At 37.7% G+C, this 72,089-nt stretch overlaps 1 protein-coding gene across 1 annotated transcript; it reads right to left on the bottom strand.

Moving 5' to 3' along the window:
• Window positions 1–31,686: 31,686 nt before the first annotated feature.
• Window positions 31,687–41,208, bottom strand: LOC149204095 (aspartyl protease APCB1-like). Its single transcript, XM_089393197.1, has 10 exons — window positions 40,913–41,208; window positions 40,707–40,824; window positions 39,706–39,929; window positions 39,179–39,412; window positions 34,858–35,011; window positions 34,697–34,785; window positions 34,364–34,469; window positions 34,099–34,171; window positions 33,823–33,916; window positions 31,687–32,271 (listed from the first exon to the last, which is right to left on the bottom strand). The coding sequence occupies exons 1-10, from the start codon at window positions 41,140–41,142 to the stop codon at window positions 32,259–32,261; spliced, it is 1,335 nt and encodes a 444-aa protein (XP_089249323.1). The 5' UTR covers window positions 41,143–41,208; the 3' UTR covers window positions 31,687–32,258.
• Between the last annotated feature and the right edge of the window lie 30,881 nt (window positions 41,209–72,089).

Consider the following 72,089-nt stretch of genomic DNA (forward strand, 5'->3'; position numbering starts at 1 on the left):
AGAAGGAACAGTGGATGACCAGATGCCAGATGAACATCTGTTTGCTATCTCAGTGCTCTCTCCATGGTTTGCTGATATAGAAAATTACTTGGTCTCAGCACAGTTCCCTCCGCATCTATCCTCAAAGGAGAAGAGCAAAATTGTAAGGAAGAGTGCCCCGTTCACTTGGATCGTGGGCAACCTGTTTAAACTTGGCCCAGATTAGATCTTGAGACGTTGTGTTAGGGAGGAGGAAGTCTTTGACATCCTCCTAAACTTTCATGATGGACCTTGTGGAGGCCACTTTGTAGCCAAAAAGACTGCCTTCAAAATTCTACAGGAAGGCTACTATTGGCCTACTCTTCATCAAGATGTCAGAAGATACATCAGCCAGTGTGACCGATGTTAGAGGATGGGGAAACCGACTCCAAGGGATGAAATGCCTCTCCAACCTCAAGTGACCTTCGAGCCATTTGAGAAGTGGGGCATGGATTTTGTGGGTCCTATCAACCCTCATTCAAAGCAACGGTCTTGCATCATTGTGTGCACTGACTATCTGACCAAGTGGGCAGAAACGAAGGCAATCAAAGCAGCAACAGAAGAAAAGGTGGTTGGGTTTCTAAGGGAAAATATCTTCTACAAGTATGGCTACCCAAGAGAGTTAGTCACAGATCAAGGAAGCCATTTCACCTCCAACCTGATTGAATATTTGCTCGCTCATCACAAGATCAAGCACAAGACTTCCACCCCCTATCATCCTCAAGCAAATGGGCAGGTGGAAGTCATTAATAGAGCATTGGAAGGGATTTTGACTAAGGTTGTGAGCAGCAACAGAAAGGATTGGGCAGATTGCCTGGTTGAGGCCACCTGGGCCTAAAACACCACTTAGAAGACCACAACCGGTTTCACAACTTATGAGCTAGTATACGGGAAGAAATCTTTGCTGTCCATAGAGTTCGAGTACAATACATTAAGGGTGGCAGCTCAACTGGACCTAGATCTCAGCCATGCTCAACATGAAAGATTATTGCAGCTGAATGGATTAGATGAATAAAGAATGCAGGCCCTCCTCCACTCAGAAGTAGTTCAACTCCAGAGGAAGATATGGCATGACTGGCACCTTAATGAAAAGCAATTCCAGCCGGGAGATTGGGCACTGATGTATGACTCAAGATACAAGGATTTCAAAGGAAAGCTGAGGACGAGATGGTTAGGACCGTATATAGTGGAGAAATGCAATGACAATGGTTCAGTCCTTATCAGGACCATTGATGAAGAAGCCATCCCCATGCTTGTCAATGGGCATCGACTGAAAATCTACAAGAAACCCCTTTCAAGGCAGGAGTTCATTGAAACTGTGGAAAAATCAGTGTTGGTAATAGAGCAGGGTTCTACCTTTGTTCCGACCACACCTTGATCATAAAAAAAAAAAAAAAAAAAGGAATAAAAAGATCCCTAGACGAAAACCTCTCTAAGGTGGCAATGACGGTGAAAACCTCAGGGAGGCGCCCCTGTTGTCTCTGAGAAAATAAAGAATTTGAATAAAAAGATCCTTGGGTGAAAACCTCTATGAGGCGCCTAGGGCAGATAGTGGGGCTGAAAACCTCATGAAGGCGTCCCTGATGTCTTTCAAAAAAAAAAAGAGAAAAAGAAAAAGAGGACAAAAAAAAGAAAAGAAACAGGTCTAATCTCTGAAAAATTATTGCAGGTTGCAGGGAATACAATGCTGATAAAGAAGGTTGCGCAAAATGAGGACAAGGGTCTGTACCAAGTCACCAGACATCCTCACAGACACTCCCTCCATGACCACTCACTTTTTCCAAGATTTGGACACATTCGGGTCAAGATTCGACCTCCTACAGGAAGTTTCAGGGCTTTCTATAGGAAGTTCTGCATTTCTACAGGAAACATCCTATAGAACCTTTGGGCAGGCCAAAATCGATTCTGAAGAGGGATTTAAAGCTTGAAATCTGTTGATAAGGCATGCAGCCACCCCTTTTTCCCATCCATCACCTGTTTCATCTCTTTCCACCACCATTACCACAATCTGGACCTGTTTCCTACACAGTCATGCAAAAAGTCCTGATTTCCTCAGATTGCAATTTTTTTCTCAAATGAAAAATCAAGTACATGAAGGCCCGCATAATCTACCTGTTAAGGCTTCATCAGGACCCTTCAATCGTGAATACAAACCTATTCGTTTAAGCATGCAGCCCAGGAGGAGAAACAGCTACAGGATGTCCTATAGGAATCCTGTAGCAGCTGATCCGCCTGGAATACACACTATGGAGTCAAGAGCAGTTGAAATCAACGCAGGAGGCATGCAACCAGCTCCGCTTGAACGTGATCACCTCCTTGACAGCTGAGAAAAGGCAGAGCCGTGCATGCAACGTTCACTACCAGTGGATCGAATTCCGAAGCCTGCATGCAGCATCAGCCAATGAACGAAGGAATTCCAGCGCCTGTGCACGAAGCAGCAAAGAGCAGAGCCATCATTCCACGTCTAGAAACCTGCAGAGCACGTCCACGGCCACACAGGTAAGTGCCTAACCTTATTTCGTCAAATCGCATGAACTATACTATGAAAACTGCATGTCTGTGAATGTGCGGATTGAACAAATTCGATGGCCAGTCAACTGGCCACCCACAGTTTGTCGAAATGGCCTCGTGGGATCCAAACAAGCTCGATTACACTCAAATCCGCCAAAGGGCCGTGAATTTGACACGTGGGAAGTGTCCAGTCGAGGAAAATCAGCGGATTTGCAGTGAAATCGGCGGATGGGCAGTGATGACGACAGATAATGGCAGAGATAGAAAAATGGCGGTCAGAGACACGCTGGAGAATGATGGTCGTGACGTTGGCCAACGGATCGGCCTGGACACCTCACCCCCGTGCCATGAATTGCATCGTAATTCAAAATTCTTCAGCCATAACACTCACATTAACCACTGGCATTTACTATTGCAACCGGTTTTTAGTGGCGTACGCGTCCTCCTCCTCTGCAGTTCGTTAGCCCAAGCTTCTCGGCCCGTCTCAAACTCCTCCCGCGTCCCAAGCTTGCTCAGAAGCGCCGTGACATCCTCCAGTAGCTGACAAAGCTCTCTATAGGAAGGAGCTCTACAGGAAGCACAGCACAGCCTCCCGGAGCAGAGAAATCTGGATCTTCTACGTCGGAATTGGAGCTTCGAAGAGAGGTAGGCTCGAAAAACGCCATACCCGTGCATGAAATTTCAAAAGGTGGTAAATTAAACTGTTTGGAGTCGGGAAAGTTAAAACAAGTCTGCCTGTGGGTCAAGAATTGTTGTTTGCCTGGGTGATACATGGATTTTTTTCAGTTGGTTCAGTGTTACATTCTCCTCCATGGTGCCTGTTAACGAATCCCTCCTGTAGAAACGATAAACCTATGTAAGGACTGATCTATGCATAAAAAAATGTGACTTGTATATGGTGGGTGTGAAAATTAAGCTCTGCACTCTGTCTGTGAGAGCCTAATTTCATTTTGACAGTCAAGTTTTGGGGCAGCAACAGCATTATAACCAGGGAATTGGTGAAAAGGGAGACACATACATCTGAGAGACCCTGACCTGTGAATCAAAGGAGGAAACCATACACAGAATTCCCCTTCTGATCAGTATACAAGCCAAAACAGAGTATTTGAGTATTTTTCACCATGCCAGGAGGGTTTATCAGAAAGGAACCCTCGGATTCCAAGAAGTTGAGAGAAACTCCTGAGGTGGTAGACCTGTTTACCCGTGCAAAGTGGATGACCTTCTGTGACAGAATTCAAGGTCACGATGATGAAATAACAGAGGAGTTCCTAAGGTCCCTGCAGCCCAAATCCAAGATACTGGCCATTGTCAATTTCCGAGGATTGACCTTAAGACTCACACCACAACTCATTAGTCGGGTCACTGACTTGCCATTGGGGATACCCTGGGATAAAGAGGAAAGGAAATTGGGCCAGAAGGCCAAAAAGGAATTTTTCCTACCAGAAGAATAGTTTTCAGAGGATAAAAATGGGGTCCAGAGAGCTAGCCTACATCCATTTTGGAGCGAGGTCAGCCTTCAGATTATGAAATACATTACCTGTGAGGGGCGATTCAGTATTGTATATGGTTATCACTTCCGGTTGCTCACTGAACTCAGGCATAAGATGGATTTACCCACAGAACAAAAATTAAGCCTCCCATACTTCCTCCTACAGTCATTGATTGAGTGTGGCACAAAACTGAAGGAAGGGACACCAGACCAGCTGGCCCATCATGGGCTTATCAAGCTTCTAGTAGAAGATTCCCTCCATACTTATACTGTCCCTCTCTCCTGGGAGATTTTTCGCAATATGACCAAGGATGATGATATCCAGATTCTGGCCGAGGAACTCACTTCATCCAGCAGTGAGGAAAAGGAGCATATTGAGGCAGAGAAGCTAACTAAGGGTAAGGAAATTAAGGGTAAGAAAACCCAGGACAGGCCACCATAGGAAAAGCAAGAAGAGAAATAAGAAAAAGGCCAAGCTACTGAGGCCAAAGTTGTGGGTGAGATAAAAGCACAAACGCCAAGGGAGAAATGGTTGCAAATTAGGGCAGAAAGGACTGAAAAGGTCCAAGCAAGTGAGGTCACATCCAAGGAAACCACAACAAAATTGAAGAATAAGACACCCCTAGCCAAGCAGGCCAAAACAGTGAAAATTGTTTCTACAGGAAGCTCGAAAACTGCTTCTACAGGAAGACAGAAAACAGTCAGCACAGGACTTTCTACAGGAAGTTCGAAGATAGAGCAACAGAGGGAAAAATCACCGGAAGTTTTAGCTAGGGAGGTAGTAGCTGTGCTGACCACCCTAAGCACATCTCCCAAGCAGAAGGAAAAGCAAAATAGGGAGCCTCCCCTGTATTTTAAGGCAAGAAGGAGTGTAAGGATTAAGACTGGCAGACCTCAGCCTCCGTCAAAAGAACCAATCACAATTGTAGACACCCCTACCACACAAAAGGAGAGGTCCTCCTCCAAGGCATCCATCACTTATGAACGAGGAAGTCCGAAGACATCCACCTGGAGGGAGATAATGAAAATGTTGGACACAAAGGCCTCTCTACAGGATGCTGAGACTATTCTACAGGAAACACTAACTAGGTTGAAGGAGACCGAGGCAATAGAAGGTGAGGCAGCTAAATCACCACAGGAGGAAGAAAAGGTGGAGAAAATTTTGGAACCTAGCCCCCAGCCCAACTTGGGCTCCTACTATAACTTCTTGGAGGCCGGAAAGATCATTCCTCAAAAATTCATAGTGCCACTTTTCCTTGCACTAGAAGAAGAGAGAGTGAGGACCCACACTTGGATGAAAATTGCTAAGTCCAAGGGGGTGGAAGATATAGGTCCTCTGGAGGAACAACTCAAAGAGGCAAGGAGGGAATTGGCACTAGTACGGCATGTGGAGAGCAGCCAGCGGGTCAGGCTACAGGAAGAAAATGAGCTGCTTAGACAACAGCTACAATTACAGGGACAGAGGAAGGAAGACATGCCTCATATCTTGGGAGAACAACAGTAGCAGGAGGAGCCCACAATAGCCAGAGATACCCCTGATGAACAACAGATAAAGGAAGGGGTGCAGAATGAAATTGAGAGATTGAATCGACAGCTACAGGAAAAAGAATTGGAGACACAATCTCTGAAACAACAGATACAAGAAAAGGAGGCCCAACTAACCTGCATGGCCAACTGGGAAATGGAAGCTCTGTAGTGTAGGTAGCCTGCCAAATCCTATGCCCTATACCTCAAGGATCAGTGGTTGTAGTTTTAGATCAATACCTTGGCTCAAAGGGGCATCACCCCATTCCAAAAGTATCATCAGTTTGCAGCTCTATGTGGCAGTAGTTCATCTGAGGATAGGGCCAAATTATTAGAGTTCTACTTGCACAACTTTGCCCTTCCGGACATGAACGCATGGGATCCTAACATGATGGTAGGGGATGTCCAGCTTATGGCCATGGCCTCTTGGATGAGCCATGAGGAGAAGAGAGCAGCAGAGGTTTGCAGTATCATAGGCAGAGAGCTCAATGAGCCTCTCATGATCAGAGCAGAGCCAGATGACCCATCAGCAGTGATAAGCGCCCACCAGCACTTGGCCAACAGTCCTCAGGATCTACCGGAATACATTGAGCAACAGGCTCAAGCCATTGCCCACTTTGAAGAAATGGAGAGACTGTTGGGAGAAAACTACATGCATGCCTGCACAAGGTGGTGGAACACACTACCTCACAGCCTGAAGATAAAAGAATACCACTCCCCCACCAGGATGAGGGAAGCCTTAGCAAGGGTACCCCTCTACAAACAGTTGATGCAGAACTTGCAGGCCAATTCGATTGGCTTGAAATTCAGTCCTCCTTTACTTTTGGGATTGCTAGAAGGAGTGAAGGAAGAGGAAGAAGGTAGACAATGGGAAGAATTGGAAAGGAAGGCAAGATTCCACGACTGGGAAGAGGATATCACAGCAGAGGCTTGGGACGTGAGGGAGGCGATCAAAGCCATAAAGGATGATGAGCTGGACTAGTTGCTCAGAGGATGAGTAACCCATTTAGCAGGGGGGTGATGATGAGCCCCGAATTGGGTAACTTATTGGGCTCATTTTGCCTAATTTTCCTTGTTCAATCCTCCATTTTTCATAGATTATGCATGTTTTTCTAGTATGTTTATGTTATTTGAATGAATAAGGGTGGTCACTCTACCTAGGAGGCTAATACATGGTCATTTCAGGTTTTTTGGACAAATTTTGGAGCAAAACCAAGCAATTATGGCCCAAGTGACAACCAAGCTTGAGGTGAGGATTCGTAGGGAGGTTGTCTATGGCATTAAATGGCCCTTCCTCGAAATCTCCACCCTCAACTCCGAGCTCAACAAGCCACCAAAACGAGTTCTAAAGACAGCCAAGCAGCTTTGGGAAGAGTGACTGTTTACTAGCAGTTGGAACAGCCGAGTCCCTTGAATCTAGGAGGGCTGTTAGCCCCCTCGTATTGTATAAATAAGAAGGCCTCAACCTTCGTAGTTTACTTTTGGAACTGTTGGTATTTGCACTATAGTGTCGTCCTTTCTTCAGCTCGTTTTTCTTAGCTACCGTTGTACAAACTTTCTTTTGATGATTATTTTTGAGTAATGAGAAGCAGTCTTACTTGGCATCAGATCTGAGTTCTTTATAGGAGCCTATAGCTCTTGGGGTTGGGCCCAACCCGAGTGCTAAGGCCTCCTTTATGTATTGTTATTTGTTCTTCATGCATTTGCAAAATTATTTCTGTTAAAGTAGATTAAATCTTGTTGATTAACTAGGTCACTGTTAATGGTTAGAAAGACTCTTGATGCTTAGATTTAGTTGATAGGTTGCTTACAGGGAAAAGATTCAAAAAAGGGCCATCAACCATCTCTGGTTTCACCTCTCCCTCAGTGGGATCAGGAGCTGTGATCAGGATAACCTTGCTGCCCACAAAAACACTGATTTTGCTTTGCCATGCAATCACTAGTGTTTGATTTTCATGTATAGAAGTTGGTTACAAGTTCAGAATTTTGCTTGCTTAGTTGCATGAGTTAGTATACATGGTTTCATTGCAGTTCAACTTCTGTTCATTCTTTTTACTGACAGCTAGATCAGATTAGGTCAACGTAACTAGGTTTTTGATTTTACAAGTCTTCATCGGTTCAGTTGGAAAAACGACTTGCAGAGCACCTGTACCACTCCTCCACCTGCCCATACTCCATCAAACCCATCTACTCCATCCCTCAGCTCAGCTTCTAGCCTTATGTTTGCCATTTGCTCACATAACCCTAGTTTTTGTGCATCATTGCTTTAGTCCTCCTTGAACAAATCTAGCCATCTACCTCTATCCTCAACTCCATCCACCAAGTCCTGGACCACCTCCAACCCTTATCCTACCTCCATACCCACTCCTTCATCTTTCTCCATCCATCCATCCTCCAAAATCCCATTTCTGAACATCCTGTAGAAAGTTACAGAACATCCTGTAGAAAATCACAGACATCCTGTAGAACCCCTGCAGACTTCCTGTAGAAGCTCATGAATGAGGTTTCTTGATAGCCAAACTCTGTGAAACTCTTTGGAAGGATGTTAGGACCCCTTAGGCCCTCTCTGAACCTTCCCGACCTCATCCAAGCATTTCCCCTCGCCAATCCACCTCTGCACAGTCAAAACAGTCAAATTGCATGCATGATAATTCTGACAACTTATTCAAAAATACAAAAAGATGTTTTTTTCAGATGTTACTGTAGAAGTAGCTTAGATACATGTATTTACCTTCCTATAAGTCAATGGCATCTCTTTCAGTAGCTTGCATCCTCTTTCTTGCACTGGTACAGATAGCTGGTAAAATTAGGGTTTGCTAGGGTTACGTTTCCTTTCAACTTTCCAGTTTCTTTCTGCAAGTAGATCAGCCTTCCTTGAGTTAGCTTTCTTCCATCAGTTAAAAAGCTTCTTCTCAGAGCTCATAGAAGTTGGCTTAAGCCCCTAGCTAACTTTTTCCAGTTGACCAAGTGACAGCTGCGGCAAGAGCTAGTACTTGTGCATATAACACCATCGCTTCCAAGTTTGTTACAAACTACCGGGTTGATAAAAGTAAAGAAGGGAGTCCCAAGAGTTGCAACATTATTGCTGCAATACTGGAGCTCACCAAATTTTGCATTATATTGGCTAAAAACCCTAATTTAGGTCATCATCCCACTTTCTTAGTTCATATAATGTGATGACACAGGTTGCATTAAAGGGAAAAGTGTAGGTCAGCGCAGGTTGTTTTCACTACAAGTGTGATGATCCTTGAAATGAGGAAAATTTTAAATATAATTTCGAAGTTGCTGCTTCTAGAGGCTTCTACATGGAAGTTTCCATTCTGTATTAAAAATGTCCTCAAATTCCTACAAATGAGGTCTTATCACTTATCTTGTGGAGCTTAATCCCTTCTAAAGTGGATCTTACCCTAGTTTAATGGATCTACAACCTCTTCATTCCTCCTACAAATGCATTACCTGCGATTGGGACTGGGTTGGCTTTGGAGACTCTTGAGTATGCCCTCATGCTGCCGATTTGTGTCTAGAGGTCAATAATCCATCCTATTGGAAAAATTAAAAAGGCTGAAATATTTTCTTATGTTGATAATGACTTGTGATATTCTTATGTTCTTATTAACTTTGTTGTGTTCTTCTTTTATCTTTGTTTCATCAAGAAACTATCAAAATTAAAATCATGAAGATCAGGGACACCATATGTAAGCCGAAAGTCAGGGAAAAATCCCTACATAGGGGAAAACCCAGTCAAGAACTCTTCCTTCAATAATTTAAATTGAGATGGACCAAGACCCTATACCAACATAATTTCCTCCTCCATAAAGTCAGCCTTATAATATGATGCATTAATCTTCAATCTTCTCTTCTTGTTCAACAACTTTAGCCCAACAACATCTTAGAAACTTCGATCCTAGTTATTGCAACTATTGTAGAATTTCGACCCTTATCTTCAGAAATTTGATCGTATAATAGAGACATAATTATGTCCCTAGCTTCAGCTCAATATCTTCACATGTGCGAGAGAAAGATAGCCCAAAAACTTGATTTTATTCTTCCAACTTCTCTCCTTCTTTTCCTGCAACTTCACACTCTATTCTCAACCAATTTACTGTAATTAATTGAAAATCAAACTTGATGAGAGAGTGTGTGTCAAATGAGGTTGAGTTGCTCCAATATATAGGCTTCTTTTGAGGTCAAATTACCCTGTTTGAGGTCGACGTGGTGGAGGAGGCCTAAATGACCTATTTTATAATAAGATAATTTTCTTTCTTAACAAATAATTCCCAAGAATGGTTCTTTACAATATGACATGGAAAAAGACACTTGACGTAAACCCTAGAGGTCTACAATGGAGACCTTGACCTAAAAAAATTGACCCAAGCATGAAATTCATGCTTTAATAAGTCAATTAATTTAATAATAAAATTTATTTTTCTTTCTTTTGATAAATATATTTCATTATGACTCAAGTATAATTATGAAGACCGAAACTTGTTACATTCTTCAACACTTCCTCTTAACTAGGGAGGTATTCATAATTACCTATATCTATAGAGGTACATGGAAGATCTCAAAATGAACTACAAAGAGTTCTGGCACACTCAGTGTCATGGACTAGATTTATGACCAGGGTAATCTATCTAGGTGGGACTAATATGGACTAAATATTTTAGCAACTATAGGTACCACCAGGCTTACTTACTAACCATCAACCTAGGGATCTAGGTGTGCATCCAAGGTCATAATTCTATGACCAATGACACCCTCCCTACTTCAAGATCTAGATATCAGACATGTAGATGCCCTCCTAGGCATTTTGTATTACACATGATGCCTCAACACTCCCAATTATTCAAATCGGTAACATCAAATATCTCTCGATCAATTATATCTATAACATCAAATAAATCAAGCATGCTTATAGACTAAATTACTAGTCCAAACATGCTTCCAAAACTTTAACCTTTTGAGGAGAGATTTACCTATACAAACACAACCCCAATTAGTAACAAACTTTCAAATACATATAAGTAAACACAAACCTTTAGGGTCTTCAATCATCCTAATGCCATTATATCAATATATTCATATGCAACAAGTAATAAGTTTTTCTTCTTTTATTACAACACCAATACATCCTCAATACTTTGTAGTGCATTCATTCTTCGATTTCTAATTGAAGGTGTCCACCATGACTATTATGATATGCCCTCCCTCTTAACTGAGGAGATATATCCTTTCTTCTATCCAGGCTCCCTCTTAACTTAGGGAGATCAACTAATTTCTATAACATCAGAGAGTCCTTCATGGCTCCATTCCTTCTCATCAAATTCATCTTGATCTTATAGTTTCTTCATCATGCTTATACGCACATCTTCATTGTCTTTAAGATTATGTACCTGCAAAAATTTAATAACAAGTACAACCAAATAAATATGAAGTTAACTACATCATAATCATACAATAATGGGAGTATTAGAATTTAGATATCAAATACCTAAACTTAGTTAGGTTCATAATCAACAAGAGACACACACTTCTATACTTCTTGCTAGGGTTTTGTTTTAAACCCTAGATCATGTCATTAAAACTTAAAGTAACTCAATCATGATATCAATCTCATTATATCTAGGGCCTCAAAATTACTTTCAGAGATATGACAAACTTTACTATGATATATTTCAAACCCTAGAATCCATCTTTGATACACTAAGCCTTAGATATCAACAATAAAAACCAATCATAGCACTATCTAAGGTTTCAACAATATAACTAACTCCTACTAGGGTTTGTTGTAAACCCTAGATTTATCATCATATTGGAAACAATACCATTATATCCTAGAATATCAAACTTCTACTAAGACTTAGTTACAAACCCTAGAATTTAAAAACTATGAACACCAACAATTAGGTTATCATATATACATAACTAGAATTTCGTAATCATGAACAAGTATATCACAACAATATCTATTGGGCAAACCCATGACACAAATATCAATATATTAAAGTTACATATACAATAATTTTGTTCAGGCTTAGGGTTTTGATCAGACAAACAAATATACACATAGGGCTTCATTCCTAGGAGCTTACTATAGATATTATAAGGATTTTACTCATAAACCCTAATTTACCAAAACCCTAAAGGTCTAGGATTTCAATACATAACACAACAAACCCTAAAGGAATAGGGTTTCTATAATAGTACTAAAACCCTAAATACAGAAAGAATAGTATTTCCTAGACTTCATCAATAACACTAAGAAGACGGGTTTCATATTCAATATACCCTTAGGTTAGGGTTTTACATAGAACCTTTTTAGAGTTCCACAAAAATTATGATTTTAATGAGGGTAGATTCAATCTAATGATTAATCACCCTAACAAGAATCTTTTTGTTTCAAAGTCATAGACATAAGGATGTTAGTAATGTAAAGTAGATTTAAAAAGGAATGAATATATCTTTTATTATGAAGAGAACAAAGATTATGGTCCAAGACATACCTTTGAGTTGTTTCTCAACAAACCTTGTAGGACATCAATTCTTGAAGAGATTCCTTTGCAACGAAACTTCTATCATGCTTTGTCTTGTGAAGTTTCCTACATAACCTTTGAGAATTTAACAAACTTTCCTAAATGAGAAAAATATAAAAGAAAAGGTTATTAGCATATAATACAAACAAATCTTGACAAGAAAGGAAACCAAATATAAAAGATAATACAATGAGTAAGATACTTGTCTTTGATAAAATGGTGAGGGATCCCTCTTAATCCAATCTTGAGGGATACCTATAATTTATCAAAATAATTCAAAAACGTTATTAACAATGCATGTTAGACCTACAAGTTCTAGAAATCAAAACATAAAGGAAAACCATTCAAAACTTAGAATAGAAGGATATGTAAGGGATAGAGCTGTTAAGAGTTCCTAGCAAATAACTCTTTGACTTCAGATTCTTCCATCTTGTTCTTCTTTGGTGAACCTTCATCGACAACATTTTCTTGATATCTATCTCTCCTTTTATTCCTTGGATTCTCAGGAAAATGGATTTTATGATAACCCATTTTGTGGCAATTGTAACATTCAATCTTAAATAGGTTTATTTTCTTCCTTGGTCCTTTGAGCTTCTTAAAGATCCCCTTATTATTGTGATGAGAAGAATAGGCATTTGATATGTTCTCCTCTTCATTCTCCTTGTTGCTTATTAATAATATTTTGGCTTCTTCCTGACTACATGCATTCCATAATTGTTCAAATATAGGAGTATCCTTCCAACTGTTGATTAATTATGCAAAGGCACTTCAAGATGTTGGTAATCCTAGAAGGGCAGTAATCACGAGCTCCTTTTCAGGTACTATTTCATCTATTTCCTGGAGTTCATCTCTGATTCTAGCTATCTTTACAAAGAAGGATGCCACAATATCATCTTTTGTCATCTTCATAGTTCTTAGTTCATTCTTGAGGCTTGCAATTTGACCAATGTTCTTGATTGTAAATAATTTGGATAGGGCCTCATACATTTCTTGAGTTGAATCTATGTTAGATATGTATGGGATGAGGTTGTCCTTTATTCCATCCAACATTAAGCTCATGGCCAATATTTCTATTTTTTTTGAACTTTTCTTTCTCTGCTTCACTTGATTCATTTGTAGACTTCTTTACTTTTCCTTTGACTAGATCCAAAACTTTATTCTTCTCGAGGATGAGATCTATCCTCTTTTTCTATGCCCTATAATTGGAGGCTCCTTCTTGTTTTTTCTTCCCTTCAATGAGTTAGACATGGTTCTTGTAGATAGTAGGTGTATCCCCTTATATGATCTGTTTTATTGATGGCCCTTATTCAACTTCTTAAGACTCCTTATTCTCCTTAGATCTTCAGGTTGCCTTTTTCCTCCTTCTTCACCTTATCTTTGATACCTTGTTGGAAAATCGTAAAGGAAAAAAATGTTTTCTTATGTTGATAATTACTTGTGATATTACTATGTTCTTATTAACTTTCTTGTGTTCTTCTTACCTTTATTTCATCAAGCAATTATCAAAACCAAAAACATGAAGATCGGGGACACCAGATGTAGGTGGGAAGCCAGGGAAAGACCCCTATATAGGGGAAAACCCAGTCAATAATTCTTCCTTCAATAATTTAAATTGAGATGGGCCAAGACCCTAAACCAACAGACTCTCCTCCTCCACCAAGTCAAACTTCTAATATGATGCAACAATATTCAATCTTCTCTTCTTGTTCAACAGCTTCAGCCTGGCAACAACTAAGAAAATTCGATCCCAGTTACTGCAACTACTGCAAGAATTTCAAATCCCGGCTTCAGAACTTTGATCCTTCAATAGAGACATAATATCAGCCCTAGCCTCATCTCAATATCTTCGCACGTGTGAGACAAATATAGCCCAAAAACTCAATTTTCTTCTTCCAACTTCTCTCCCTCTTCTCCTACAATTTTGCACTCTTTTCTGCAACCAATTTACTGCAAACCGAAATTGATGAGAGAGTGTGTCAAATGAGATCGAGTTGCTCCAATATATAGGCTTCTTGTGAGGTCGAATTACCTTGTTTGAGGCCAACTTGGTGGAGGAGGCCTAAATGACCTATTTTATAATAAAATAATTTTCTTTCTTGACAAATAATTTCCAAGAAGGGTTCTTTACAATATGACATGGACAAGGACACTTGACATAAACCCTAGAGGTCTATAATGGAGATCTTCACCTAAAAGCAATTGACCCAAGCATGAACCCATACTTTAATAAATCAATTTATTTAATAATAAAATTTATCTTTCTTTCTTTTGATAAATATATTTCATTATGACACAAGTACAATTATGAAGACCAAACCTAGTTACATTATTCAACACATCCATGTACTTGAGGTGCAATTGAAGGCTTTCCATTGTTACAAAGGAAGGACAAGGAAGTTGGGAGAGATCTACAAGGTCAAGGTTTTCAAGGGTTCTAATCTTCTCCCACTTTCATTAATAACAAAATGCCTTATTTCCCTGTACATTATGTCTCATTTATTCATATGTAGAACAACGACTCTTTGGCTTATTGTTTAGAGATGTTTGTATATGTTATTTGTATATTTTGGTTCTCTTGCTTATTTTAGAGGTTTTGCAGGTTCCACTTATAGCATTTGGAGTTGGAGTTAAAGCTTGTAAGAAGGGAGAAGAAGAGAGTCTACATTGGTTTCAAAGTAAGTATTTCTTCATTTTTCAAACTTCTCGAAGGAAAGTAAACCAATTGTGTCTTAGTTGTTTCTAAATCAGGACACTAGGTCTAGGGAGATTGCTTCTGTCTGCAGAAGGAATTTATCCATACAACAAATTGGTGACTCCACTCGGGAACAAGATGTTATTTAGTGTTTTTCTTTGCCTATCCTTTTAGGACCTCTGAAATAGACTGTGTTTGTCTTGTTTAGACTATCATTGGAATAACTTAGGAAAGCTTGATTTTGATCTTGGTTAGGGTTTGATTTGTATGTTTTAAGAAAAATTATCCCCTTCACACTTTTTCTTCTGAGGCAATGTGAATCATTGAAATTTCCATGCGCAATAAGTTAGATGCATCGTTGTTTTCCTGTATATTAAGTGTGATGATTGGATTAATTGCAGTTTTTCTATGTATTAAGTGTGATGCATTGTAGTTTTGTTGTGTATTAAAAGTGATGCATCTCTCTAGTGTACTTATGTTACATGCGTTGATCCTGTAAATGCAAAACAAAAAATCATTTTCCTTGCCTTGCTTTGAATCTTGTTTTGTTTAAAGTGTCTTCCTAACTATCTAGTCTGTTCAAGGTCTCTGTAAAGCCAACAGTTTGTTTGGAATTAAGTGCGATGCCTTTTTTATGAGAGCTTTTTTCTTTTTTTCTTCTTCTTGTCAATTATGGTTTCCAATCATTTTCCCTAGTTATTGATTTGTTAAAATACTTTCATGTTACAGTTTTGATATGTGTGAATGTTTTTTATTCAATAATCTAGTCATATTTCATTTTTTATTGCATTGAAAATTGAAAAGAAAAAAGAAAAATTCATTTCTTCATGCATTAGGGCTTTGAATCTTTGCATTGGAATAGTGAAATTTGAAGATCTTGTTTGGAAGTTCTTGTTTGTTGCATCATTGTTTGAAACTTCTTCCCTTCTTTAGATAGATCTTCATTGAATGAAAATAGTTCATTTTCTCATGCTAGTTGCATTCTAGGAGTTCAGGTGAATTCATTTTGAGCCTTGAAACTGAAACCTTAATCAAGATCAACATTAAAATTTATTAATTAACCTAAGGAGTATTTGGAACAATAACAAAAAATTTAGTGGTCTAGGCTAGAAGACGTGTCTCGACGTCTCTAACCATAGGAGTTGTTGTTATTTGTCAATGTTACATCCCAGGGATGGTTGGTTTTCCACGTACATCAGAGTATATCGAAACGTTCTTCCACGTTCCTTCGGGTACATATGATTCATGTGGATGTTGGTGGCCACCCACGTGTTCTATTAGGACCCCCACCATTGTCTCTTTTAGTTTTTCAGTTTCCTTAATTGTAGCACAATTTACTATTTTTGGCAGTTTTTTGGGTCTTGAACTTCTGGAGTTGTTTTGAGGCCCGAAATGACATTTTTTTTGGAAAACCGAGGCCAACAATGTTCTTTTCCTAGTGGTGGCGGGTTGAAACTTGTAGTCCTCGACTATATATTTCTAACGAGGTATTGTGCACATCAAGCAGAGATCGTATGCCAAAGTTATGACCCCAAGAAATTGATGTACCAATTTACCCAAATGGGGCCCATAGTTTTGGGGCTTCATCTCCTAGGGTTAGCGTTTTGGATGTTTAGGGTTTTCCATTGTTTCTCAGTAATAAATAGGCCTTTAAGCCTCATTGTAACCTAGTTCAGAGGGATGTAGCCACCACATCTCTTCTCAAAGATAAGCTACCATCACTCGAGTTAGTTTATTTTCATTCTGTATGTAAGCATATTTAAGTTCTTTGATATTAATGAAATGAAGTTTTATTTTCGCTACATCTATGTGTTTATGTTTATATTCGTATTTCATTGCGTTCATGTTTAAGTTCGGATCAATATAGGATGGTGCTCCATGTACAACGAATATATTAGAACACCCCCATCGTATTGTTACGCATTAGACAACACTACTGCGCACTGCATTTCCACGTACCTCTATGTATATTTTGGAAGTCTCCACTACATTGCAAACCTACCATAGGTAACCGAGTCAACTATCTTGTTATTTTTGATACATCGAAAATAGAATTCAAGGAGATTGCCTGCACGTACTTAACTATATATTGCAGTTCACAGTGACTTGGTATTCCTTATATGCCTAGTTACCCCTTTCTATTTATTTATGTTTTTACTTTTCAAAATCAATTAATTAACTCACTTCCTACTCCTTATAAGACCTTAGGTTGAATCTCATGGAAATAGTTCCCGAGTCTACCAGTCAACGAAACCCCTCTAATGGGAATCCTAGTCCTTTTCCTTCTTTTGGAATTGGTGTGCTCCTTATATGGCTACATTGTCATTTCCTGGATTTACCATAGGTTTACCAATTTGGTTGTTTTCAACCTCTTTGGTTCCAAGTGTCCAAACTACTTCACAATCGAGCCCTCCACCTGAACAAAATCAACCTCAATTTGATCCTCAAGTTCATCTTTGCCTTCTTCGCCCAATGTTTATTCCTCCCTTTCTTCTTCCTCTCTTAGTGAAAGTGTCTGTGCTAGTAACCAAGAAGCTAAGAAGAAGAAGAAGAAAAGGACAAAGAAGAAGAAGCCAAATAATTAAGGGGGAAACCAAAGAACCATTACTACGAATGCATCTAATGTTGAGAAAACTTCCAACAAACCTCGTAAAGTTAAATTCCCTTGCATGCTTTGTAAGTGTGATCACCTTCTTAGAGATTTCTATGGTATTCCAAAAGTATTAGAAGTGTGGTCTATAGGCTTGCATCAACCCTAGTTGTCAACCTCCAGAGACCATGCTAGTGATAAACCATTAACTAGTGATAATAAGGTTCTTAGGAAGGAGGGTAAAGTTAAGTTTCCCTGTAGGTTATGTAAAGGGAATCATCAAATTCACCTTTTCCCCTATATGGATGAAGCATCCAAGCATTGGAAAGCTTTATTGCTTCTCAGCAACAACTTCCAATTGGCTACCAAAAGCTTTCCCCCAATCCTCCACTGGTTGATGAAGTGATTGATTGCAACCTATCTTCATTCAATCTCTCTCAACGTGAATCCCATGAGTTTATTCCCAACCAACCATTGGTTGAGAAAATGGTTTACTTAATTCAACCTTCATCCAATCACAATTTTATTGTAGAGAGTGAGGTTCATACCGCTCAGTTTCTTCTCGTTTCTTCATATCCCATCGAATAAGGGGACATTTCTTTTATTCTCACGGAACCCCCTCCAAGTAATGAGATTATTGTCTTTGATTGGAATCAATTGACAAAACCCCGTCCCCCTTCTTAAAGGCCTTTCCAAGTCATGGTCAAGTCTTTTGATAAGGACATATATCTCACTATTATTGATGAGGGTGCTTCTGTTAGCATTCTATCCTCAAATACTTGGAAAGATTTGGGTTCCCCTCAGCTTGTGTCTGTTACCCAGAACTTGTTTCCTTTTAATAGAAGAGCCAATCAACATTTATGGATCCTTCCTCAACTTCCTATTACCTTGGAAGGAAAAAATGTATGTATTGATGTTATGGTAGTTGTAGGCCCCTTGGATTTCAATTTACTCCTTGGGCAAGACTATGTTTATGTTATTAATGTTGTCGTGTCCACACTCTTTCAAGTGATGTATTTCCCGTATAATGGAAAAATTGTGACTATTGATTAGCTTTCATTCATTGGTCTTGATTTGAATGTCAATCATCTAACTTCCCTAAATGTTCCAAATATGCAAGTGATATCTCCTCTACCACAGGTTAACTATGTGGCAACCTACCCTATGCCCGCACCCTCTGTTGAAGAAGAGCCTCTCACTAATTGATTGACTTCTTTTAACCTAGATCCAATAGGTGATATGGTGAATCATTTACCCGGGGCATTGGATCCTGATCTTTCCATTGAATCCCTTGATATGTATCCCTTCAGAGTGTTTTTCTCCCACTTGATGAGAACCTCTTGGAGTCCATGGCCTCCTGGAGGTCATGATCAAGGTTCCCTGAGCAAAGTTCATTTTCTTATGTCAAGCTTGTTAAAAAATGAAACAAGGTCCTCTGAGCATAGTTCCTTCTCTTTTGTCAAGCTCGTTAAAAAATGAATCAAGGTTCCATGAGCATAGTTCATTTTATTGTATCAAGGTCGTTAAAAAATGTAACAAGTTACCATGAGAATAGTTTCTTCTAATTTTCAAGCTCGCATAAACATGAAACAACCCTTTGAACATAGTTATTTTTTTGTGTCACCTTCATTTCATCCTATCTCATGATCCTCTTCCTTCCTTCTTGGTGAACATATTTCTCTCAGTAACCAACAATCTATAGGTCCATGAGAAGAGTTGGCGGATGAAACAAAGCTAGGTGGGGGGCATGTCTCTAACATTATGATGGGGACAATGTAAAAGTATCTCAAGCATTGTTTTTTCTCTGTTTCAAACTTGTGTAAAAATTAAATCACTCTCAAGCATAGTTTTTTATCTATTTCAATCTTATGTAAAAATGAAACCACTTTCAAGCATATTTTTTTCATTTCTTTTAAGCTTGTATAAAAATTAAACCTATTTTCATTATTGCCATTTTTATTAGCCTGTTTTTATCAGATGAGCCTTGGTTTTCTCACTCCATCGTCACCATTTCTTGCTCAATCATTCACTTTCACTTGGTGTTTTACCCTTTCCTGAGGAACCACTGCAGTGAGTGGTATTATTAGTCTACCTCATGACTTCTATATGTTTTTAGCAGTTCCATTATAGCAAAAACCAATTGCTACCCATTAATACCAGTCGTTACTCCAAGAGGAGTCCTCTTTAAGCTCTTTTCGGACTCCCAAAATATAAAAAGATTATCGAGCACTTGTCTTTTCAAACTCGCTAAAGTAAATGAAAATACATTTGCCCAGTATAAGTTTAACCCTTTTCTAGACTGAATATACTATTTACAAAAAATGAATACTTTAAAAGGCTCTCTTGGTATTGCTTTATGCCTTTTTGGGCCCAAGATACAAATTTATGAAAAGGACCCTCTTAGAGTTTTTCTTTTTGCCTCTTTTTCAAACTCTCTTAACATGAAAAATAAGTCAAGTTTTGCCTTAGTTGGACTCGTAAAACCATTAAACAATGTAGGACACGTTGAGCATGATGAGACCAAACCACTCCTTCTTAGGGTTCATTAAAAATACTTAGAAGGATCCATCTTAAGGATTAACTTATAGATCAAGCATATGTTATCCTCCTCAAGCATGTAAAAAATAAAGAGGTACTAACCAAATGGTTGGGAAATTGGGGAAATAGGGCATCAAACCTATTTATGGCAATGATTCGCTCTTGAACATGACACTCTCTCACCTCTGTGATTGTTTTGGGTTGGGGAATCCACTTGCCTCTTTGTTGATCACACCTTAATGAAAGCCTTCATGATGGGTCTTTGAGTTAATGTTGCCAACTCCATATAAGTGTCGCTAATATGTTCAAGAGAAAGTTCACTTAGTTGACATCTACAATACTTTTTAGCCTCATTTCATGTCTGTCGCCCCTGAACCAGCGCTACATCATCATTTTGTCTTAAATCTTGATACCTATTTCGTGTCGTTGATGGGGGATACATCAAGGCCCTCCTACGAAGGGTTGCTTCTTGTCGACATCAACACAATATCTGGGAAGTTAACTTAGAAACTCCCTTCAATGCCTTAGAGCTTGCATACCTCAATGGCAAGTCTCCTTGCTTTTGGTGATAGGTTTCATCATTGGCCTTCAATTGGAATATTTTGTGTGGTGTTCAACTCCATCTCATTCATTCACACCTCATAGATTGAGCTTAGTACCTTGAGGGCCATTATTATTATCGTTGGTTCCTCTCGCGTCTGTTAACGACTTTTACTATTGGTCGGTAATCAAATGGTATTTTCCATGTTCGACTCCAACACATCCATTCACATGGTACTTGTACTATGGAGTGATGAGGTAGAAGACCCAAGAACTAATTTCATCCATTTGAGCTGCGCTTTCATGATTCATATGAGATTACAAAGTATGATGGCTATAGTCATGCAAAGGTCATCCAAATAAGGGTCCACAATATGCTATCAATGGACATGACTTTGATTATTGTACATCTAAAATGGCTTATGCATTGAGTATGGGTACTCCTACCTAAACAATTATATCATGATGATAATGTATTGTAGTAGTCAATTGATGATCTCAACCAGTCTATTCTTGATCTAAACTTTTCACATGGTAAAACACTTCAGTCCTGAGTCCCTGCTTCTGATTTTGTACTTTAGGGGGCAATTTGTTACAAACCATTTTGTCACATCCAACCAAATGACCTTAAAACCAGATCAATCATCATTCGTTCACACTCTACAATCATCCCCTACAGAGGCAAAAGTATGTCCTTTCCAAAAGTTCCAAGAATTTTACATTATATTACCTAAAAACTCTAATTTAGGTCCTCATCGGACTTTCTTAGTTCAAACAATGTGATGATGCAAGTTGTATCAAAGGGAAAAGTGTTGGTCAGCACAATTTTCTTTTACTGCAAGTGCAATCACCCTTGAAATGAGGAAAACATTAAATATAATTTCAAAGCTTCCACTTCTAGAGTATTCTATCATAGAAGTTTTCATTCTCTGTTAAAGATGTCCTGGAATTCCTACAAATGAAGTCTTATCTCTTATCCCATGGAGCTTATCCCCTTGTAAAGTGGATCTTACCCTAGTTTAATGGATCTACAACCTCCTCATTCCTCCTATACATGCATTACTTGCTATTAAGACTAGGTTGGCTTTTAGAGACTCTTAGTTACACCCCCATGCTGCCCATTTGTGTCAAGAGGTCCATAATCCATCCACATACTTGAGGTGTAATTGAAGGCTTGCTATTGTGACAAAGGAACGACAAGATAACTGGGAGAGATCTACAAGGTCAAGGTTTTCAAGGGTTGTAATCTTCTCTTACTTTCATTAATACAAAAATGTCTTATTTTCCTATACATTATGTCTCATTTATGCATATGTAGAACAATGAATCCTTGGCTTATTGTTTAGAGATGTTTGTATATGTTATTTGTATGTTTTGGTTCTCTTGCTTGTTTTATATGTTTTGCAAGTTCCACTTATAGCATTTGGAGTTGGAGCTAAAGCTTGCAAGCGGGGAGAAGAAGAGAGTCTACATTGGTTTCCAAGTAAGTCTTTCTTCCATATTTCAAACTTCTCTAAGGAAAGTAAAGCAATTTTGTCTTGGTTGTTTCTAGATCATGCCACTAATTCTAGGGAGATTGCTTCATTTTGTAGAAGGAATTTATCCATAAAACACCAAGGACTGCAAATGGTTTTGATATTGGTATAATTGTGTTCATGCTAGTCTACAAATCAACCCTTCCAGTCTTCCGGGTGAAGTTGTTTCCTAAATGGGCACGAGTTCAATGTTCAACATTTGACGTAGCATGCAATATTAATAAGGTGGCAAAAGGTCGAAGATTGGCTACCTCTATGTGGATTTACTAGTGTTTCAGAACCTCATGACGACCCCCACAAGTACACCCGACAAGGAATTTTCATCTCCCAAATATTTTTATTTTGTTTGTCTTACTGATTCTCGTTAAAGACCACTAGCTCCTTCGAGCTAGTAATGCCTTGTACCCCTTCTCTCTAATTTGGGAATTTGGTAATCTTTTCAGTCTGGAGGCCTCCATATCCCATTTTTGTGCACCTGCACTTGCTATAACATGACACATAACCTCTGTTGAATCTAGGAAACGCGTGTACATGGTGGGTGTTAGGATATAGGTTAGAGATAGAGTGTGGAGGAGCCCCACAAGGATGGCGGGTAGTAGCAATTATGTGGGGTGAATGAGATGTAATTGTATGGAAGTTGTCACTCAATTGAAGTAGAAAACAGAGGTCCTACAAGTGGATTTTCTTACTCTCAACTAGGAATTAAAGGATTAAAATTTGTATATAATATAAGTATTGGAGGAAAACCTATCACTCAAAGAGAAACTAGCCAAACAAGATTATGAACTAGAGGCCCTACATAGCCATCTTGTGGAGCTCTAGGACCAATTTAACCTACTGAAGACTAGGCTTAGCGATGAAGACAATGAAAATTGGACTCAAGAAGAACAAAGACTAGACTTAACAGGGCAACCAATTGGAGGATACCAAATGTCATTGAATTATGCTACCATGTAATTTTTTCTTCTTGCTAGGCAGTTTTTATCATATATATTATATATCTTGTCTCAAAGCTTGGTATTTCTAGTGGGAACATGCAAATCCAAAGAAGCTCAGAAACCTTCCACCCATCATTAGTTGGGGGATATGGATAGTGTGGAATAATGTTATTTTCTAGGAGAAAGTAACAACTCCTTAAAGAGTGGAAACCCATTCTTTGGGGATATATGATTTGATATCAGAAGTTAACACTCGTCATAGATTTTAGAATATCTCTCCAGAAGAAATGGATTATTCATGACCCTAGGCTTATTTCAATGGCGCCTCCTTGGCTAGAAGCAAGTGTGGGGAGGAGCATTCCTTTATTTAAATAAAAACCATTCTTGAAAACTTCAAAGAAAACTAGGTAGGGGCTTCAATAATCACGTTGAACTACTCAATCTAAAGCTTCTGTTATTATTTGCTATTGAGAAGTTCGCAGACAACTATCAATCTTTGGAAATTCCTTGATAATTATAAATTATATAATTTCATGTTGTCATATTTACAGGGAGAGGAACTCCATTGTTGATGACCTTTCCAAAACGGATGCACAACAACCTCTAGGCATATGGAAGATCATGGAATAGTGGTGATACACAGGATTGAGGCCCACATATCTCTTCACTTAGCTCTTTATGGCACTTTACGTTTATATGAGATCTTATCTCCTAAATGAAAGGAGGCTCTTTATGTTATGATTATGTTTATATGTATTTTTGTTGAAGAAAACTAACAATGACTTGGATAAGGCTTCTTAAGCCTATTTTTGTATAATTTTTTAATGGATGGTTGTATTCTTCAAAATAACGTATTTTTTAATGCACTCTGGTACATCTACAAAATATAATTTTCAATCTTTTTAATGAAAATTATTCAATCTTTGTAATGAAAATTAGGATTTTTTCTTGGGGAAAATTTTTATCGTATATATAACTTAAAAACAATTTGAAATCTGACATAGCTTATAATTTCATAAGCATGACATCAACACTATTTAGCTCTATGTACTTACAAGATAACGCTCTTATTGTAAATTTTATTGTGTATAGGTGGTGACGGGCACAAATTTAATAGAAATTTTACTCTCTTGTTAAAAAAAGATAATGGTGTTAGTTAGGAGATTAGGGTTCGGCTCTGGAGCACGCCCATAGCCGCTGTCGCTCTTGCTAAGCTCCCTCAGCAGCCTCCCGCTGCTGAGACCATCCAGTGTGTGGAGATAGCTCTGCGCGGTGAGCCTCCTCATCAAAATCTTGAGTCCAACCAGTATGGATATCGGAGGGGCCCCCCCCTTCCCCCCCTCCTGAGATTGTCGCCTTCAAGAGATTGGTAGCCTCCTGTGGCAAGAGGAAAGCAAACTCGAACCAGCAGAAATTTGTTAAGAAAGCCAAATCCATCCCTTCGGTAGAGCTGCCTACAGAACACCCGTGCTGGATTGCGTTGAACCTGGTTGAACAAGGGCTCATTAGACAATTCATGGGTCTCTAGTCCTCTCCCAAAGCTATTGATGGATAGGTCCAGCGAAACTAGAGGCCCCTTGTCTCTGAAGGAATACAAAGGCACATGGTAGGCAGAGGTTATTATGTTTTTATTTTCGAATTAACAGAAGATCGAGATCTCATTTTCCGAAACAATCCATATTTCATGGGCCCCCAAGGGCTCTATCTAAATAAATGGATGCCGAAATTTGATCTTTCTCTGGACACTCCTTCAACCGTCCCTGTCTGGGTAAGGTTACCTCATCTTCCTCTTCATTGCTGGAACCTGGAATATATGGAAACAATCAGGAACAAATTAGGAAAATACATAGATAGGGCTGAAAGGAAAGAACAATATTCGTGTGTCAGAATAGGTGTTGAAGTTGATTTGGAGATAGGATTGCCTGAGGCGATCAATTTGACCATAGCTGGCTGGTCTCACATCCAGGAACTAGATTATGAACAGCTCCCCTTCAAGTGCCGACATTTTCATGGTTATGGTCATTTCGCACGAAACTGCAAGAAGAAAATCGAGGAAGAATTTGAAAAAGAAAAGGGTGAACAGTGAACACAAGCTAGAAAAACCACCACATCTAAACAAACCATTAGAGTGAAAAGGAAAGGAGGGAATCTAGAGATCGGAGGACCCTCTGTTGGGAAGAGTTTAACCGAAGATCAAGCCATAGCAAAGGCCACCATCTCAACAAATCCTTTTGCTGCTCTAAACCCTCCAAAAGACCAACCAGAACTTGAAGAGGGAGAGGTGCAACAGAATATGGAACAGACAGAAGACGCAGAAATAAACTCAAGATCTCAGGAACAAATTGTAGAAGCCATTTCAGAAACCCCTTGTATAGATGCAATCCAACAGGAAAATCAAGGCCCTCCAATAGGTGCCACTTCCCCACCCTCTTATGTAGAAATGACCAAAAAGAAAAAGCTGTTAGATAGCCCTGGTTCTTCCGAAGATGAACCCCTCGAGCAATCCAACAAAAAGGCAAGAAGGAAGTCTCGCAAGGAGATCAGAGAAGAAGAGGCGGAGCGACTAAAGATGCAGGGTAGTCAGTCCACAATCGAAATGTCACTAGGCAGGAACACAAGGACTAGACCCCCAAAGGGTGGGTTTGCACCGCCCCCCTCTAGTAAATAATGCAGATTGTCTCTTAGAATTGCAGGGGTCTGGGAAACCCACTGAAAGCTGAAGCAGTAAGACTTATTAAGAATGGGAATCTCAAACATTCTCCTGCGCCAAGAGACAAAGATAGAAGAAGATGCTCTTCTATCTTTAAGTCAAACCAAATGGAAAAAGAACTCAGGAAAAGCGGTTAGTGCCAAAGGTACTTCAGGGGGCCTTGCAACCCTATGGTCGGAGGATAAGTTCCAGCTTAAAAGCTCTTTTGCAACCCAACAATGGATATATACAGATCTTCTTCACCTCCCAAGTAAGATTTCTCTAGATCTCTTCAATCTTTATGTTCCTGTTAATTTTTTGGAAAATAAGGACTATTGGAATTCTCTCTCAGACTTCCTAGAAATCTATACCCCCCAAAACATCATTCTGGCGGGGGATCTCAACATCACTCTAGACCCAAATGAGAAAAAAGGCGGAGTATGGGGTAAAGATCCCTTCCATGCCTCGGTGGAGTCTCTGATTCTCGAATGGGACCTTCTGGACCACAAACCTAAGAAAGGTCATTATACCTGGACCAACAATACAGTTGGTAATGCCAACATTGTTGCCCATTTAGACCGGTTTCTAGTTCAAAGTACTCTATTGGAAGGGAAGCATTTAATTTCTTCAAAAGTCCTGCCCAAAATAACATCTGATCATAACCCCATCTTGCTGCTAATAGAGAAAGAGGAGGACTTGGGCCATATTCCCTTTAGATTCAACCCTCTTTGGGTATCGAGAGAGGGCTTTATGGACATAGTGGCTGACGTTTGGGCGCAACCAGTTGAAGGATCCCCCAGCTTCGTGTGGGAACAAAAACTCAAACACACTAAGTCTGCTTTAAAAGTCTGGGAAAAAAAAAACCCTTTCCACTCCTACGAGCCATAGACAAAAGACAGTCCAGGCTCTAGCTGAGATTCAACTAGGCATGGAAGGATCTGAAATCACCAAAGCACAGCTGCTCATCGAACAGAACGCCCAGTTCAATTCCTTTCTTTCCTTTCGACAAGAAGAGGAATATTGGTGCCTTAAGTCTCACAGCCTCTAGCTCCAAGCTAGAGACAGAAACACAGCTTTCTTTCACAGACAATGCAGAGCCCGTCTCTCTCGGAATCACATTTCCGAAATATCCAACAGGGAGGGGGAAGTTATCAAAGGATAGTCTCTCATAAAATAGGCAACCACAACCCATTATCAGAATCTGTTCTAGGAGGATGGTTCTTCCGATGACGACCTGGTTGCCGACTTTCTGTCAATCATCCCCCTCTTGTCACTGCAGATGTAAACGTTGGGTTAATGAAGCCTTTTTTTGAAAAAGAGATAGTTGAAGTCATTTGGTTAATGAAGTCGGATAAAGTACCTTGGTTAGACAACTTCACCATACATTTCCACAGAGCTTGCTAGAATGTAATAAAACTCGATCTTCTCAGAATGGTAAAAGCCTTCCAAAAGAAATCCAAAGTGGGAGGGTGCACCAACTCCACCTTCCTTGCCCTTATCTCGAAAGAAGTTAACCCTAAGACTTTCAACAGATTCTGACCAATCTCTCTTTGCAATGCCTCCTACAAGATCCTTGCCAAACTCTTAGCCAATAGACTCAAGCCTCTGTTAGGGAACCTGATCTCCCCTCTGCAGGGCGGGTTCGTCAAAGGAAGGCACCTCATAGACAATGTGATCCAAGTGCAAGAAGCCCTCCACTCTAGCCACTCTCGGAAGGAAAAAGGTATGCTCATCAAGTTGGATATGTCAAATGCTTTTGACCGAGTTAAACTCTCATTTCTCTATAAAATCCTCCTCTCCTTCGGTTTTAGCGTTGTTTTTGTCAATTTGATAAAAGCCTGCACACAAACCTTGGATAGCCCCCCTTGTCAATGGCAAACCTTCTGACTTCTTCTAAGCTTCTAGAGGGCTCCGCCAAGGATGCCCTTTGTCACCCTTTCTTTATATCTTGTTGGCAGAATCCCTAAGCAAAAAGTTGACAGCGGAAATGGAAGTAGGCACTATCCCAGGTATCAAGGCAACAAGAGGGGTGGACCCTATAAATTACACCCTCTTTGCGGATGATTCTCTCCTTTTGGGAGGGGCCTCGATTAAGATAGCAAAGGCTTTCAAAGAAATCCTTCAACACTTCTGTTTAATTACAGGAGCCTTGATCAATAAAAGAAAAAGTGCGGTTTATGGCTGGAATGTAGATCACCCAACTATCCTTTGAATTTCCTGCATATTGGGATTCCCAGGGTATGACAAGTGGGAAAAGATCAAATATCTAGGCCTTCCCTTAACCTTGGGACCAAGCCCTCCCTATGGACTGAAGTAATTAGCAAGATAAAAGCAAAAATAGCATATTGGGGAGGCCAATGGCTAACAAAGGCAGGGAAGTTGGTTTTGATAAAGGTAGTCCTCTCCGCCCTTCCCATCTTCCAGTCTTCCCTTCTGCTAGCTCCAAAGTCTATCACGAAACAGATCTCCAAACTCCTTTGGGACTTCCTATGGAATGGGGGCAAGGGCAATCAGAGCAAGTTACATTTGGTAAGATGGGATATCCTGAATAGACCACTCCAGCAAGGTGGGTTACAGATATGGGATCCAGGCTTAGCAAATCTGGCTCTTGGTGGAAAAATCATATGGCAATTGTATGCAAATAAAAATCATCCTGTCAGCAAGATCCTCTGGAAGAAATACCTAAAGGGAGGCTCCCTGAGAAACCTCACAACTGCTTCTACTCCAACAGGAACAACAATATGGAATTTAGTCAAAAGAAGCATCGACCATATATAGCAGCATTTATACAAAATACCGGGTAATGGGCAGAGAACATTACTTTGGGAGGACACCATTCAAGGGAATGCCCCATTGGCCACCCTAAATTCTTGTAACGATTTAAAAATCTAGCTAGTGAACAAAGGACTTCTCCGGCTTGCAGACATATGTTCTTGGGACAACAAAGGGAATTGGGCAGGATGGACTTTTCCAAGGGTTCCTGACCCTTTGGAACCACAAAAAAACTTACTCTGTGCAGCACTTTCTGGCCTCGCCCTTGTCCGTCGTACATCCAAAGATAAATGGGGGTGGGGAAGAACCGGAATTTATACAACAGCGCAAGGATTCTCCTCATTACAAGCCACACACGCATCTTTGCTGACTCCGAAGCTATGGAAATCTGTTTGGTCTCCCTTTTGCCTTCCAAAGGTGAATTTCTTCACTTGGTTACTCATGCATAAAAAGGCACTAACAGGAGAAAATCTAAATAAAAGAAGCTTCCACAGGCCCTTTAGATGCTGCCTATGCACTTATGCTTTTGAAACCTCTGACCATTTATTAGTTGACTGTGTTTTCACTCAAGAAGTTTGGAAGATGGTCCTCCACAGACTTAGCATACCCACCCCCTCCTAGATTTCAGTTGTTACTCTCTACGACTCCTGGGCAAATCAAAACCCTGAGAAAAAAATCTAAAAATGCAGGCTGGAAAAACATTTGGCAAGCAATTCCAAAATGCCTTTGGTGGAAAGTGTGGTTGGCTCGAAATGAGTGTGTTTTTAACAACAAGATCCCGAAATCAATGGAAGTGGCTTCCAAAGTAAAAGCTCTATTGTTGGAAATAATAGATAAACCCGCTTTTGCCTTTTTATTATCTGCAGAAGTATCTACGTGGCTAGGACCCTGTGTGTCAGGAGAAATGAAAGATTTAATCAACAAACCGATGAAAGATCCTACTTGGCGCCTGTGTCTCACTGCATGTAACTTTCTTAAGTGGTGGAAGGGGACCCCAAAAGCCATTATCTTCTTTGATGGAGCGTCCAAGGGGAATCCAGGCACTGCAGGTGTAGGGGGATTGATTCTCTCCCCAAACAGATCAGAAAAAACCAGTTTCAGTTGGGGCCTAGGCATATGTTCGAACAATCAAGCAGAGAGTTACAACTTCCTAAAAGCTTGCCAGATTGCGAAGCAGTTAGAATACAAATAAATTCAAATATTCAGAGATTCGGAGCTTCTGATAAAGCTCTTAAACTTCGAAGATTATTTTAATAACCCAGCTTTAAACAAAACCTTGCAGAGAATTTGAAACACTTTGAAAGACTTCGACACAGTGAACTCATACCATATTCTGCGAGATTTAAACAAACAAGCGGACTCGCTGGCAAATAAAGCCTGCCTACTGCCTCAAGGTAATCTTAGCCTTAATGGAGGACCCTGCTCGATTCATCCTTTGCCTTAGACAATCTACAGAAGGTAGATCTACTTTTCAGAGGGAGAGTGGTATTTGGTACCTTGAAAGTCACATTCAGGATCGCCAAGCAGCAAGCAGATGGAACAACAAGCACAAGGACTATCAAGCAGAAGAAACAACACTAGAATGTACAGCAACAGATGGTAGAAGGAATAGTCCTAGAAGGAACAACAATCAGAATGAACAGTAGCATAAGGAACAACACTAGAAGGAACAACAAGCAGAAGGAACAACAAAAAAAGGAACAGCTTCCGAAGGAACAACAACAGTAGCAGAAGGAACAACAGCAGAAAGAACAACAATCAAAAGGAACAACATCAGAAGGAACAACAAGTAGAATGAACAACATCCGGAAAAACAGCAAGCCAAAGGAACAACAGGCCGAAGGAATAGCAGGCCAAAGGAACCACAGATCGAAGGAACATCATCTGAAGGAACAGCAGGCCGAAGAAACAACGAGCAGAACGAACAATAGCAGAAGGAATGACAAACTAAAGGAACAACAAAAAGAAAAGCATAAGGAAAAGGTCGCAGACTTTGCTCTCCCAGAGATAAAATGTAAGTCAAAAAACAAGAATAGCCAAAAAACTCACAGAGCTTTTGAATATAAGCATAGGAGAAGGGACTACCATCAGCTCATTCTCATTGCTCAGTTTTTAAAAGCTACTATCGATTATTCTCATTGCTCAGTTTTTAAAAGCTACTATCGATTGTAATAGAAGCTTGCTCCACTTTTGGCAATAAATACATTAACCGTCCTTGTTAAAAAAAAGAGAGAGAAAAGATAATGGTGTTACAAATAATATAATATCACTTTCAATTATGGAACCACAGGGATTGAAATGCACCAAATATTATAAAGCCGGAAAATTATATATGCTATTGATTCAATAAAGATTCCTACCTATAGTAAAAAAAAATAAAAAAAAATTGTGCATAGATAAGCTCTGCTCCACATATAAATAGAGTCTTCACTGTAATTGTAGTTGACCTCCTAATGGCTTATGGAGTTCTTCTGGGTTGTGATTGATCAAATAATTGATCGCAACCACGGTTTCTATAACTTATTAACGCTAAACTAAAATGCATACTGCAATATTGACAAGCATATCCATAGTCTTGCATTTATTACAAAGGCCACTCTTTGTTTTACTAATGATCTGTGAAATGAATTTTGAAGGGCTGTAAGGCCTTCAAATGAAATCGTTGTTCCGGATCTATCATATACAAATTTGTCACAGAAATAGCAACTAACATGGCCAGAAAGCGGGCTCGCTCTTAAGATTAAAGGTTATATGGGCGCTGGCACCATGCGAAATTAGAAATGGCTTATCGATGTTCAGGTTCATTAAATCAAAGAAACCGTCAGATTAACTTGGAATTAGATTCACTTGGAGCTGGTGCCAAAGAGGATATGCTGTCTCTTGCATTTAAGCTTTCACATTCAAGCTTTCGCCTGATGATGCGGATTGCATGATGTGCTTTCTTTTGTTCACCACTGAAATATTTGACGCATTTTAAAAAGAATTCTGAGAAACAGTTTGACAAACTGTCTAATAGTGAAAGCATTGCTTAAAGCTTATTAAGAATAATACTTGTATTGTTGTGTAGATAATGAAGCATGGTTACAAATGGTATAATACATTTCTGTGAAACATATTTTTAAGTGCATCAAACAGCTTGTCTGGTTTGTATTTGTAAACTGTCACACCTCCCATGGCAATGGACTCTTTAAATTCATAACGCATTGGCCGATCTTTGATGAAGAACATGCTGTATTTACCATAAATATGCTAGAATTCTTCACTTGTTACCTTTCAGTTGATGATTTTTTTTTATGATTCAGTATGTCTTATAAGCTGCACAGGCCTTACACATTTTGATTTTTTTTATGATTCAGTATGTTTTATAAGCTGCGCACGCCTTCCACATTTTGATGCATGAAACTGCAGACAGTGGCCACGTCATATTTAACATTTGGTACAAGTAAGAAGACATGAAACACTACCAGACCAAGCGTTAAATGGTGATTCAGCACAGATGCTACTTTAGCCAATTCGGAACCTACAGGCTACGAGTGCTTTATCTTGATTGTGGTCGTTTATCAAAATGTGGGAAATCAACTTTAGATAATACTCCTATTTCGAACTGGCGATCAAATACAAAAACAAATTTGCTTCTCTGCAGCTCTCTTCTCCTTTTATGAAACTCTGCTTAAATGCAGTCAACTATTTATCATGGTGGAATCATACAACTGTTTCCTTGATATATACCAAGCGCTGGAAGTTAATATGAAGAGGAAGAGCAAACTGCTTTCCCAAGTTCTTGAGCACATGATATTGTTTCTTCTAATGTATTTCTGTGAAACACCGAGGGATCTTCTAACACCACAAATTGTTCAGCAAGAGGTTCAGAGGACTGCAACACCCGCCTCTATGTGGAAGATCTGTCAGAAACAACCAATTTCAAGAGTTAGATTCATTGATAGATATGTTACTTGATTAGAAGAGAAATTGAAGACTAAGTGATTAATCTAAATAACAAAATGAATATTTAATGAATGTCTAGTTTCTATCCTTGCCATCAGGAATCATTCAGGGGACCCATTTTTCTCATATTGGAGTGTCTAAATCTTGAAACATTTCCCTTGTTTTTCTAGGAAAAGTTTTCTAAACATTTTCTGGTCAAGTTTAGGATATGCATTTTGAAAAGAATGGCCCAATCCTCAAGTCGAACTTATTTAAATTTGGTATTTGTTTGCCGAAACTTGCTAGTGAAGAGTGCTGCCGTTGAAGCAAATTAAGAAATTTTAAGAGTTGTCTGTTTTTTTCAGCTTTTAGGTTGCTTGGGTAACTTTCCAGGTTTTTAATGCTATATATTTCTTCTGGAGGAGATTATTTGCTCTTCATAGGCTGTTAAATGTGATTCAAGTCTGCTTTTTGTTTCTATATCCTTTTATTGGAGAAGACTATTAACTATTAATGGGCTGTTGAATGCAATTTGTGTTTTTGAAGTGTACTTTTCGGTGCTTTATTAAGTAATTAATTGTACAAAGTTTCTGTGCCTTCTTTTAATATACATTACAGAATGTATTTTGATTGAAACTCAAAGATGTTAGGTTTTTCATTTCTGATTACTTCTTTTGTGGTTGATGAGGTTCACAATCTGTTAGTCTCACAAGGAAAGAAAAAATTCGACTAGGAAATATAATCAATATCTCTAATACTTAAATGATTCTTGGTGTCATGAGTGTTTTTGTGGAACCAAAGATTATATTAAACATCATCAAATATGGGTACAATGACATCATCTAAGCAACCTCACCAATCTCTTCCGTTTTAGTATATTTAGGAGGTAAAGATAAGAAAGGGAATAAGTTTCTCTGTATTCAACTCCAAAACATGGGCATTACTGGCAGCGTTTTGAGCAGAGGGACTAGCAGGGCACAAAAAAGAGGAAGTAGTGATGTAGTTACTAGTACCAAGTATAAATGATGAAAGATTCCCAAAATGCAAGTTCATAAAAATGTAGATGCCACTACTCCCTTATTTGACAAATAAAAAAGGAGTCGTCTAACGAGGCGGAGGAATTGCCCGGACGGCCAAAAGTGGCCGGAATCTGGGCAAAAAAATTTCAAAAAATCTTGTAGAGACAGTGTTTGAATCGTGTTTTTGATAGTGGAAATGGATTCAGCACCATCAAAAACGTCTAGAACACCTAAAATTTTGAAGTTTAACAACTATAACTTGGATTTACAAAAATCCTTGCCGGATTTTCTCTAAATATAACTGAAATTTCCCTAACTTTCCGGGCAATTCCTCTGGCTGGTTAGACTACGGCAATAAAAAAATGCAATCAATGATGTACTTGGGAAGAGTCAGTTACTAGCTCTCAGCTTGCCATATATGTTTCATGTACAAATTCATATGAAAAATAATAAAAACTGCACTAAATCCTATAGAATAAGAATCATAGGTAAAAGAAGAAGGTTCAGAACTTCGGAAGCTTTTGGCAATCTGAATCTGAGTGAGCCCAGCCGATCTGGTTTTTCTCATTGTCATAAACAACAAGGTGCCCTTGCAAAGATATATCTGCAAAATGCAGCACACTTTTGTTACTTTATCTTAATACCATCACCAACATGTAGATTAAGAGCGTGCCTCAACTGCTCTAGATACAAGCCCACCCAAGGTCATTCATGCCATGCTTGCAGAAAAATCAGACTGACAAACATACAACCAAAAAGCAGCAAAATACTATGCTGTTTCATTACCTCCAAGAACGTTTGTGTCCACATAACCCATTGCAATACCATTGAGGATTCCCAGGCAGACGTTACCTTTTTTCTGTGCATTGAAACTCATTCATCAGTAATTTTTCTTTATCACAGAAATCATTAAGCTTCATCAATAAATAGCTTCTGCAACAATATATTCTTTGGCAGACTCATAATGTTGATCCTTGAATGTTATGTTACAATCTCATCTGGTGGTAAAAGATAGTTGTCATAGAGTATGTCAAAGCTTATGCATGCTTACACTGATAACCAAATAACCTTCTGGAGAAATTTCCATATGTTTTGCTCTGGCACTTCCAAATTTGAGTGTTAACAACTTAAAATATTGTGCCGCCTCTGCAACAGAGCTGATACATTTCACAAAACTCAGGAAGCATTCAGCATACTAGTATCCTTCCACCATAGTTTTTATAATTTGTACTCTAAGTAAGGCTGAGATTAAAATTTTGAAACTGAACTTGCACTTGACTCTCTGGCCATAGTTTTTTATAATGTTTCCTCTAAATAGGCCTGAGATTGAATTGTTGAAATTGAACTCACACTTGAATTTCAAAACTCAACCAAAGCCATTTACCTGAACCTATTTTTCCCTTTCCAACAGAGTGGTAGGAATGGGTCTGATGAATCTTGCTCCACCTGTTGCCTAGGTAGGTTTTCTTTAACCTGTTAACATTGCATTATTAGAATGAGACAAAGTCCTTATAGTACAAGAGAAAGGTAATTTGTGATACTTACAGCTGAGAGGAAAGCACCATAAGCTTGATTTGTGAAGTATGTGTAGGAGCTACCACTATCAAATATTATTCTTCCTAGTTTTTTTCCATCTCCATCTTTGTCAAGGGGTTTTTTCCCAAACATCATCTGTGCAGCCCCCACATCGTAGTGTTTTCTGTAAAACAAGAGAACAGTATGATAGAAGTTCATAGATTATTTTAAATAACAAATTAAATCAAGAAAGTTTATTTTAAAGGAATTTCAAGTTAATTATTAAAGCAGAAGAGTCAAGACATGGGCGTTGTTTCTAACTAGAGGCCTATGATGCAACTCAGTGTCCGTATGAATTATTGGCCAAGCCTAAAATGCAAGATGCTACTGTAAGTAAATAACAAACTGGCTTTATGAGGGGAAGATACTTATCAGAGAATATAGTTACTCTGTAGGAAATTCTGGACTGAGCTTCAAGAACAGAACAGAATATAGTAAAGTTAGTGATGTACTTTTCCAAGGCTTAGACAGAATGGAGTTGTATGTTTTCATGTTGATGTTCCTAAAGGAACACATTTGCAACGATGTCTCTTTACTTCATCTTTCTGTTAATAAATATGCCATAGGGTATATGGTAATAATAATTGCAGTTCCTAAACGAATACAGCTCCTACAAAGTGGTTCTTAGTTGATTAACAATTATCTTGCAATGGACATAGTTTTACATCTACAAACAGATCATATAATGTGGAATGGACTGGAAACCCTGTTGACAACATTTGATTAGTAATTTGAACCTAAATTGGACGTTAAGGCAAAAATTATAGCCACTCATTCTATGAAGTTATTCAAACGGAGTGATGGCTTCCTCAGCATGGATGGAGATAGTTGTAGAAAGGAGAAAGAAGTAGCCTCTGTTGGAAACCATTTTTCCTAAGAGTTTCCTCTTGTTAAACATGGGAGTGGGCTATGAATAAAATAAACTTAACAAGTAAAATTGAATGGATAACAGTTATAATATACAGAATTGGGGAATCTATCATCTTTTGAAAGGGTTTTGGGCCTTGGCACAATGCCTATTGATTATTCCTCATATAGGACTCCAAAAAGAAAGCATATTGGTTACCTGAATGCGTTATAGTTTATAGCAAATGATTTATGGTCAGATGGCAACTAAGCAAGTAAAATGCATGCATTCATTCTAAGTGTACAGCATGGCACTAAAACATTTAGGTATTCAACACTATGCATCAGCTACCAATTTCCAAGTATAAGGCAGTAGACTAAAAATATTAACTACATGAGTCATGGAAATGGCCGGTACTATGAAAGGAGAAAATTGCAACTTCCTTGAAAATAACAAGGGTTGCTCATATGTTTAACATTTATAGAAGTAAAAGATGAATATTTTATCATATTGTTCAAGTTCCTTTGGAAACGAAGTTTAAGTTTTCTCATATTGTTATTCCTATTTGTGATAACCTGAGATGGTCCTCGTCTTATCTGATAATCTAACTCAAAATAGTTGGTATCCTTCTCTAAAATAGCTGAGGCAAATGACTCTTTAAGATGTTTGGAAATTGGAACCTTAGATATTTATATCAAAAAGGTCTCAGAGAAGAAGAACCTTGATGAAGAGTAAACCTGCTAAGTTGCATGTGAAAAAACAACTGCTTAAGACCATAAGCTGGAACTAACGTAGACACTTGAGTGACAACTAGAAACATGGAATCTAGCTCAATATCCTTTTTTAGGATAGCATGAGGCAAAGGAATGTTTCAAGACATTTGGAAATTGGAACCTTAGATATTTATATCAGAAAGATCGCAGAGAAAAGGAAGAACCTTGGTGAATATTAAACCTGCCAAGTTGTATGTGAGAACAACTGATTAAGATCTGAAAATGGTTTGGGTGACAACTAGAAACATAGAATCTAGCCTTTGTGTTGAAAAGTGTAGCGAAGAAGGTCTTCTCTGTGCATGTGCCTTAGCCAGAGAAAGACCATGATCAGTCTTCCTTTTCTCATGGACAAGCTCGTGGGGATGAACGAGTTAGTAGAATCATGCATGGAGTTGGAGGGTCAGTTAATTGGGTCTCCAAGTGGCAGTTCGAATTTGGATAAGACGAGTTGGGAGCTTCAGTTTAGATTGAGGCAAGGACGAGTTATAAACTCCAAGTTATGATTGGAGAGAGTTCAGTTCGAACTCAGTTAACGAAGTCAATCACAACTGCAGTTCCAAATTTGTAATTGTCTAATTATAATTTTCTAATTATAGCATGGATCAAATTGTTAAAAGGAGGACGAAGGCACAAAATTCAACAATTGTTTTGTGTTCAAGGTTGTGAGACAAGACAATAGCTCACGAGTTTGTGAGAGGGTGCACCAGTTTGTGTGTGAGAGAGATTCTTGCTGTGGGTGCGTACTTTGGAGGAGCCAATACACAGAGCATAGAGAGAATTCCTTGCTGCCAGATTGCGCTAGGTGTTAGGGGCTGCATCCTAAAGTATAGGAGGCCCTTAGCGCTAGAGAATAGGAGGCTGTGCACAGAGAATTTGGGCCAGCCAAAGAAGGCCTGTGCGCAGAGAATTTGGGCCAGCCAAAGGAGGCTTGCGTGCAGTGAATTTGGGCCAGCAGTGGAGACCTGTGCACAAGGAAAGAGGACCAGGCAGGCTGCTAGCAAGGAGGAACTGAGACAAGGTAGTTACAGGGTGTTTCAAGCTATTGTAAGCAGTGAGAACAGTGATTTTTCTAGTGCAGCAGATTGCCATGTAAAGAGATCTAATTGCTCTCACTCTATCAATAAAATCTACAGCAAGTAGAGGGTTTTCTCAGGTGGGTTTCCCTAGAAAAATATTGTGTTATTGTGTGACTGTGTTTTATCTCTGTTTCTATTCCGCTGCTTATCTAGAGGTTAGAAATTCTGTGTCTTGGTGAATCGAAATCCGTTTCAGTTTGTTCATCATAGCAGTGGCAGAATTTCAAGGAAATTCTACACTTTGAAAATTTCCATTTGTTGTTATCAAACCAAGATAAAAGATTGTGGTAAATGATATTTATGAACAACATCCACACTAAAGAATGGTTAGACAGAAAATGAGATGCTAATATATATGTCACATAAAATATGTAATAAAAATGAAGTTGGCATTGTTTATTTCGGGAAATGTTATCTATTTACAAGTGTTTCAAATATTATTATTGCAGGGTATGGAAGTAACCTTTAAGGAAAATCAAAGAGAAAGGTGTGAAGAGGGGATTATACAATGTGATACAAACCAGGTCATTTGTAGATAAATTGTAGAGGAAGGTGTATGGTTTATATGGAAAGCTAATTGTGCAACTCCGAGTAGAAGATATGGGTTCATACTATCACTTCAATGTACTATTATGGGCATTATTCTTCTCTTGAAATCGATGCAACTATTTTATCCCTATTTAATAATCCTCGTTGTTGCTCAGCTATGGAAAACTCTTTTGTACAAGGGTTCAATAAGAAGCTAATGCTGGTCATGGGGCAACTCGGACTCTTAGACCTATGACAGCAGAGAAAGAAGAAATACTCAGAGGCAAGGCAGGGTTAGATAGCCTCAAATATCTCTTCCTAGACAGATTGCTGTGGAGACTTAGGGAAGGGATGGGCAAACATCAAAGAGAAAAATATCAAAACTAGTTTAAATAGATGAATAGCATATGCAAAGGAAGAACACGAACTTTCAAAGAGAAGAAGAAGGATAACGGTTTTGGTGCTGTATCTCAGGGTACAGAAACCAGAATTACAGGAATTAATTGCAGATGTGTCTGAGCAAGTTGAAAACTCTTGAAGACCTTTTGTCTGTAGATTCGAACACAAAAGGAAGATGAAGAACAACATTGTGAATATTCTGAAGCCTAAAACGACCATGGTGTGGATCTGGAGGGATTTTGTCCCGTTTATAATTTTATATAATCAAGGCTGTAGATGAATAACCTTATCCAGACTCTCCATCGTTCTTGTACTGAAGCATGTGAAAGGACAGAAAATGGGAGCTCATACAATTTACACAATTTTTGGGTCAACTAAATAATCAGCACAAATGAATTCAAAACAAGAAGGCTTTGATGAATCAGAGTATTCAATATTAGCAGCTCAGTGAGACTAAGAAGTGAATTTATGCTATGTTCCTTGAAGCTGGAATTAAACGTGAATTCTGGTATGTGATGAACCAACATCTGGTGCCTAGTATATTGATGAAATTTTTATGTGTTGAGGGTTATTTTTAGGAAATATGTCGAGAAAGATTCTACTTGATTATGCTGAGATTTAAATTGAAAAGACAGAGACCAGAGAAAGTGGCTTTAATTTGATCTTACATGGATGGCTTGCCAATCATGGGAACCCAAGTCATGGTTGAGGTGGATACAAAATCATCACCAAAGAACAGATATCCCGCATCTCGTCCCCCTCGTGAAATACAGTGACCTATCACATTCTTGATAAGGCCTTGCTTTGCCCATTGAGATGGAAGGCTTGCCATACCACTGCCAAGACCTAAAACACCATCGATATGCCTCACTGCCAATGTTCCCTTCTGGTTATGTCCACACCTGTCACAAAAAACATCTATGAACATGACTGATCACCTCGATTTATTTTTATGCCCATCACAACCACTAAGGTCTTCACCTAAAGGCTAAAACACTTTCTCCATTTTCTTTTTCTACATTCCCAACACCAGGACAGTCTATCAAGCCTCATTAAAATATGTAATGACATTTTCTGGAAAATCAAAGATATATGTTATCGGATTCCATAATTCAGTAATTTTTACAGTTTTAGAAGTGGTTTGAAAGAAATGAATTCCACCTGACACAAACCAGCTAAAAGAAGCAACACATACCCAAAAACAGAATTTGCTGTCACCCATGTTCGATTGGCGAGCAAGGCCCGAACACTGTCTCTAACAAGGAATCCCCGAGTATAGCTATTATCGGCGTAATGAATATCATAATCACAGCGTTGGTTGTTGTGATTATGGCCACTTCCTGCCTGCACAGCAGCACATAAAGGATCCTTGCCGGGCACCAGGGAGTTTTCCTTTGGCTTGTACAAGGGGTGTGATCCCTGCACAGAAGACATAACCCTCTCATGTTATCTCAAACTGCCGAACCCAAGATAGAATGAATTCAAGAAATAATAAGTGCCCACTGATGACCCAAAAAGCAGAGAATGCAAAGAGTCAAATGCATCCATCGCAGTAAATCAAGGAAGTGCCTAAGACTCCAAGAGATAAATGCAGAAAGAGAACTAACAGAACATACAACAAATGCAACCCATGATGGAGATGCATTCAAGTAGAAAACAACTTTCATATCCATCAATTGGGTCCTGTCAAACACCATGAATTCTATCTCAAATACCATGAATATCTAGAAATCCAGCATGTTTAAATAAGAAGAGATAAGATTCAAGCAAGCAATTCATGGGCTACTAACCCAAAATGCAGAGTCAACTCCGAGATTCAGCAGGCTAAAAGCTTGGCTTATAACAAATCAGGGAACATAAAGTTGGGAAGGTACTGAGACTCAGAAAGCTCATAACCTGGCTTATTAAAAAAGGGAACAGAAACTCGCCAAAATACTGGTCATTGTCTGCAAGTGGGATAGATCTACTACCAACCCAAAACGCAGAGTTAACTCCTGGACTCAGCAGGCTCATAACTTTAGTTAAAAAAACATTAGGGAACATGAAATTAGAGAATAAACCCGAATTCAACGAAGTACTGGCCATTGTCTGCATGTGGGATAAGTATGCTACCTATGCATTGTGTGAATGCATCTACAATCTACTCAAATTACTCATGTGAAATGAGCAAGGCCTAGACTGGCCTAAGTTGCATACCTCGGAACAACTGATGCACGGGGCATCGCACTGGACCCAGGTGAGGTCACTACCAGTGTCAACATCCAGGTAGTATGGCTTTGGAGGATTACCAAGTGACATAGTAACGTAATACACCCTGCAAACCCGCCATACTCAGTTGCATATACTAAAACAAACTATGAATTCAGAACTGAGAATGAAATTCTGATTGTCTTCGACATTACCCAGATGGAACGACGTTCCCCATGAGACGAAAGATTGCAGTTTGATCCCCCTGCAACCTCCTGCTAATCCTATTGGTGTCTCGGCTCTCAAAGGTGGCCTTGGAAGCACCTCCTCCATCATCAACTGATGGGTGTTTGGGTAAGAGATGGTAAACGTGGGCCGGTTGAGCTGAACACATGCATACAGAGAAGAGTACAAATCCTAGGAACAGTTTTGTGACTAAACCCATGTTGACCTCAATGCCTTAAGGTGCCTATACAATACTATTATGCCTTACAAATGCGTATAATCGAAATTTATAATGTAGGGGAGAGAGGTGGTGGCTATCAACCACCACAATGTATTTAATTAAGATACCTTGTGGGTGTAAAACTCGCTTCTGCTTGATGGTCAGGGTAACCTTTTCAAAATATTTAATTGAGTAAGAAGGGATACCTTGTATGTGTGAAACTTGCTTCTGCTTTATGGTCAACGTAACCTTTTTAGTCTTGGGTCACCTGGCAATGTTATTTTTTTTCATTCCTTGGTCATTGCCGAGTTACTTCATATAGGGGAAAGTTATGTCGTTTATTATTTTGTCCCGGCAGAGTTGTCATTTTTTCTTTTTAACATGACCAAGTTGATATTTATTTATTTTATAATAAAATGAGGAAAATTGTTAGAAACTTCACAAGGAAAATCGTAGAGTCAAACTTTTAATGAATGTTTTAAGATAAGAGGAATAACTTTCTATCTCATTGGAATTAGATAGCTTGCACTAAAAGATTTTTATTATATAGATTATTTTATAAAATAAAGAAGGTTAAAAATAATATTACATCAAAATTTCAGAAAATTTTATGATATGATATAGATTATTTTATAAAATAAAAACAGTGTTAAAAATACTATCACATTAAAATTTCAAGAAATTTTATGATATGATATTTGTATTTTATTGCATGGGTTGGAATTTTCTTCTTTAGTTGGAACTTTGGGAGATCTACGAGAGATTTACTAGCAAATCCTGGGTCTATAGAAACTCATATATGTAAAGGAAAAAGAAAGCAGTACCGGTGTTTATTGTTTAAGTTCTCTAAAACACAACAACATTAGTGCTACTGGTCTCATTATTTATGGTTCTTCTATTTCATAAATGGGTAGAATTTTCCACATTGTATTTGCATTACCTACCTTTATAAGTTGAAAATTATTCTAATTTTTTATTTCTTTCAATCCACAATATTGGTATTTAAATGGATTCTCATATGCACTACAATTCACAGATTTAAATAGCATTAGTGCTACTGGTCTCATTATTTATGGTTCTTCTATTTCATAAATGGGTAAAATAAATTTTCCACATTGCATTTGCATTACCTACCTTTATAAGTTGAAAATTATTGTAATTTTTTATTTCTTTCAATCCACAATATTGATATTTACATGTATTCTCATATGCGCTACAATTCACAGATTTAAATGTAACCTATTTTCAGCAACTTTAAATATATTTTCCTTATTTCATTTTTCTCAACTTTAATTTAAATATTTTCTTTATTTCATTTTTCTTAACTTTAATTTAAATATATTTTCCTTATTTCATTTTTCTCAATTCTAACTTTTATAAAAAACACTCTAAAATAAAATAAAAGCAAGTTAAGAAGAAAATTATTATCCAATATACATTTTTCTTTTTAATTTATCAATCGTTTACACCATATGAATTTATACCATGTGAATCGAATTTGTCAACAATTCGACACAATATTCATAGTCAAGAAATTCAACAATGAAATCCTGAAATCGTGAAGGGTCAAACTTCTCTCGGTTAGGGTATAAGTCTGGACTGTGATGAAGGATTCAAAATAGAGGAATAACCTTTTATCAAGTTGGAACTAAAACCTTTTGAGTTAATCCATGATGTGTGAGCATGTGCCAAGGTGATATCTTTTTTTCTTTTATAAATTATTGATTTTAAAAAGATAAATATTTTGTCTGGAACACTATGTATTCTAGTTGAAGTGTTCTAAGTTTAAGGTAAACACAACTTATTTTTTATTATATAAAACTAAAAATGTTGATAAGAAAAATGCACAACTTATTTTTTATTATATAAAACTAAAAATGTTGATGAGAAAAATGCAAGACCAGGATTAAATAAAAAAAATAAAAATAAAAAATTATTAATAGAAAATATAAATGATATAACTAATAAAAAAATAACATTAATAATTTAATAATTATTAATATAGAGATTAAAATTAAATTAATTAAAAAAATAAAAATAAAAATTTAATTTATGTAAAATAAAAAGTGTACAAATTTTTCTTTGTATTTAATCTGGAGTTAAATAGATCAAATATATAAGGTGCAAATTTCTCTTTTTATTGTAAAATTGGAGGAAATGTTTACACCAGATTTGATCTTTTTGATAGATCTGGAGTTAAATAGATATAGGTTGTTATTACATTAAATAATCTACATATGCGAATCTAGTAACCCTGAGTATAATCTAAAACAATAGTTGTTAAAGAAATTAAGAATCAAATTACTAAAACTAGCAATTGCACCAGATGTTGCAAAAGAACCCCGTGAGCCAAATAGTATGTGGAGAAAAAGCATAGATGGAGACTAGAATGTGGATGTGGAGAAAACGCATAGATGGAGACATGCGTGATATGTGACAATTTGAGTGAGAGAAATAACATGGTGTTAAAAGTAAAGTGAACTCCTCTTTACCTATCCTATTGATTTGAGTTGCAATATGTCAATTGAGAGAATGCTTAGCAATTTCAACATTGTACTTGCAACTTTAGTTTTGTTTTATACCCTTCTAGGAAACTCATGTTGTTTTATAAGCCAAATGCAACTCATGTTGTGCACCACAACCCCTTACCTATAAGGGAAAATAGTTCATGTTATACACCATAACTCCATTACCAATATGTTTGGACACTCATGACGAGTGTAAATAAAAGACATAATATTGAAGGAAAATCTAATGTTATACTTTCCATTGATAATTTCACTATTAGTAATAACCCATTAAATAGTAATAACCCATTAAATAAAAGACATAATACATAGTTTTAAACTTGGTGTTAATTTTTGAAACAAAATCTAATGTTATACTTTCCATTGATAAATTCACTATTAGTAATAACCCATGTAATCTTTTATCAAATACAAGTTACAAATATAAATGTGAGAAAAAAGGTTAAATATGTAACTCAACCACCCACTTAATAATTACTAATAATTAAATTAAAAATTTTTAAAACCTATTCTAAAATAAACATGCCTATGGTCATAATTATCATCATCATCATAGTCATTATTATTGTTATTAATATTATAAAAAAATTAATATAATTAAACTTTATTTCGAAAATAATTTAAATCATTCTTATTATTAAACTTTATATAATTTACTTTTTACCATGTCCAAAATATGTGTTTGGAAGACAATTTAGGTTTTATTGTCTCCAAAACAGTGAATGCATGTTGTTTTTGTTACTGGCTTTAATATTAATAACTATTAAAACTTCATACTCCTTCAACGGTAAGGGAAATCAAATATGTTTCAAAATGTCAATCTAAATGATTTGTTATTAACTGTCAAGTCTCTGCCTCATCATCATTTTTAAATCCAAATATAATAACTGAACCCAATTTACATTCGAAAGTGAAAGTCTCTTTCTGATTTTGGTATAACAATGCCGATAATTGGTTTTGTTAAAACAATAATCATATGTCCAGAGAAACCGGTGTGACAACGGAGTTACCTATATAAATTACTTAATCTTTTCTTCCAGAAATAAAAAAATATAAATATCTAATAAAATTACCGAGTTACATACATAAATTACTTACTCTCCTCTTCCAGAAATAAAATATATAAATATCTAATAAAAAATTTTGTCAATAAATTTGATCAATGAAAAATTCAAAGAATGTTTTTGTAAATGAGTTCTTGACATTAAAATATATGTATTAATGGAATTTAGAAAATGCGCAGGAATTTTAAAAAGGCCTAAAACAAATGAACCACATGCTTTCACCTTTGTATTTTTGATCAAATTTAATAAAATCACTGGGCGGACAAGTAAATGGCATAGTCTAACAACAGGTACAGAAATTAAAAAGTGAATATTTAATAAAATTTTATGTCGATAAATCTCACCGGCGCACAAGAATGGGACGGTTGTGGAATACAGCCGCGGTCCATACCGATTTAAGCTAACAGGGGCGCACCAGAATGGACCGGTTGTGGAATACCGCTTCGGTCCATAACGAACTTTTGTCATGAGGGCCGTTAGATTGATGCCTTACTAACCAAGGTTGGATCCGTTGCCACCTGGTCAAAGCGGTTTTCAATTCAAATCAACGGTTTAAATGAATCTAATCCTCTAACATGAAATCGAACGGTCCAACAAAAGACAGGAGGGCAACAAAGAAGTAGTTTTCACATAAGAACACCATTAATATCAAATCATTAAAATCAGAAAAGAGAAAAGGAAAAATGACAATAAAAAACTAGTAACTTTGGAAGAAGTATAATTTAAAAAATTGTATTTAAGCTATCAATAACCATGAATTAAAATTAATATTACATGATTAAATTTAGAAAGGTAAAAAAAGAAAAGAGACAACTAACAATTATGAAAAAATATAAAAATGAATTGTTATAACAATTTGTATCATGTATAACTTATTATAGGAAATTAAGTTATTTTGTATAAACTATCTTAGTCAATTAAAAAAAAATCTTCACAAAAGAAAATAGATTGCTAAAATAATTTGAGTTAGGTATAACTTATCATAAGAAAATATGTTATTTTGTATAAGTTATCATAGTCAATTAAAATAAAATCTTCACAAAAGACATGAAGATCTAATATGCATAGTTCATTTGGTCATATAAATTATTTTGTATAAATTAAATATCTTAGTCAATTAAAAAAATAAATATTTTCATTCCCATTTTGTAACGAAAAAAACTTCTCAAAATCATAGGCATTTAAAAAAAATACAAAAAAAAACTCATAAACTACCTAACTCAAAAATTTCCTACCAATAAATTCCACATTGAAGGAATTGATTGCACCAATATGAATCTCTTGCACTTTTAGTTAACATAAGTATATTAACAAAAACTAATTATTAAAACAATCTCCCTCATATCTAACTTACCATAAAAACAAAAATATAGTAAATTAATGAATCCTTGATAAAAAGTAGTAGTTAAAGAAATTAATAATCAAAAGATTAAAATTAAAATTAAATTATTAAAATTTCATTATTCAAACTTTTTTCTCCCTTTTTTTGAAATTATTCCCACAACTTATTGAAACTTATTCAAAAATTAAATTTACAATATTTTTAAATAATAATAATAATAATAATAAATAAAAAAGGAGGCATAATTTTATTTATCTACGATCCATATAGAATTTTTAGATTTAAAATAATAATAATATAATAATAACATTGTAAAATGTTTCTTTTTAAGAACAATTCTCTTAGTTTTCATTGTGTACGAGTCTCCGCCATCAGATGGAATGGAATGTTAGATGATTGAAGATTTTTAGGTTGTTGGATTAATAGTTAATATTTAAGAGAAAACTAATAGTTAGAGCGTGTAATGGGCACGCTCAAAAAGTAATCAAACGACTTCTTCTTATTGAATAGTTTCTTGATGGCTTAACATAGAGGCTTATTCCCTTCTCGGTTTTCCAAAAGAGGGTTTCTCTTGGAGGGATTGGCCTATTTGTTCATCAGCCCTTCTCAACTCGAGTTCTTGCTATAAGTTTTCTATTCAGGGTTTGCTCACTATATTACTTTTTCGATTTTAATTCCAACAATAAACTAAGGTTGCTCAGTTATGCTTTTGCTTGCATGTGACCAGGGTTTGGAGGTGACCAATTACCCAAAACTGGCAATTCTTTTTAGAGTTCTCATTCATCAATAACTTTTGTTGGCATTGAAAATATCATGTTATCTTCATGTTTTTCTAGATTCTCACTTTTCTTCCAGGGTTTCTTACTTTCAATGTTGTTGATTTCCTTCTTCAACAACAAGGTTTCTCTTGCAAGGATTATGTTATTTCTTCATCAGTCCTTCCAGATACAGTTTAGAGTTTACACAAGGGGAGAAAAGTTGCTAATTTTGATAACATGAGGTTAATTTGGTTGGCCATCAGGTTTTGTTTTCCAAGATTGTATATATTATTTTCTTTTAGTGCAACTTCTTTGAAAGATTGCCTCTACGAGCACTCAGGGTGTGGTTGGATTTGTGTTTTGCAACCCACACTGAGCCTACATCTACTCTTGAATTCAATGTTGTTGTTGGTGTGTTTGAATCATGAGGAAAAAACCCTAGAATCATTCCATTTCTGTGTTCAAGTGTCGAACTACCGTGTACGTTTCTATTTTTACGATGCATGTGTGTTGTTTGTCGCTGCCATGACTGTTCTTGTTCTTAATGTTTGTACCATTTTGACATAATTTCTTATAGATCAGGGGTCGATTATGAAATGCAGACAGTAAGAGTCAGCTAATGTGGTGAGCTTAAGTCGATTGCAGATTCATTCAGGAATTTGACGGACATGGGCGCAGTCAAAAAATTGACCGAGCCCATGTTCGTCAGATTCACGAATATTCCGGGAATCTGCAATCGACTTAAGGATGGCCCAGCTAATGTGAGACAATTCATTGTTTTTGTCGCTTTTACTTTTTCATTGTGCTTCTGATGCTTCTCCAATTCCTTAAGTGACTTTAAAGAATGAGGTAAATCTATCGAAGAGATGTTGCTACAGGGTATATGTAAACTTAACCATCTTCATTTTTGTTGTTGATTTTAGCCTTGACACGATGACACAAAATAGTCTGACTTTTTATTTTTTTGTGCAAATATAGTGAACACATGTGCTCTCTTTGATGACAACATGTACGAAGATTAGAAGTGGGCAGGGATTACTCAAAGTACTTGAATTTGGCCTTCTGGTTTTTTTTCTCTTTCTCTGTTACACAATGATACCATTGATAACGTGTGTCTTTTGAAATATGTGAATTTCCTATTATGATAGTTGATTTTCAAATAATTTATAATAATGTTTATGAATGTGCATTTACATTAATTCTTTATGAAATTATAGTTATGCGTGTATATATGTCAATTTTTTATGCATGTTTATGGATTCAAAGATAATTTCATTATACTACAGGAATATATATATGGGAACAAGGAAAATTTTAAGCAATAATATTCCTAAGTAGGCTAATATTCTATGTTTTTTCAAAAAACAAATTGCCATTTTCCATTTTTCCTAAAAAATATTCAGCCCATATTTTATAATATAAATTTATTTTACTTTAAAAGTCGTTAATATTATATATTGTCTAATATGAAATAATTAGAAATCTAAACATTTTAACGACATTATCATCAAACATTTTAAAATTTGGATATTAGAGACTAATAAGATTTGCCAAAATTGTTAAACTTTAAGATAAACATCCATCCTTAAAATTTTCCTTGCATGGCAATTTTTACTTACCACTTCTTTCCATTTTTCCTAGGCATGCCCTTTTAGAATCGTTTTGGAATCAAGAAAAATTGATATATATTATTGTTCTGCACATGAGACCAACATAAGCTTTGTATTATTCGACACACAAAGCATTTAATTATGACTTTGTCTTCAATAACCATCACTCGCTTCATCATGCCTCTGTTATAGTGCAACCATCAACAAGTCGGTAATATTACTTGTTTTAGCTAAATCTATTGCAAATGACTTAGAGTGGATTTGGGTATTTTAGATTCTATAAATTGGAAATGAGTGCCATGGATCCCTGAAATACTCATTTTATTCTGATTTTTATTAATAAATTTTGAAAAAAAATGCAATGTTTTAGTCTTCACCAGATTTAATTATTTAAAATTATAAATGGAAGATTTTAAGGAATTGCAAATGAAAAATTGTAAATGGAGGATGTTCAAGAAATACCAGTGTTGAAGTGTTTACACGAGGAAAATTTTAACCCAACGAAAGATATGGTTGAAGCAGGTCGGAGGTTGATTCGTCAAATGCATGTTAGGAGCTTACAAGTTTTTATGAAATAGATAATGGAAAACATGCGATTTTTTTTATTGCAACTTCGGTCATTTAAGTTGTTTCATATTTATTTAGTCATTAAGATTCGACTTTCATTGGATGAACAAAGGTGCAAAACAATGTCTAAATTAAGATATTATTAGAACAAATTTCAAACAAGAAGATATGAAATTATCCAAATCAGAACAAATTTCAAACAAGAAGATATGAAATTATCCAAATTTGAGTAAGGGATATCAAATTATCATTTCTTATTAATATAATTAGGTACATGATGAATGATGAAGCTGTTTTCGACGCCAGGTGACTCTGCTACTGAACTAGCTATTATGGAATCTGATAAAAATGATAGAAAGGAATAGTTTCTTAACTTCTAGTTTTTACTGGGTTTTTAGCGGCTAGCATTTACTTTTCCTGTGTTTTTATGTATCTAGATGTGAAATGTATTTAGCTTGGGTTGAAAGACTTAGCGGCTAGCATTTAGTATTTAGCGACTAGCATTTAGTAAAATTTTGCTACTGGATGGCTTACAACAAACTTGGTTTCCCATGTGGACAAGTTGAGACCACCAAGATTTTGTATATGAAACAACTTGCTTTATAAATAGAAAAAGAAGGAACTATGGCAACTTACAAAAAAAAAAAATTGTCGAAACTTTTATCTTGTACTAAATTTCTTTGGATGATCATTACATCAGAGAGATTATTATTGTTGACTGATTACATACAAAAAATTAACTATTATTTGCGCATCACCATAATTCATACTTATTTTTCTTTTAAGTTGTTGACCATCTTTCTAAATGTTTTTATTGCATTAGGCGTGGGTTGACAGGTAAATCTACTTGGTTGTACAATTATACACCACTTTAGTTTTGTAGTGTCATTGTTTCTCGTTAATAGTATATATATATATATATATATATATATATATATATTTTATAGATTGTCACTTTTTTAGATTTTTAGTAGTTATTGTAGTATATTCAGGTCGGTTAATTATTTGGTATAGAAATTTGTTGACATATTTAATATTCTAGTATCACGTCTCCTTGGTTGTGACAAGTAAGAGAGGGAGGATATGATGTTTAATACAATCTGTCATTAAAAGGTTGGTTTGAATGGTCTATAATTGTAAGTTCCATTTTTAGATGATTTTAAATGAAAAGAAGGAATATGGAAAAATTAGTGATTGTTATTATAAGAAAAGTTGTTATTATAATAAAAGTAGAATAAAATACATGGAGATTCTAAACTATTTTGCATTGATTATATTTTTTTTATTCATATTTTTCATCATTTAACATTGAACTATTTTATTTCTATTCAACTTTTTTTCATGTAATTGTTGAATTATACTTCTAAATAATATTTTCTAAATAATATTTTGTATAAATTTAAAACAATGACATTGAATTATTATCAAGTCTAAATCATTGGATTAGCTTCAACAGTACAAAGGTGTGGGTTCATTACATTGGTGACAACTTTCTCCATTATTTGATCTCGGTAGAGATAGAGGATTTTTTGTTGTACATGTCCAGTCTACAAGCTCTTTTAGGTCAGTCAAATGATTAGCCTAAAGAATTGCGCAATTCAGTTTGAGAAATTTCCTAAATAATAGGGGCCTAATTCCTCAAGGAGAAACACAAGGAAATAGGAGCTCTAGCCAAGGCAAAAATTGACTAAATTTGGGTCAGAGACCTTCAGTGAGCAGAGAGATAGGTTGTGCACTTGTAGGGTGAACTCAATTGAACAAAGAAATTGTAATACATCTCTATTCATTTGATTAATGCAAGAGGAATTGGGGTTAGTAGATTTCTTTCCCCAGATAAAAATACTTGTTGCATGTGTGTGATTTCTTATTGCATGTCTGAATTTTTTGTTCTAAATTGTGAAATAATATCCGCATAGCAGTGTTGTAGATTTGTGTCTTGTGAATTTGATTAAAACTTCATGAGAAGTTGCAAATATACAACATAATTTCTACAATTTTCCTTCTAAATATTTGGGGATTCCATTGGTTTTGTATTACAACAGAGCTTCCACTTGGGAAGACTTATTGGAACGTTCGCGTCAAAAGGCAGGGTACTAAATTTTCCAAGCCGGCTTATATTAATGAAATCAATCCAGCAAGCATTACCAAATTATCAATTATCAGTAATGCCTATCCCTATTACTGTGTGCCAACAGTTAAGGTCATTATGGAGTAACTTTTTATGGAAAGATTCAGTAAAAAATCAGAAGTGGGCATTGGTTGGATGGGAAAAGTTGACTTGTCTAAAAAGGAATGGTGGTTTAGGTATTCACGACCCCCTTCTTATTAGTAAATCCTACGCTATGAAGTTATGTTGGTTGTGGATCCAGGGAGGTCCCAAAATTTGGAAGAAAATATGGTATCAAAAGTACTTTCCCTTGCACTCACAATATGAAAGACCACATTACAACATAATAGTAAAAGGCTCAGGGCTCTGGAACTAGGCACAAACATCAAAGGATGTAGTGGAAAAAATGGATTTTTTGGAGACTTTAGGAGGTAGAACAACTTTATTATGGGAGGACTCTTGGCAACAATATCGACCATTGTCGAGTAATGAACACCCACAACCCATTCGGGGATGGAAACAGGCCCAAGGAGCAATTCAAGTGGTGGAATTTTGGATACCTGAAGTAGAGGAGCAGGGATGGAGACAATGGAAAACCATGGGTGATTGGGAACTCCTCGAGGAAAACCTACACCAAATACTTCTCAAAAGAATCATGCAAACCTCAGTGGAATAGGAGACTATGATGGGGAATACAACCTTATGGAAATTTCACAGTAAAAGAAGCATACTATTCCATATAATATTCCCCGGTTTATCATGAGACCATCCTATGGCACGGAATCTGGCAGGATATTGGATGGCTAAAAATTTCAACCTTTCTATGGTTGATAGCTTGGGGACGCACACTAACTTGGGACCATTTACATAGCAAAGGTTTTGAGGGTCCCTCAATGTGTATGCTATGTCTACAATATGAGGAATAAATTGACCATATTTTACTTAAATTCTCTTACATTAGCAAAATGTGGGAGTTTGTAAATAAAATTTTCCTAGTCTTACCTCATCCAGTTGACTTAAAGTCATGGATTGTAAACTAGTTTTGAGAAAATTCAAGCATAAGATTATAATGAAAGCTTGGCTTCTAACTATGGGGTTTACACTATGGAACTTATGGAACGAGAGGAATCTAAGAATTTTTGAAGGAAAATACAAGCCCATAACCATTTTACAAGACATTACAACTAAGAATATCAGAGAGACAATGTTGGTGTTCCCTTTCGAAGTACAAGATGAACCAGTTGATGATTATGAGGCCCTGATCGTTAAGAGATTGGATATGCAATATCAACCCGTCAAAGAACCATAAGTTAACCATAAGTTAACCTACAAAATAGCTCACAAGAGAACCATGATCGAAATAACATAACTACATGCATTCAACAATATTCATACTAAATAAAACGAATCAATTCATAAGCATTAGCGTAAATGCAATAACACATATCACAAACATAACAAGAATAATTTTACTACATCCACGACATATGCATGAAGACATGCCGACTCTGAGCCTTTATTAAAAGTGAAAGTTAACATACATTTACAATTGACAAGACACTAGCTCCAATAGTGGAACATGATGCCAACATTTGCTTCTCCAAAGAAAGATAATCCTCTTATGCTAAATAGGAGAAGCCAAGCCTCCAAACAAAGATCTCAAGTTTTTGATTCCAAGCCCTTTACATGAGTTATGAGGGTGTATTTATAACATATGAGATGACCATCCATCTCCCTTTGTGACCTTTGGACTCCCCTCATGACTCTTTGACTTCCTTTGTCCTTTTCTAACTAATGACCTTTCATATTCCACAATTTACACTTGGACTTACACTTATAAATTTATTACAAATATAATATTACAAATACCCTTATGAGATTGAAATGGGTAGATCCCAATAAAACAAACCTAATAAGAGAAAATAACGTATCAAGCTTAAGTTTGTCTAGCTCAGTAGCTTCAACTTGTGGATCTCCAATCACATAGCAATGTCAAGCTTTGCATTGTGCGATGATCTCCTTAAATTTTACAATGGGATAGGCTTAAAGCAGACTATAGCCTCTATTGCATCTGGGTATACATTTTTGGGGACAATTTGTGTTTCCTTCTTCAATAAGAAAAACATAGTGTTGATATTGGCAGGGCCACCAATGTACTTCTGCATGTTATGTATGTTGACTTCCAAGTCCCCTTTGGTAGCAATCTGCCTGAACTAGTCCAAGTATTTTGAGACTTCTTGTTTGACCACATTTATACCTTTTGCTTCCGAGAGTGTCTCGACTAAAGGGATTTTATGAGACTTCACCATAGAATCTACACAATAGTTGTTAGGTCCCTAAAATACTAGTGATTAACCCATTACTATTGTAGTTGTATCCCTTATTAATATTGTTGTGCCCCTATTGTCCCCATATTGTTATTATTGTGCCCCATAGAATCCCTCTATTGTTATTTTTGTGCCTTTATATTATTATTGTTAGGTCAGTTGGGTTATATTGTGACTCCTTAGACTCCTATATATAGAAAGGAGGATTTGTCATTTGAATCATCAAAGAATCATTCATTTGTGTAATGTAAAGGAGGTTGCCCCCTTGAAGAGGTTGAATTCTAAGGCGTTGATCTATCTTTTCTATCTTTTTGTGAACTGGTTTCATAACAGTTGGTATCAAAGCTTTGAATTCTAGGGTTTCGCTGCTCCAAACAGGTCATCGTGGCATTTGCGCTATAACTTTTTTCTGCAACGTTTCAGACGCTAAAAAAACCCATTTGGACCGAAATCATTCTGAACCGCAGGTCTGAATTTCAGAGCTTTTTGCGCTATATTTGCGGAGATATGATCTGAGGAAGTTGCATTTTTACAGACTCCCGAATTACATTCCAAACAGGTGACCTGGGAAAAATAGTCATAACTTTTGTTTTGAGCATCAGACTGAAATTTCGTAAGAAGTTACAGAAAGAGGACAGACTGTGTTTTCTTGTGTATATTTTTCAGATCCTAAGGTCAAAATAGTGACACGTGGCACTTCCTCCAAGTTCGCTCTTTTGAAAAGGTCTATATCAGGTCATCTTGGGAGATTGTGCATAGCTCTGCCTTGGAGAATCTAAATTCAATCAAACTGGTGACATTGGAAAGAGGACATAGAGGGCTACTGCAAGTCGCAATTTCTGGATGATCCAAAATTACAGAGATACATCAGAGGCAATATCGAGCTCCTATAAAGTGAAAAAAGGTGTGTAGATTTTTTTTAAATTTTTGCTTAAGCTTGGTTTGAAAAATTGTTTTGAAGGAATTCAAAGGGCATAGTAGAGAATTATTATCAGTAACTGATGCCCCGAGGAAAGAAAATGAAAACACCTAGTAAGCAACCTGAAAGCTCTAGCATGACTTATGAAGAAGAGGAAGAAATGCAACATGATATATCAAAATTACGAGACCAAGTGCAACAAATGTCACTCACACAAAAAGTAATAGAATCTAAGATGGATGGTTTAAAGAAAGAGGTAGAAGCTAAGATGAATGACGTGGAAGCTAAGATGGACGATTTGAAGATAGATTTGAAGACAGGCATGGAAGATTTGAAGACAGATTTGACAAATTTTCTATAAGAAATACTTGCTAATGGTGAAAGGGTAGTAAAGGAAACTCATGATGAGAACAAAAGAAATGTTAATCATGGTTTCATAGACTCTAATGTTGGATCGAAGACCCACCATATTCCAAAAATTGATGAGGAAGTTTGATGGCAAGGATCCTGCAACATGGATATTACAGATGGAACAATTTTTCGATCTCAATAATGTGCAAAACACACAAAAGGTACGTATTGCAACTTTATATTTGGAACCAAATCAGTTTGTATGGTATCAATGGCTTTGCTCTCGTAAACAAATTATCACTTGGGCAATTTTTATGAAAGAATTGACAGCACATTATGAGGATACAAAAAGCAACACTTTTTTTAGCCAATTGATAAGTCTCAAACAAAAGGGTTCAATAATGGAGCACATTGAAGAGTTCCAAAAATTGAACATAAGGGTAAAAAAATATTCTAGAGGAGCATAGGATTGATGTGTTCATAGGGACTTTAAAGGATAATGTCCAACATGATGTTCGCCTTTGGGAACTGATTCATTAAAAAAGGCATTCAGGTTAGTAAGAAAAATGAAAAGCAAAATTATGGCAACTAGGAAGCATACCACTCATAACTATAAATATGGAAGTGTTGTTGCCCCTAGCCTTCCAAAACCTATAAGGTTGACACCACAACAATTGGAAGAAAAAAGAGAAAAAGGGCTTTGTTACAATTGTGATAGCAAATACACTAAAGGTCATAATTGTGCTGAGAAGAAATTATTCTACATAGATTGTGAAGAGGAAGAAGAAAAGGAGCAAGAAAGGTCAAAAGAAGAGGATACACACCAGGAACAAAGCCTAGATAAAGAAGAAATGAATCCGACCATATCTTGTAATGCATTGGCTAGAATTACCACTCCTCAAACCATCAAGATAGAAGGACAAATCAAGAAGAAAAAGATAATAGTGTTGATTGATTCAGGAAGTACCCACAATTTTATTCATTGTAAGATAGAAAAAGAATTGAATTGCTTCGTATATCCAGCACCAGAGTGTCAAGTGATGGTTGCAAATGGAGGAACGATAAATTGCTCTGGAAAGTGCCATAATATCAAGCTATCCATGGGAGAATATGTATTGACTAGCCCAATGCTTTCCATTCCAATGGGAGGTGCTGATGTTGTACTAGGAGTCCAATGGCTACAATCCTTGGGTACAATAGCTTTTAATTTTCAAGAACTTTTCATGAAATTTTCTGCGGAAGGAAAGGAAGTTGAATTAAGGGGTATTGCAGGGAAACCAGGAAAGATAATCAGCTCTAACGGTATGACAAAGCTTCTAAAGAAGGAACAAAGAGGTGTAATTGCACAATTATGTTCGCTAGATGTTTCCACATTGAAATCATCTATTTATCCAGATCTCCAAAAAGCCTTGGACAATCATTCCAAGGTATTTGAGACTCCTAAAGGTCTCCCACCTATTCATGATCATGATCATGCTATTCATCTGATTCCAGGAAGTGTTCCTCCAAACATCAGGTCGTATAGATATCTCTATGCCCAAAAGAGTGAAATTGAACGTATGGTTGTAGAAATGCTAGAGGCGGGTATAATTCAACCTAGTCAAAGTTCCTTCTCTGCTCCAGTAGTATTGGTGCACAAGAAGGATGGATCATGGCGCATGTGTCCAGATTATAGGGAGCTCAGCAAGCTCACTATTAAAGATAAGTTTCCCATTCCTGTCATTGATGAATTACTGGATGAATTGCATGGATCAATTTACTTCACCAAGTTGGATCTTCGTTTAGGATATCATCAAATCAGAATGAAGACTGAAGACATTCTGAAAACAACATTTAGAACTCATGAGGGTCATTATGAATTTTTGGTCATGCCTTTTGGCCTTACTAATGCACCATCTACATTTCAAGGTTTGATGAATTCCATTGTCAAACCCTTCCTTAGAAAATTTGTGTTAGTATTTCTTGATGATATACTAATCTACAACAAGTCTTGGAAGGATCATGTTGAACATGTTGACAGGGTGCTACAACTATTGGAGGAGAAACAATTATATGCAAAAAGATCCAAATGTTTCTTTGGAGTACAAGAGGTGGAATATCTGGGTCATATTGTATCTCATGAAGGAGTTAAGGTATACCCTAACAAAATTAAAGCCATTAAGGAATGGAAAATCCCCACATCCATAAAGCATCTGTGAGGATTTCTCGGGTTGAAAGGGTATTATCGCAAGTTTGTTAAGAATTATGGGAGAATAGCAGCACCTCTAACAACATTATTGAAGAAAGATGCATTTTCATGGACTCTAGAAGCAACAAAGGCCTTCAAACATCTTAAAGAGGAAATGTGCCAAGCACCGATCTTAACTACATCAGACTTCACAAAAACCTTTATTGTGGAATGTGATGCTTCAGGAAATGGAATTGGTGTTGTTTTAATGCAAGATGAAAGACCCATTACTTTTGAAAGTCGTCCAATCAAGGGAAAGTTTTTACACAAAGCTATTTATGAGAAGGAAATGTTGGCAATACTACATGCACTTAAGAAATGATGACCCTACCTAATGGGAAGACACTTCAAGGTAAAAACGGGTCATAATAGCCTTAAATACTTTTTAGAACAAAGATTATCCTCTGAAGAGCAACAAAAGTGGGTCACAAAGATATTGGGTTATGACTTTGAAATCATCTACAAAAAAGAGAAGCAAAATGTGGTGGCAGATGCACTCTCAAGAAAGGATGAGGATGTGGAAGCATTGTTGTGCGCCATTTCTATTATCCAACCACATTAGATAAACGAAGCAAGGGAGGAATGGAAGAATGATGAAGAAGTGTGGGCACTTATTCGAAAGTTACAACAAGATTCCAGTACATCTGATACATTTAGCTGGCAAAATGATTCGTTATGGTACAAAGATCGCTTATACCTCTGTAAGAATTCCCAACTCAAACAAAAGATTTTTATGGAATTGCATACTTCTCCCTTAGGAGGGCACTCAGGATTTTTAAAAACTTACCACAGGGTTAAGAAGGATTTTTTTGGGGATGGCCTTAAATCGGACATTCAAAAGTTTGTGGCAGAATGTTTGGTTTGCCAACAAAATAAAGTTGAAACAATTAAGACCCCAGATCTATTACAACCTTTATCCATTCCAAGCCAACATTGGGAGGAGGTTTCAATGGATTTTATCATAGGTTTACCCAAGTCTGAGGGAAAGAGTGTCATCATGGTGGTAGTTGATAGACTTACCAAGTATGCACACTTTTGTGCATTATCACATCCATTTAAAGCTAGTACAATTTCCACTGCATTTATGGAAACAATTCAAAAGCTACATGGAAACCCAAAGATTATTGTAAGTGACAGAGATCCCATTTTCACTGGAAATTTTTGGACAGAATTATTTTCTTGTCTTGGTACTCAGTTAGCTCATAGTTCATCTTATCATCCTTAATATGATGGGCAAACTGAGATAGTAAACAATTGTTTGGAAGGATATCTTCGTTGCTTTGTATCTGATAAACAGACACAATGGATCAAATGGTTGCCTCTGGCTGAATGGTGGTATAACACTTCCTTCCATACAGCAACAAAAATGACCCCATTTATGGCACTTTATGGATATCAGCCACCATCCATCACATCATATTGAAGAGAAAATTCTAAGGTTCAAGTAGTGGAACATCACATCGAGCATCAACAACAAGTCCTCCAACTCTTAAATGATAACCTCGTGTTGGCACAGAATAGTGAAACAACAGGCAGATCAACATCGCAATGAAAGAAGTTTTGATGTAGGTGATTGGGTATTCCTACGGCTACAACCATATCAACAAATGTCCCTCAAGCAAGCTATGAAGGATAATAAATTATCACCAAAGTATTATGGTTCGTACAAGGTGTTGCAAAAGATTGGTACCATGGCATACAAATTGGAGCTTCCTACAGCTTCTCGAGTGCACCCAATTTTCCATGTTTCATGTTTAAAGAAGGTTATAGGAAACAAGCTCCCAGTTCAAACAATATTGCCAGAACTTGACGAGGAAGGAAAAATTATATTGGAACCGGAAGCAGTCACAGAAACAAGAACTCGACAGCTATGAAATCGATCAATTTCGGAGTATCTCATCAAGTGGAAGAACTTATCCGCTGAAGATTCCACATGGGAGGATGAGAATTTTATACAGAAGCATCCAGAACTACTCAAGCATTGAGGACAACACTTTTTTGAAGGAGAGGGGCATGTTAGGTCCCTATAATACTAGTGATTAACCCATTACTATTGTAGTTGTATCCCTTATTAATATTGTTGTGCCCCTATTGTCCCCATATTGTTATTACTATGCCCCATAGAATCCCTCTATTGTTATTTTTGTGCCTTTATATTATTATTGTTAGGTCGGCTGGGTTATATTGTGACTCCTTAGACTCCTATATATAGAAAGGAGGTTTTTTCATTTGAATCATCAAAGAATCATTCATTTGTGTAATGTAAAGGAGGTTTCCCTCTTGAAGAGGCTGAATTCTAAGGCGTTGATATATCTTTTCTATCTTTTTGTGAGATGGTTTCATAACAGTAGTACAACCCTTCATAATAGGACAAGATGTTGGCTATGAAAATGTTGAGTTGCTTGTTGCTTTGTATAAGCATCTGGACTTCAGATTTTTCCAACTCAACTTGTTGTCTTGTTTTCTTAACCAACTTAGGCAGTGCACCTCTATACTTCATTCCCCATTCATGTACTACAGTGATAGCTGTGTGAAAAAATTTGAGAGCTTTTGCATTCTCCCTTGATTTATGTTACATGTCATGCAAGGGGACAACTTCTTTGTGCACGGTGACCAACTCCTCATAGAGGTTCCTCATAGTTTCTCCCAATGCTAGTACTTCACCAAGTATAGTTTCCTAAAGCTCTTCTAAGTACACCTGTGCGGGAGTTGTCTTTTGTACATCTTCTTGGATTTGTTATCTTTTTTGCCTTGCAGTTTCTAAATTCTTCGCCATTTGTCTACTCTCAACCATAAAATATTATGTGTTTGAATTAGAAGCTCCTGCAAAGGCCAAGTTGGTTGCGATAATAGGTTCAAGATTTTTTCTGGTGTCCATTACAATCACCCTTTCCTTAATAAACGAAATATGTGTGAGGTCATCTAGGAAGTGGTTCTTTCTTGCTTGCACAATTTTCTTTTGAAGCTCATCGAAATTTAAGTTACAAATATCCATGATCAGACCTTCATCAAGACGATCAATTTCCTCTTCATCATTTAGAGATTTCCCTTCTATAGGAGGAGGGGGAGACTAGATGATGATCTATTTTGTACAAGGCATAAAATCAACATACTTATGTTGTTCCAGCTCTACCTCCATGTCTTGAATCACTATCAAGTATTCAATCTCCTAGGCAAGTTATTTATCCTGTTGTTGTTTTCTTTCTTCTTCTAGTAGCCATTTTTTATCTTCTTCTTCAGCTTTATTCAACTTCGTTTCTTCTTCTTATTTTATCCTCATTTATTATTCTTGCATCTTCCTTTCCTCTTGTTCTTTCATTTCCTATTCTTCCTCCTTTCTATATTCTTCTTCTTGCCTCTTTTGTTTTCTCTTTCTCTCCGCTGCCATAGCCACTTTCAAAATAGTTGGGTCTGCTTTAAATTTTCATAATTGCTCCTCTATCGAACTGTGTGCAACCTTCCTTTTATACTTTATGCTCACTGGGTTGCACTTTTCTGATGGCCTTGCTTCCAGAGTAGCTTCTTGTTCTAGACTCACATGCAATGGACCTACATGGCTGATTGATGCATGAGGCCTAGATGCATTATAACATTTTTAAATATTTTCCTCCTTTAGCCTAGAGTAGGTCCTGCTTGGCAAATTGAAATGTATCTTGGCACAAAGTTGCTTGCAAATAATTCTGGGATCATATGGGTGGTACTCCATGAGACTAAACTTGAAGTTCTCCAACTCATTACCTTTAGTTTTTGCAATCTTCAGATTCTTAATTTCGTAGGATCCCACCTGCAAAGGAAGAGTGGGCCAAGGTGCTTTCTTTTTCCTTTGCAAGACTATTGATAATCCTATGGAAAGATGATACATAATATCTTGCATGACCAATTTATCATTGGCATACCTTGGTAATAGATGTGATGAGTTCTGACAACCGAACACCTTGAGGTAAGTACCTTTAGGGGAGGCAAACCAATCAGAAAGTTCTGCTACTACATCCATAGCTTCACGAGACATGAAAGATGACTCTTCCTCAAAGATCATCTGGTACAATACTATGAGGAAGTGATTAGCCAGCTTCTCCATGACTCCTCTATAACTGCACTCTAAAAGAAACTTGCAATAAATATGAACAACAAGCTCTTTTAGTGTCCAAGTCCAACTCATGCCAGGGAAAGAATTCTGAGCACATATATCATCTAACAGGTATGTAGACATATCGAATCTAGCTTGCTTTCCCTTAGGAGGATTCTTTTCATTAGTCTCATTGATCATAATTTGTTAAGCCAACAAATTTGACTAGTCGAATACCTTCCCCTCATTGGCAATCTGATGCAATATATAAACCTAAGCTTCAGGGAATGTTTTAATACTCTTCTAATCATATATCTAGTAGCATAAAACAATCAGGTACTGGAACACCTTTCTAAGGGATTTAGTCTTGTATGTGTTGTTGGGTGTCTAGCGGAACTTAGATGGCTCTTTCACCCAAGTTTTGATGACATCCTTGGTTCTCAAATAATTGGTGATTGCATAAAAATGAGAATCCATGTATGCTTTCGGCTTGGGAAAATGATACATGAGATGAATATCATGGGCCAAATATGAAGCAAGTCGTTTTCCATTGACACTGTTGAGGGTCATTCTCTTTGTATCTATTTGCAACAGGACCCACTTGATTATATCTACACAAGGGAAGACTGGGCTCATGAATTACACACTACACAGTCTCAGTAAGCAAGGGAGGAGATTGTGGTTTTAGACTATGCAATGCACAATCTCAGCTGAGCAGACTGAGGGAAGAGGTTGTACATTGCATAGTATTAGTGGCAAAGGTTGAGGCTTGAGCCCTGACACTATGCAATGAATATTTGGGCAAGCCAGAGAATGTGCATTGCGTAGTCTAAGAGGCCAAGGGTGAGGCTTGAGCCTTGAGCTTATGAATTATGCAGTTGGAAGGGGCAACAACTACTCAAGATTGCATTGATCTGCCCGAGAAGGAGAGAGAAACTATTTAGATCTGAGTGTCAAGGTAGAAATAAATGTAAATTAGCCTCAAGGTAAGTTAGATTACTAAATGAAGGAGTTTGATGCAAGAGATGTGCATGAGGGTTGGAGGATGATGGCTCTGCTAGGGTTTGATCTAGGAACCCTAGGGCTAGGGTTTAGCTGAAGCAGATGGCGCAGGGAAGTCAGCGGGGGTACAGGTGCTGGGCTAGCTGGCAGCTACAATAAGGACGGACAGGGTAGGTCTCGGCAATAGGTGATAGCTGGGTTCGGGCTGGGAAACAGGTTACGCGACAGCGTCAAACGGAGTATTATACGTCTCTGCAGGAGTTTTATCGGGTTTCGGTTTGCGGCGGCTTGTTTACGGTATGCTCACTAGTGGAGGCATCTAACCTGGGTATCTTTCCTGAAAACGGCATTCGGAGGCGGTTTTATGCAGTTTCCCTTTCGGGCTTCGAGCGTAAGTTGGTTACAGGTTTTACGGAGCGCTTTTAACCATGGTAATTTCTAGTGATGCGGTTGACCTGGACCCGGCTCCTGAAGATATCCTCACGGTTTGGGGCAAGGAAGTAACAGAGAAGAATATCAGTGAAATTATCGGGCATTCGAACAGTTTCCCTGGTGCGTTTTTTCCGGGAGGAGTCTCATGGCATCATAACCCGGGTAAGGCGCTGTTGGAAGAGAGCTTGGAGCTCTCGAGCAGTTGTGGGCGAGGAGGAAGGTTTCCGGAGGATATAAGCCCTCACCACCCTCTTGGTCAGCAGAAGGATAAGCTTGGACCTCTACCGGTAGGTAAGTCGGTCTCTCCTGCAAAAAACTTTGTTTCTTCGGGCGGACTCGAGGACATAATCAATTTACCCCATATTCATGGAGTATGGAGGTCGGTGGGTGGCGTGCAGGGTGTGGGGAAAGCAGCGGGAGAGCTTTACACTCAGGAGAAGGTAAGGAGGAAGTTGATTGCGAACGACCGGCTACCGGATACTCTGGGAAGGGAAGAGGGCAATGCAGGTATCTTCAAATCTTCGACTGCGGGGGTATTCACAAACCCTCTGCATCCTGAGAAATCTTTATTCGAGGGGCATTCAGTTTTAGGCGAGGCGGGCAGCCCAGTGGAGGGTTTGGTTGAATCCGCTCCAGCCATTGAAATCCAAAACCCAAAGGGCGTTGGAAAGACCCATGTGCGGGAGGAAGGCGGCCTGCCTTCAGCTGTTACGGGAAAGGTTCCGGAGCCGTCAACAGAGAAAGTAGAGGAAAAAAGAAAGAAGACTAAGGCGTGGAAAAAGAAGCGGGTTTCCAATTTGGTCCTAGGCATGGATGTCCAGGTCGAAGAAGCATTGGAAGTTGCAGAATGTACTCTTGTGGGCAGAGCAAGAGGGAGATACGTATCCGGTAAATTTTTAAGGCAATGGGCTGAGAGTCAATGGCTGGAAACCCCAGCAAAGTCTTTTAGAACGGATACTTTGGTTAAAGGATGGTTTATGGTAAAATTTGATACTAAGGAAGCCATGGAATGGGTTGAAGCACGAAATTGGGCGTTCGGAAGCAAACCTGTTTATTTTAAACGATGGACCCCCATGTTCGATGCGGCAAAGGAGAAAGTTGATGAAATTCCTGTTTGGGTGCGGGCTCCAAACCTTCCGCCGTTCCTTTGGGTGGACTCAGTCTTCAAATCGATAGGGAATCATTTAGGTACCTTCCTAGATGTGGATAGATCTTATCTACATACTTTTGAAAGAGGGGTTGCAAGGATTCTGGTAAGGCTCAATCCATCTGAAGGACTTGTGGAGTCGTTTCCTCTGCAATACAAGGAATATGTTTATGAACAACTGCTAGACTATGAACTTTTTCCTTTCAGATGCCATTGTTGTCATGAATACGGGCATCTAGCGAGGGACTTCCCTTTGGGGAAAAGAAGAAGGGGGGTCCAGCAGAAGGTGGAGGAGTGGGAGGACTTGATGGGCTCACCCAAATCTCAGAAGAAAGAGGAAGCTACTGAGGTGGTCCACCAGACTGGAGCCACTGCTACCATTGTGGACGAGGCAATGCAGCAGAAGGAGGAGAGCCCCGATCAACGAAAGGATGATCAAACAGGTCGGGATGCTCCTGCGGCAGAGATGGCTGGTCCTTCGAAGGAACCAGCCCCCGGTATGCAGCCCTCTTCTTTTATGCTCCCTGTAATTTCTGTTTCGTGTAATGATGATATCGTGGCAAATTCTTCTAAGTTGCAAAATTCAGAGGATTTCTCTCATAACTTAGAGTCTTTGTCAGAAGCCATCCCGTCTCTAAATCTGAACAGTGAGGTGCCTTCAAAGAATAGCCTGGGAACGGGATGTCTTTCTGCCACCCGACCTTATAACTTAAGGTCTCTCCACAAGCCCTCCGCCTCCATTTCCGACTTTCAGGATTCTGTGGGTGGTCTAAGTCCTGAGCCTTCTAGGGGAACCTCCAAGAAAGGTAGAGGTAGGAAATCTTTATTGTCAAAGACACAAGTTAAGGCAAAGTTTGACGTAGCTGATGGGAAGCAAATGACGATACCCGGGGCGCTTAGAGCAGCAAAAACCCCTGAGACGGTTATCAAATGATCTGTCTGTCCTGGAACTGTAGGGGTTTAGCTAGTAAACCCAAAAAACTAGCACTAAAAGATCTCATTACTCACCATCATCCGGATGTTGTCTTTCTTCAGGAAACCCTGGGCAAGGGTTCAGAAGTTGAATCTTCTTTGCGATCCCTTCTGCCGGGTTGGTCTTTTCTTGCCCTTGATGCTGCTGGACACTCTGGAGGCCTTGCCATAGGTTTCAATACCGGGAGATTAAAGATTCAAAACAGCTGGGGTTCAGACCATGTTTTGGGTTTGGAGGGTCTCTCGACTGAATTCGACCAGCCACTGCTGTTCATTAATATTTATGGTCCTTACCAGGGCAGAGTTCCTTTTTGGAATAATTTCTTGTCAAAAGAGCTTCTATTGAATAAGAATCTGATTATTGGGGGTGATTTAAATTTCTCCCTGGGGATGGCGGAAGCTTGGGGGCCCTCCGCACGGGAAGATCCTTTAACTGATTTTTTCTCAAAGGCCCTCCAAAACGAAAAGCTGATTGATGTCAATATTATAAAGGCAAAGCCGACATGGAGAAACAGAAGAACGGGTGAAGATAGGATAGCAAAGAGATTAGATCGTTTCCTCATCAATGAAACTTTGGCGGCTTATATTCCCTTGTTCAGACAATGGGTAGGGGAGGGGGGAAATTCGGATCATCTCCCAATTTTCCTTGAAGTCTCTAAGCCCCCAGCAAAGCCGACTTCTCCCTTCAAATTTAATGCTTCTTGGCTTCAGGAGGAGTCTTATCAACAACTTTTCAAAAGCACATGGAGACATTCGAGACAAATTTCTCAGGCCAACAAGGGAGGTCATTTTATGGAAAACCTGAAAAGGCTTAAGAGAGCAACCATTGAATGGGCTTCTGAGAGAAGAAGGAAACAGAATGAGGAGCTGGTAAAAATCGAGGAGGCCCTCGGGCTTCTTGAAGACCCTAACTCAGATGCCTATGTGTCACAGGATTCAAAAGAGAAGATATTGTCCTTAGAGAGGGACAGAGCAAAGATTTTGCTGGAGAAAGAAGAGGAGTGGAGATTGAAAAGTAGGGCCATTTGGTTAAAAGCAGGGGATGAAAATACAAAGTTTTTTCACAATTATGCTAAAGGACGAAAAATTGCAAACACCATATGGAAGATGAGAGACTCTGAGGGAAGGGAAGTGTCCTCTTTTGAGGAAATCTCTTCTATGGGGAAGAATCATTTTCAAGCCCTCTTTTCTAATCCTGGGGGGATCTCTTTGGCTGAAATTATTAGAACAACTCAAGCTTTTCCAAGATTTGTGGATGAAGAAGATGCAGAGTTACTCTTTAGGGAAGTGGAAAAGGAGGAAGTTGAGCGTGTTATAAAGGCAATGCCTAAAGATAAAAGCCCGGGGCCGGATGGCTGGACCATAGAACTCTTCATCCATTTTTTCGACATTATTGGTGATGAGCTTACTGAGGTGGTGGAGGAATCCAGAAAGAAAGGTGAAATTTACAGTTCTTTTAATGCTACTTTCATAGCACTTATTCCAAAAAATGAGAATCCTGCTTCTTTTGAAGACTTCAGGCCTATTTCTCTTTGCAATACAATCTATAAGATAATTGCGGTACGCCTGAAGCCTTTTCTATCTGAATGTATCTCAAGTGAGCAGTTTGGGTTCCTGGATGGACGGAAAATTCACGAAGCAATTGGAGTAGCACAAGAAACCATCCACAGTATCAGACAAGCAAAGAAGAAAGGGGCAGTATTAAAAATTGATCTTTCAAAGGCCTATGATAGGATTGACTGGTCTTACCTAAGATTATTATTGACTCACTTGGGATTCAAATTGGAGTTCATAAATTGGATCATGGGATGTATTTCAAATGTCAATTTTGCGGTGCTGATAAATGGGGCGGCTTCCCCTTTCTTCAAAAGCCAGCGAGGATTGAGACAAGGATGTTCGCTTTCCCCTCTTCTCTTTCTCCTGGCAGCAGAGGGGCTGAGCAGGCTGATCTTAAAGGCAAAACAGTCAGGCTTGTTTACAGGTTTGGAGGTTGCTGTAAATCTGTTCATTTCACATCTACTTTTTGTTGACGATATTTTGCTATTCTTAAATGGGAATCTAACTGAAGTTAAAGTTCTTAAAGATATCATTGATCTTTTTCTGAAAGCCACAGGACTTCAAGTAAATCACAGAAAATCTCATTTCATTATGGAGGGTTTCACTAGACAAGAGGTCAATGCAATTACAACCATCATGCCTTTTGAAACCTGTCAGATGGATATGCCTTTCAAATACCTGGGGTTTTGGCTAAAACCGTCCTCTTACCGCAAACAAGATTGGTACTGGCTAGTGGCAAAGATTGAACAGAGGATTTCGCACTGGAGTTACAAATGGCTTTCAAGAGCTGGCAGACTGACTTTGGTCAATTCAGTCCTTCAAGCCATCCCTGTTTTTTGGGCAGCACTGACCTGGATTCCCAAAGGGATTATACATAAAATCAGGCAGATATGTAGCAGATTCTTATGGTTAGGATCCAAGGAAAGTGCTGTGCTCCCATGGGTTGCTTGGGACAAGATCGCTAGACCGAAGGAGTGGGGAGGTTGGGGAGTCAAACAGCTAGGGGATTTCTGCCAATCCTTGGCGGCAAAATCAGGTTGGCGAATAGTAGTGGCAGATAATCTCTGGACCAGGGTTGTTAAAAGGAAATATATTGATCCAACCCCATTGGAAGATTGGATAAGAAGTCCAAACAAAAAAGGGAGAAACTGCTCGGTTATTTGGAAGGCAACCATGGACGCTTTTAAAATTATAGAACAAGGACTAGCATGGCAAGTGGGGAATGGTGAATGTGTGCGCATTGGTAAGGACCCATGGGTAGGGTGTAATGAACATTTTGCTCTCTCTCCTGGTTTGCTTGAACATCTTGACTCAAAAGGAATTCAACAGCTTAATCAGATTGCAAACCCGTTTTTGTCTTCCATCTGGGGGCAGGGTTGGAAGTCTGCTGAAGATTTGGAGTTGGACATTCGTTGGAGAGATGAATGGAATGTATTCATTCAAGAACTAAAGCGTTCGAATGTCAGACTAAAGGACTCTTCTGATTCTCTGGTTTGGGCTCATGCAGAAACAGGTCGTTACTCCCCAAAGGCTGGATACGATTTTTTGATGAGCAGAAAGGGGTGGGAACCTCCGGTTTGGTGGGCAAAGCCCCTCTTCAAATTAAAATGCCCCAAAAAAGCCAGAATCTTTCTCTGGTGTGCGCTAAAAAATAAAATCCCCACATGGGACATCCTCCAAGCTCGTTTCCAGTTGGGGCCGAGTAGATGTCCTCTCTGTAAAGAAGCTTCTGAAACGATCTCTCACCTTTTCGTAAGCTGCCCTTTCTCCATGACAGTTTGGGAGGAAATTTTCAAACTTCAGAAATTCTCAGGGAAGTGGGAAGGGGCTTCTTTATCTGCTGCATGGGAATACTGATGGTCTCACTACCCTGAAAAAAACTTGAGAAACCTACCACCTATTGTCTGCTGGGGTATTTGGATCTCCTGGAATGGATGCATTTTCAATGGGAAGGTCACTCCTGCACCAGTCATTGCCTTACAAGCCTCAGCTATCTTTGCTAGTATTCCTGAACCTGAGGGCACTTCTTCTTCAAACAGGCGGGTGGATTTTGTCATCAGAGAGGGCATCCCTTATGCTTTTTTTGACGGAGCTGCCCAAAACAATGTCACTGGAGCTGGAATCATTATTCACCTCACTCCTTCACATTCCTTAAAAGCCTCTGTTGGACTTGGGTCGGGTACAAACAATTTTGCCGAATTATCTGCCTTAAAACTGCTCCTCTGCTGGCTCATTCATAGAAACATCCTCACTGTTCAGATTTTCGGAGACTCGGCAAATGTGATTCATTGGGTCAATGAGAAATTTATTTGCAGGAACTATATGTTGTTACCTCTGTTGGAAGAAGTGAAAAGTTTAAGGACTCATTTTAATAGTTTTTCCATTGCTCATATTTACAGGGAAAATAACGAAGAGGCCGACCGGTATTCTAAAACAGGTCTGCAGCAAACTTTGGGAGTTTGGAGGATAACAGAACAATCACAGGACCAGATCCGTGTGTCGGATCTCCCTCCTTTTCACTAGTCTTTTTGTCTTTTTCTTTTCTTTGTTGTCGTTCTGATATGCATGCTACTGTGGCAGGAGAGACTGCGTTTCAAATACTTCTATATGTCTTGAAAAAATATGTTTTGTTTTAATGGGCTGTTTTCCTGAAAAAAAGGAGGCCCAGGATCTTATGGTCATAGTACTGAACTCATACATTTTTGATAGGGCCTTTATAGGCTGGCAAATGTTTAGAGAACAAAAAGTCTTTTTGATCAAAAAAGACATGGCTAACATGAAAACACTGAAGAGAGTAGCCTCTTTGTGGATCGTGAAAACTTCTGCTGAATGTTTTCACGCATTCCTTTTTGTAGCTTTTTTATATCTCAATCAATAGAAAAGCGCGGTATTTTTTCCTCGGAAAAAAAAAGTTAGATTACTAAATAACATGTGCCATAAATGAGCTTGCAAAAGGAAAAACATACATGCACAAAATGACCTAGTAGCGGGAACAGTTGGTAGGCAAAAAGAAAGAAGTCGATGCAACACTTGTAAAAAGTGAACGACAGACCGAAAAAACACTTGTACAAGCTAATAACAATATAAATTCCAACTACTATGAAAATAAATGGGCAAAATAACACTCATAAAAGAAAATGTGGCAAAACTTACCTGGAAAAGCATTGCAAACTAAGTCAAAAGCTCCTTGATCTCATTGGGAAGGATAGAGCTCCAATGTCAAATGTGAAAATGAGCTCTAAGAGTGTCTATTATATAGATATGGGTCAAGTTAGGGTTTATGATGCGCATGCCTAAAATCAAGGAAAAAAGCGACACTTGTCTTAAGATCGAAAAAAACATCTTTTGCCACTTTTCAGACATTAATTATGAACTTCGTATTATCTAGGGATGAGGACTTAGCTTATTCTGGGAAATTTCACATTCACATTTCTAGAAGGAATTTCACAATTCCCAGTAACAAGGGATTGCGCAGTTCATTGTCTTAGTGAATTGCGCAATTTTCGACTGTGAAAGAGGGCTAGTGCAGTTTCTAAGCTCAATGGTTGCCTATCTTCAAGGATTACACAATTTCTATCCTCAAGTCACAGTGCAATTTCCAAAGATAGTGGATTCCGTAGTCCCAAGAGCGAAGATAGACAATAGGTGCAAAATCAGGGCAGGACATGGCTTGTGTTATAAATTGTTTACTTGTCGTCGACAAGAATTAGTCATCATCAAGACAACCTAATCAAGTCATCACAAGCTCTACATGCATATATGAGTCTTCACAATAACAAGGAATAATTTATGACAGTGGAAAATAGATTCTTACAAACAAAAGGTAGGCTCCAAAATCAAGGCATGGGCAAAATTTTGGAAGGGGGTTGTAGTAGCTACAAGAAGTTGTTATAGAAGATGACTCGCAACTATTTGTCTAGATGCTCAAGCACATTAAATAGGTATTTTACATTAGTAAAATCTCCACATGTTAACATTTGGAAGAAATTCTGGAGTATATTAATTACCTGCTACCTAAGATATCAATACTCCTCCACTCACATGTTATGTGCATGGGGAATAAACTTGTTGATCGTATTTTCAATGGAGGAAGCTCATGTCCTGCATCCATGATTATTAGATTTTAAATTATTTGATATGGGGATCACTGGAGAAGAATTTCCCTACTCACCAAGGAGGATTTGGCCCCTTGAAATGGGCTATATGGATGGGCTGCATGTATCATGATAACCCACTACCATCGCATTCCACTCCCTTGGGATGAGAGGTCAGAGGTGCTAGTGTACCCTCAACTTCCTAGAGTCAAGCTATCATGCTTATCAATAATGGTGATTTTTGGATCATTAGCTTAGTTATGGATATCATTTCAGAAACTTCATCTGTATATCACTAGTTATGGATTGTTCTCAACCTAACCTGGGTTTTAATAATGCTGGTTAATTTTCACTATCAAGAGGAGACAATGTAGTTTTTAGTCTCTCAAGCCACACTCACGCTCCACCTTCTTCAAATATGTTTTCTAAGAAATGGTTCTCATATTCTCAACAAACCTTAAACCCAATGGAATGGGATTGGCTCAGAAAGTTTATAGTTTTGGACAATTTTTTGTAAAACACAAAATGGGAAAAGCCTAAAATAGATGAAATATGGAAGCTAAGACTGAAACAAGTAGACTTAAGAGCATCGAAGAGCTTGCGACAAGGCTAGATTCTCTATTAGGGTTGGAAGGAGAGGGGGGGGAGGCTACTCTATGGCCTCAAGGAGGACAAAGTATTCAAGTGCTCATGGAATCTTGTTTATGCAAAAAATAATCAAGTAGAGATTCTCTCCTAATCCTACATCATTTGGTCAAAGGCTCCATTTCAAAGAAGAAATATATGGAAAACATCATGAAAAGAATCAAGAAAATTCCAAAATATATCTCATGTAAAGCATATTCTCATGTCTTATGGGACTTCAACAAAGAAGCAGACAAGTATGCTAACAAGAGGTGTATATTGAAGATATGTAAATTAAATATTAATGCCCAAATCAAATCTGATATAATTCCCTAAAAAATTCTGTTGTAACATTATGTGTTATAAATTTTTTATTTTGTTAGAGCAATTTTGTAAAGTATTCACCTACAAAATCTCTCTTTTTATTGCTCTAATATATTCAACTAAAAAATCATATATTACTGCTAAAAAAAAATTAAATATTTTGAATAAATTAAACAAATTAATATAATACCTAATATATTCACTATAAACTAAACATAAAATTATATAATACAAATACTCTTTTTATATATATAAACAACAAATTAATAATGGATCATCCTATAGCTTTTACACAGCCTCCCACAAAGAATAATAAGATATACGAGTTAAAGTTTCCATACATTTTGTCAGCACGAAAAAAACTATATATATTGTATTCATTAGGAAAGTTTATACATATACATATCTCGGATTATTGCCGAAAGTATATAACTGTAGAGTAGATGCCACATTCCTGAAGGTTGAAAAAAATGAAAATTGTCCAATATATACAACATGTATACCTGAAATAGTTACTTGTGATCTGTGTATAGAAATCAAAAAGACTTTCAAGACTTGCAAAAATTTGTGTGCGCATTGAGTTAAGCCATTGTATGGGGATTGTGTATATAAAAAAACATACCAGAAATTACCATTTTTTGAGAATCATATACCCAGAAAACGAAAATCCTGGATCTGGAAGCAGTGGCTGTCCGTTCTAATCTGCGCCCTCCATATGCCTTGGGGAGCTGTAAGGCCCATTTTAGATAGTGTATCTGCTTCTTTGTTTTGGTTCCTGTCAATATGAGAAATAGAATAGTCCCTCCTGCTGTTCCACAACACTGCAATCCTGTCCAACCATCCAGCAAGATGAATGTTTTTTATATAGTGCTTTTGCAAAACATGGTCAATGATTATCCTCGAATCTCCATAGATTTTCATATTCGGAA

Source organism: Pinus tabuliformis, chromosome 1_2 (genome assembly GCF_031772625.1).
Source record: "Pinus tabuliformis cultivar Carrire ecotype Pingquan chromosome 1_2, CPIR1, whole genome shotgun sequence".
Lineage (NCBI taxonomy): Eukaryota > Viridiplantae > Streptophyta > Pinopsida > Pinales > Pinaceae > Pinus > Pinus tabuliformis.

What these genes read in the sequence shown, in the direction of transcription:
- LOC149204095 (XM_089393197.1), bottom strand. Translation starts at nt 41,142, where the DNA reads ATGGGTTTAGTCACAAAACTGTTCCTAGGATTTGTACTCTTCTCTGTA. An exon ending in ATGATTGGCAAGCCATCCAT is followed by an intron (nt 35,012 to 39,178) that starts GTAAGATCAAAT and finishes CTTGTTTTACAG; the next exon opens with AAAACACTACGATGTGGGGG. An exon ending in AAGGTTATTTGGTTATCAGT is followed by an intron (nt 34,172 to 34,363) that starts GTAAGCATGCAT and finishes TTCAATGCACAG; the next exon opens with AAAAAAGGTAACGTCTGCCT.